Genomic DNA, 60,948 nt, shown 5'->3' with positions numbered 1-60,948 from the left:
TAAAGCTTTTGGGGTTGTCTCCAATTGAGTCTGTTAATCTCATTGACTGACTCATTATCAGGATTACCAGAGGGTTTGGTCAGAGTATTAATGGTGGGTTGGTGCAGGTGTCTCTAATGATAAGATTCTGGAATTTAGGAGTGTCTAGTATAGGATCAGGTTCTAGCTTTGATTTTCCTAAGAGTTTTTTCTTTTGTTCTATAGCTTTGGCAAACTCTGGGCTAAGATTTTTTTGAAATTCAAAGGCTTTAAAAATGGGTTTTTTGAGTGTGTCAACTTGTGGTGTAATAAGCTGGGTAGGATTCTGAAATGTGGATTCCATCCTATTCAACTGTTTTCCTATGGTTACTAAATGTTGATTAGTAAAATTGTTTTGTTCAATAACTTTGTGGGTGTAGAGAGAGTCTCCTTTGTCTGGAAGTCTAAAGGGAGTGGCTGTAACCTCGCTATCTCCATGCTGTATTTTTATTCTCCTAAGGGGTGGATGATTGGATTCTATGGTTTCACCATTATCAAGTTTCCACTTATAATGATGATCTAAAATGAATATTTCTTTTGGCTCAAGGAATTGTTCTTCAAGCCAATCAAAGAAAAATATATGAACTTCATATTCATATATGTAGTCATAATATTTTTATTTGATGTCTTTTGCTTTATCAGCAAGGGTTTTGAAGAACCATTCTCTGATTTGTTTGTTGTTTTCAGAGTTAAATTCTTTATTAAGAAAAGCTTTGTTAGGCTCAAAATGTTTTCTAAAACATTAAGCTCGGCATCTATCATTTGCGAATAAGTAGGAGAATGGTGAGGAGAATCTGTATTTTCTAGGACTGGTTCAGCCTGATTTTGTTGATAAACGGGCACGAAATCCACGATCTATTATCTAAACCACTAATTTCCGGTTCGGGAGGTGTCTCATGATTACTTCTACTAGTGGAAGGGGTAAAAGTGTTGTATCATGTGTGGGAGTGTCCCTATGCATACTAGGAGGAGGAGTGTTTCTATGAGTACTCGGAGGAATGGTGATTATAGGAGGAAGATTGGGATTAAGATCTACGGACCTTGTGTAGGAGTTATGAAAGGAAGGACTAGATCTTGAATCGAATGATCTTCTAGGAAATCTAATGGTCACTCTTCCTTCTGGATGTTGAATGACATTAGTAGGATCTGTATTCTGAACAACTTGTTGGGGAATTTGGTTTTCTAATTCCCATTGTTCTGTAAAGTAACTTGGTTCCAATTAATGGACCTAGGAATTGTAGTATTTGCTCTAGAAATATCAGTTTGGAGAAGGAGTGTTTCTCCTCTTGGACTATGTTTGAAAGCATTTTCTCCAAAAGCGGAGGACATGGCTTTGTAATGAATTCTATAGACAAGGGCTAAAGGAATAGATCCATCTGCTACTTTATAATTATGGGTTTTGATTTGGAGTGTTAGAGCTCTAAGGATGTTCTTATCTTTGAGGGAAACAGAGAAATTAGGATAACAGTCAAAATGTATGGGTCCTTTGCAGAGACTTGTCTCTACAGTACCGAGAATGGATTCATCGTAGTTTAAAATATATATATATATGCTTTACTATTTTTCACTATAGGAGATGAATTGCGGTTCATCTCCCGTAGTCAAACGTGCGTAATCTTCATTAGCCACAGCAGGTTAACGAATAAGGGAAAAGATACTCGTGATCAAGGAAAGAGCATCGTAAGCACTTCTTAGGATTGCTCCTGATAAGCATCCTTTTCATAAGGAAAAAAGAACGTCGATACGCTCTAGCCACTAGCACATCCCATTTCCGTAAATAAGAGCACAAGCATGGTGATTAGGCCGACCGTAGACATTAGCCTAGCAGTTCGGTTCGGTTCGGTTCGGGATGAGATAAATACCCTTCTTTTTTAGAACTAAAAGTCAAGGCATTTTGTCAGATCGAAAGGCCGAATAAACGTTTCCCTGCTCACCAGGACAATAGGAACAGTCATAAGTTCACACCACATAATGCCCTGGGCTCTTTAATGACCTGTCTTTTGTTTGTTGGAACATGGAAGGCGGTCCCTAGTGGAGAAAATTGTTGCCTGTCCATTTCCAAAGTCAATCTTTTCCATTTGTGATCTCGTGGGAAACATTATCTTCGTCTCTTTAGGTTAAGTAGCGGGAGAGTTCATTAGATAGTCAAATTGCGCAAACGGGATTTTCAATGATTCTAAGCATTCAGTTACTTTGATCGATCATTGGATCAAATCCGATCTAATGATAGAACAAACAATCACTTAATGATTAGATGAACGATAGCATAGAATTTCTCGAGCAAAGACAAGCATTATTTGGGCTATTTTCATCTATAACCAAAAATAGTTCCACTCAATCATTTGATCACGTGGACCTCACACGGTACTAGAGTATACAGGCATTACTCGTTTCTATCGTTATTAATTACACTTGAGCAACACAAGATCCTTTTGGAAGGGGAGTATAAGTTTGGATGGTACAGCAGAAAGAAACTAAACTCTGTTACCAAAAAAAAATAAACAATCGTGATTAGAACTATAAGCAAATATATCATCACATAATACAAGGATCGAGGTAGTCAAAAGGAGGAGAAAATAGTAGGTGGGTATGAAACGTGTACTAAAATATGTTTGGCCTGTAGGATCCGATGAAACCCACCATATATAGTGGTCTGGAAGCTTATTGGGTGCACCGGAGACACAAAATAATTCCACCAAAAGCAGTGAAAAGTCCAGAGAAATCAAGCAGGAGCTGCTACAATTACCATTCCAGCATAATACCACTTACATTATTTCCGTAGCAAGAAAATAGCATTTCACACACCGATTGTGCCGTGTTACCGGCCCGAATCAATAACCCCAATTCAAGTCGCCCTTTTCGACGGTCCATGGAAACATGTCAACCCAATGTCGCTACTTGATGTATGGCTCAATGTCTGTCGGCGGCGCATCGGGCCGAGGTTTATTTAGTTCCTCCTCGGCCGAAAGATTTTGTAGACCTCGCTCCCTTAAGAAATATCTATGCTCGCACTCTTGGCTTATTTGGACCTTATTCCTGAATCAACGGTCATCAAATTTTCGTCGTACTATGTACAAACCTTAACCACAAACTACAGGCATCTCTTGTCCACCACAAATCGATCCGACGAGATAAAACCCGACCCGTTTGTACTAGAAACGAGACCACTACCTCACGCACACCCGTTGCAGCAGGAGTCGTCGCGCGACCACGTGGACCCCCCCGCGTCGTGGGACCCACTCCCGATCTTCGCCAGGGCGCCCCAGAGCCGTCGGATCTCCCCGAACACGTCGTCCGTGGGGAGCTCGAACCGGCAGCACGGGCACGTGTTCGTCTTCCTCACCCAGGGCAGGATGCACATCCAGTGGAACGAGTGCCGGCACGGCAGCTCGCACACGTCCCGCCCGCCCTCCATCTCCTCCCTGCAGACCGCGCACTCCCTCCCCCGCCGCCTCCACCGACGGCAGCGCCACCACCGCCGCCGGAGACGCCGCCACCTGGCGCCTCCCCTCCCCGGCTTCCAGGCAGCGCTCGACCGCCCCGACGAAGTTCCGGCACCGGACCACCATCTCCACGTAGGGGACCAGGATCCCGCCGCTGAAGGCCCCGATCCCGGCGATCGAGAGGAGGTCCTTGGAGCAGTGCCGCCGGAGGACGGACCGCCACTCGGAGGGGGCGGCGTCCTCGAGGGCGCGGGGGTCGCGGTGGCGGAGCTCGCAGAGGAGGAGGAGGAGGGTCGCCGCGTCGCGGTCGCGGCGGCGCTCGGGCGGCGCGTGGGAGGGGAGAGGGCGGGGAGGGGGAGGTGGCGGGTGAGGAGGCGGAGGGAGGAGAGGAGGTGGCGGGCGACGAGGAGGGACTTGAGGGGGAGCGGGAGGGAGAGGAGGTGGCGGAGGGCGAGGGAGAAGAGGGAGGGGGAGGAGAGGAGGGCGGAGACGCGGCGGTGGTGGTGGTGGAGGTCGGCGAGGACGGAGTCGGTGAGGGCGGAGAGCTGGGGCGGGGAGAGGGTAGCGAGGGCGGCCATGACGGTGGAGGAGGGGGTGGCTTGAAGATCTTCGTCGGCTGCTTCCATGGCGAAGTGTATTGGATCGTGCGCTTTCGCTCTGGTGGGAAGCGTGGATTTGGGAAGGATGGATGGAGGGATGTGGGTAAGAGCGAGGGAGAGTGAATGTGTGTTCCCCTCTCTTTATGTATGTTTGGCTGTCAGTGATTTGTTTAATGACTATTTGGTCCCAAACATTCTCCTCGCATTAAAATTTATTTTCTTTATATGGACACACCATTTTGGAGGATAATAAATGACTATACAATAGTATAAAAATATGAACTACTATATGTAGATTAGGACATAAGAGTGACGAGCCAACTCAGGTCATATTGAGATTGAAAAATTGTGCAAAAAGTTTTAAATTTATTATATTATTGTCAATTTAGTCATACACTTTTTAATTTTGTCAATTAAGTCCTAAATATTTTTATACTTTGCTAATAAAATCTATCTGGCTAATTTGTCCAGAATTTGTTGATGTGGACGCCAACTCTCCTATGTGGCACGAGCAATGCTAACATTGATAATTTTTAATGATATTTTAATATTTTTTTGAATTATTTATTTCTTCTTTTTTTTTTTTTTTTCCCTTTTTTTCCTTCTCTTTATTTTTTTTATATAAATTGTGGGCAAGTGACAGGGTCATCGGGCACTTGCCCACAACCATCCCCATAAGGCCATCACTACTATGGCGAAGGCCGCCTTCACCCTTGGCCAATGAGACATTAGGAAAAAAAATGAAGAAAGAAAAGAGAAATGTAAAAGAAAAAATAAAAATAAAATTGAAAAATATTAAAATATTATTGAAAATTATCTATATCAACATTGATTGTGTCACGTAGAATGTCTCACATCCACATCAATAAATTCTTATCAAAAGTAGCCGAATAAATTCAATTGATAAAATGTGAAATTTTGTACTCTATTGATAAAATTTAAAGGTTTATGACTAAATTGACAAATATGTATAAATTTATGACTTTTTGAACCATTTTTTATATTGAGATCCCTCAAAATATTTTGTGGGAAAAGATATCAAGAGTAAAATAGAGATTGATGATCATATACTTCAGACTAGATATGATATGGTATTTGATCTTGTAGATTTGAAATTTATGGACAAAATTTTAATTTTATCTACACGAATGTAAAGCAAAAGTAAGTTAAAAGATTTCCATGGCATGTTATCAATAGAAGCTTGGCGTCAAGCAAAATAACTGTTTTGGAATTAAAAAGTGGATGAAATCAAGCATGACCATTATTTCGAACTTGAAACCCCAATCTCTCTTTTACAAGTTAAATTGAGTTGAAAAGGTCAACGTGGAGGGAGTTTCCAGCTGACAGCATTTTAATGGGTCGTAATAACATGCTTGACAAATTCGCATCTTTGGACCACAGGTGGTGCGAAATAAAAGCAACACAAATCTAATATTTTGTTGCAGTAGAATCATTATGATATGTTCGGAGGGGGCCGTTAGAGCTGGACTATTGTAAAAATAAAAATCGGAAAGTGAAGATCATTAATATAATCGAAAGCTAAATCTTCTTCATCAGAACGAGAAAACATTTACTGGAGAGGTTAGCCGGACAACAACGTTGACGTTAGAGGTTAATTGTAGCCGGACAGTCGAGAAAAACAGACTACATGGGGTGTTTTAAGTCTTTTTATTTCCCCCGTGTCGGTTGAGGGTTTGTCTGTCTTAATTGTTTATTTTTGTGTTAAATTTACACGAGGGCAACAAGAAATACTCATAAAAGGTTGACAAGTGTCCGGACAGCAGCGTTGATCCTTCTACTGGATGCAGGATGACCTCTTCCAACTTTTCAGTGGATAGGATGGAGAGGACAAGCAACATGGACAACCTTTCGAGCGTTACCATAAGAGTTCTAAAAATACAGTTCTAAAAATACAGTTAAAATGTTCAATTTGTGTTATAATTACTGCTCACTTTAGGTAAGTCCACCACCGTCATACCACCAAATACAAGTGAATTTGAGTAAAGTTAGAGTAATCCCTACACCCCGTATAAGTCAAACTCACATTACGAATATATTGGGTCAATCAAGATATGATGATTGTATATACTTGACATAATGACTACCAATTGATCATATCGAGCTAATATAACATTAGACCATCACTGTGGTTGGCATAGTGCTATAGGGCTTATTCCCAAGCTATATGGACTTAGAAGTGTAGGCGTGACTTTAGGGAAAATTGTTCAATCAATCCTAAATTTATTATATGAATGCCAATTCAATTCAAAACTTTTTAATTTTGCTAATTAAGTCTTCTATATTTGCATGAAATTTCAATATAGTCATTTCAACTAATTTTTTACAGAAATCACTAATGTGGCGATGTGTCACGTAAAACGATCAACAATGACTGAATGGGCATGTCAACGAATTTTTTAATGAAAAATGATTGGAATGAATATACTAGAATTTCGTACAAAATTTTATGATCAATTTATTAAAATTAAAATGTTTAAGATTGGAATTGCATCCATAAAATAGTTTTAAGACTGTTAAAGGTAATTTTCTACATAACTTTGATTTTTTTTTTAGAGCTTAAAATGTCAAGATGGAGTCCCTATTGTGGCATTCAATATTTTGTCACCTCTCCACTTCATCACTCATTCATTTCCTTTTCATGGTTTTGATAATGGGTCCTCATCCAAAACAGGTCCATTATCTTTCTTAATAACTTAAATCAGTAAGCTTCACGCTCTCGAGATACTTAGTTAATCTCAAATCAGGAGGAAAATATTGCATCAAACCAATATATATAAAAACTCTTGACTCTTGAATATGTTTGAACCGTTACATTTAACAAGTTAGTAACTCCTATGTTAAACTTAGGTCATGCTATATACTGGTGTAGACACCCAAATTCATGCAATAGTCCCTTATATGATTGGTCCTACCAATAATTAAGTTTTACATGGTATCTTCGAAAAAGCTAGCGCATCGCATTGTGTTATAAATAGGTGATATTTTGAGTCAATTTTTTGTGAATTAGATTAAGTTCACTTGTCAAACTTTTGTTAAAAGCAATTCCTTTTGGTTGGTATCTTCATTGAAATTTCTATTTTGCCATTGATTGGGTAGGGGTGGATCTCACACAATCAATGGGAATATATATACACACACCTCCAATGGACCGAAATGATGAGATGAACTATAAGCTCAAATCAAGAAATATATCATTTGGTATATTGATGCACGTCGGTACAATTATTAATGGAGAAAGCAAAAGTTCACTATCTTCCGTGCAGAAAATCCCGCTGCCTGTCTGGCCACATGTAAAAGCTTGGACAAAAGGAGGTGGGATTATGGAGTAGGATATGTTATGTCAATAGTTTTTATTTTGTCCCAAAGCATTTGTCCAATTTAAGCAAATTTTCTTCTCTTCTTTAATGACTCCAGCACTTTCCCTTTTTGCTTTTTCATTATAACATAAAGACACATGTCCAAAGACCCAATTATCCAAAAACTCGTGAAAAATCCTACAAGCGTCATGAGTTAGTTAAGTCCAGATCTATCTTCAAATCTGAAGCTAAAAATTCCCCGACACGCCAACCGACTTTGCCAACCCTGAAAAAAATTGACTCCTGTGGTTTTCATTGCTGTGTAAAAGCTATTTCCATGATGAGAAGGACGAATGGGGACAAGAAGGAAAAAAAAAAAAAAAAAAAAAAAAGAGGAAAGACTAGACAAGAGTTTATTTTCTCTTCCGTGGCTGCTTCTTCTTTGTCTCCTAACATAACAACCGCAATAATGTAAAGTTTTGGTTGGGCTCGGCGATTCCACTACGGTCGCACGTGTCATGGCCTTGTTATCGTCACCTTCTTCGGGGTCATCTGCTCCCTACTGTCTCTTGTTTTTAGCTTTTTTAGTCTTCCAATCTTGCATTGGATCCACCAAATCACCGCTTTCTGGAGTCCAACATTCTTATCTGTACTCGCCACAGGACATTCAAAGATTGCGATTTTGCTCCCAAATCAAAGAACAGATCCTCATTTTTCTTTTCACTGACTCCGTGTTCAGAAACTGAATCTCTAGAAATCGTTACCGGAAGTATGGACTCCATGACATCTTCAAATACTATTATCACGAATGTGTCATTTGTGCATGTATAGGAGTTCCTAATTGCTAGTTTCTAACTTTGTAGCTTCAAAGTTCTTAGGAATTTTTTTTTAGCAAATGTCACTTGTGCAATGAGTCTATCCTCGAGATTTTTAGGAAACTTTTTGTTAAATTGTGATAATTACAAGACAAGTTCTAAAATTTGACAATTTTATGCCCTTAAGTCTTGGAACTTTCACTTTGTTCATTTAAGTACCAACACTTGCAACTTCAATTGCACTTTAAGTACTCTCAAGGACTCTATTGAAATATGAGTTACAAATCGTAGGACTTAAATGCATGAGTGAAAATTTTAGGACTTGAGCATATGAAATTGATAAATATTAGGACTTGCCTTGTGATAATTTCGACTAAATTTGATGCAGTCGGTTGTTCCTAAAGAAGGCCAAACTGCCCAAGGATTAACTCAATGATATAGTTTAATGATCTCAAACCCATTCACTCTGATTTCTAGGAGTGAGCATGGTCCGAGTTGCCGGTTCAACACCTAACCCAAGAACTAACTCGCACAATATTAGTTCTCAATTTTTTCAATCGATGACCGATCATATTGAGCTTAAGGTTGAGAATCCGGATCAATCTTATGGAGACAATCCAGTTCAAAGGTCAATCTAGGACCAACCAATTATTTATTTTTTTGTTTCATTTTTTTTTGCAATCCTTGCAAGAACATACTATTTCAAATTATATATTCATCAATAATGTCACATCAAGTAACCAAACTATAAACATCAAAACATATCAAACATAAATATAAGATAAAATAACAGCAAAAATTTCAACCTTGCTAAAAGTAACAAACCATAAAAATGAATATGTCAGGTGAGCAAGGAAATGCCAAAGGCGAGTGGTAAGGCAAGTGAACAAACGGGAGCAGTAAACCACACGAGCGAGGCAAGCAACAAGCAAGGTGAGCGAGGCCTAAGTGGGTGAACGAATAGAGAGAGGCGAGCAGAGAGCATTTCTATTTTTTGGTTGAATTAAGGCTAAGTCTTTTTCTACTTCAATTTTATATAGTAAACTCAACTGCATAAGAAAAAAAATAATAGAAGAGGAGGCGCCAAAGTTTAGAGTAGACAAAAGTATATAATATATGATATATAATATATAATATATAATATATCTAACATTATATATATACCAACCCTAAAATCTCATGAATGAGGACCAACTCATATAATGCAAGGTTAAGGAATCTCAAGATCAAGGACCGATCATATTTCCCTGGAACCAAACCAAAACTAATTGGGTTAGCTAGTCAGTCTAAGATCAGTCTAAGGTTAACTCTAGACCAATGCTCGCCTCCACTAATTTTGCTCTTCGCCTACGAGGAGGAGGAGATGGACAGAGCATAAGCGTAGATTTAATAAGGAAACGCTCAGCTTTAGTGCCGACCAGTCAAAAGGTAATGATAAACATCAAAAAGAGCACAGTACGTTTTTAGCCCATCAATTAGAGTACTTGGATGCTTCATGGGCAAGTTCACCTTTTCAGACTAAAGCAGATGGAAAAAGGCAAAACCAGTACCGAAAGATTCTGAAGTGAATTAAACCCCAGCAGCAGAGGATACAATCATTATGCTCGCTGTTGATGATAAGGGCCAGCTTCATTTAAATAAAGGGAAGTGGATCAGCTAAGTTGCTATTTTCAACTAAATTAATCACTCGAAGTTTGTATGCAAAAATTCTTAATCCAAGGTTTCCTCTTTTTCCAGAATATGACCCATGTCAGTCAACCAATTTAAGCATCCTGTTCTTCAGTAATCAGAGATCCTTATACTGCAGGTGTTAAAGAAGGCAGTGGTCGCCGCGTTGTTTGCAGCATGAAGGAAAGCAGTATACATATCCCAGCATCGCCCAGGCTTAAGAAATTTCGTTATGGATCTAAATTCCAAAAGTTACTCAATCATTATGGAGCTTTGACTAGCCTCGATAGTTTCCTCCGGATGGAACAGCTCAGACTCAATTCGATCTGCCTCTCATGCTGATTGATATCAGTCCCCTTCAAAATATAAAGCTTCACGTGCTTGGAACCCAGTGACTTTTCATCAATAGCATAAAAATCAATGGAAGGAAATGATGTTAGTCACAATGCATTTCTCACCATTAATTTTGTCCCCATTCGCTGTTGAATTTGCAAGTAGCTTTTAATTTTCTCCCAAAGCTTCATACGTGAAGAGACTCCTCATCCATCTCTTCTTTGTAAACATACCCTTCTTCTCTCAATGGCCCAAGCAGTCCTTCCAAAACTTCGTAAATCTCTTCATGTTTATCACTTGATGCATCTCTTGCAATGAAACTCTTTAAACCTCCGTCCATTTCTATCCAGCTATTGCCTGCAATCTTCTTCAACCCTATGTTCTTCATCTTCCCCCTAACTCTATCCGCTTCTTCCCATCTCCCAGCTTGTGAATATAAATTTGCCATGATAACATAATTCCCAGTGTTCTCAGGCTCAATCTCAAATAAATGATCACAAGCAAACTTTCCAAGCTCAACATCACCAGATACAGAAGCCCCATTAAGCAATGCGCCCCAAACCTTGGCACTTGGCTGAATAGGCATCATGCGAATAAATTCTGCTGCTTCAGATAGCCTTTTTGCTCGGCTTAGAACACCAACCATGCAAGCATAGTGCTCAACCAAGGGCTCAATGCCATAGTTTGGCAACATTTCATTGAAAATTTTCCATGCTACATCTACAAGCCCATTATGGGAACATGCTGATAAAACTGCTGTAATTGTCACTGGATCAGGTTGGATCCCACGAGTCTGCATGTTATCAAACAGGCCGAGAGCCGTTATAGCATCTCCATGAGCTGCATAAGCCGATATTATAGCTGTCCACACAATCAAGCTCCTACCTTTCAGATGATCAAACACCTGTTGTGCCCCACTAATGAACCCCGACTTTGCATAGGTGTCAATAATGGCAGTACTAACATAAATATTCTGATCATAACTTCTCTTAACTGAAAAGCATGTATTTCTTTTCCTCCCTTCAAGTACGAAAAAAATGAACAAGTAGGAAGGATGCTCGAAAGTGTCACAGTATTGGGTCTGGTACCGGAGTCCAGCATTTCTCGAAACAAATCCAAAACCTCCCCGTGATGGTTGTTCTGAACTAAACCTGAAATCACAGCATTCCATGTACTCAAACCAGGGCATTTCATCCCCTGGAAAATTCCCATTGCTTTGTCAACAAAACCATGAACCATGTATCCCGAAACAATTGCCCCGTACGTGACTTCATCCTTCTCATCCATCTCCTCAAACAACTCCCTTGCATAATCTAGGCTTCCACATTTTGCATAGCACCCAATTAGTGCATTATAAAGAGAAATATCAACCTGAACTTGGCAGTCTATCACAAGCTTATGCACGTCCATGCCAAAAATCAGATCCTGAGACTGGCCACAGGCCTGCAATACACTAACAACTGTTACTCCATTGGGTCTCAATCCCGATTCCAGCATCTCCCTGTACAGTTCTTTACATTCCCTATAGTACCCACACTGAGAGTACCCAGCAATCATGGAGTTCCACGACACGATATCTCTCTCAGGCATCCTATCAAACACAATTCTCGCCAAGCCCGCTTCATCACACCTCGCGTAAAATGTAACCAACGCATTCGCCACGAAGATATCAGAGTCGAACCCGTTTCTCAGGACAAAGCAGTGCACTTTCCTGGCCAACTTGGGATCACAAAACGAGGACGACAGTACCTTCAAAATACACGATACGGTGTAGAAATCGGGCCTGGCGTCCCCCGAGCAAGAGAACACCAACGACGAAAACAGCCTCAGGGCGTTGGCGAATCTGCTCTGGAGCGCGTACCCGATGAGCAGAGCGTTCCAAGAGAAGATGTTCTTCTGGGGGATTTCGTCGAACACCCTGCGGGCTTCGCGGAGGCGGTTCGACTTGGCGTAGAAGGTGATGAGTTTGGAGGCGAGGAAGTTGTCGGGAACGACGGAAGACAAGACTATGCGGGCGTGGAGCTGCCTGGCCTGGCGGGGCAGCTGGTGGTCGGTGCAGTACTGGAGCAGGCGGCCGAAAGCGCCGCCGTCGAGCCGCCGCGCTCCGGCCGGGTGGAGGCTTCGCAGGGCCTGTTGAATGTGGCCGTCGACGGCGTTTGATGCGATGCCGCTCAGGGCCTTTGTGATCTTCATTCATTGGTTATCTTTTTCTCATTCGATTTCTCAACGGTCAGTTGATGCATCCTGCTTGACGATATCACTGACCCGCAGAGCAGTTTTGCGCGCTCCGCATGCGCTCGCAAAATATCAATTATTTTGATAGAACGTCTTTTTATAAATAATTATTTTTATTTTTTTAAAATAAATCGACGGCAAAAATTATATCATCAATACGGTATATCTAAATGTTTTCTTTGATGAGGAAATGTTCATATGAAATTGTATGAACATCTAGCAATTCGGTCGGGTCGTTGGACTATGGAAGCTGACCCGCACAGCAGTTTTGCGCGGTCCGCTTGAAATGGGCTAAATATTAATTATTTTGACAAAACATCTTCTTATAATTTAAATTATTTATTTTCGAAAAAAAATTAATCGACGGGAAAAATTATATCATCAATATGGTGTATCTAAATGTTTTCTTTGACGATGAAAATATCTTTTGTTTATTTATCTTTGTAACGATTTAAGAGATGTTCATATGAAATTATATTCCAAATTGTTGATTTTTCAAATGATTACAAGTTTTTATGATGATTTATTTGGTTTTTTTTTTCGTTTAATCAAAATCTCACAGCGAATTTCGACTCTTCTTAAAAACAAAATAAGTGAAACTTTCCTAACGTGCTATCATTAACTAGTAAATTCACATGCAATCTACTCTTATTTTTAAAAATTCAGTTAATTTCTTAAATTTTAATGGAAACATATTTTTACATACGCTAAAACAAACAGGCTTATATTATTTTATTTTTATTAAAAGAACAACGAAGCTGGTCGTACCAGAAGCTGGCCGTACCATTCTTGAATATAGTGTAAAATCAAATGTTTTATCATGATGCAGAAATATCAACTTGATTACCTAACAATATATAAATTAAATCTCATGGCAGCATACATTCAACCAAAGTGTTCAAAGCAAAATTTGTTAACCAATCAATACACCGATTACCTTCACCGTACACACGAATAATGTGTAAATATGGACAAGAATGAATTGGACTAATGCGTTTGTGGAAACAAATTGTCTCCCCAAAGATTTTCCTAGTTCTTCGATTCGAAGAGGTGTATAGAAACTTGCGATATACTTTCAATACGATTTCAGCATAACCCATCAAAACAGCCAAATTATTAGAAAATTCTCTTGTAAATTGAAAAAGTCTCTCATCACAATAGGTGACTATAATATCTCATCAACTTTCTTTACAACGATAGTATGTATTTACTTGCAACAATTACAATCATTCAATTACAATTATGTATTTACGGTGGCTGACATTTTCTCTCCGTCTAGACAGTCTATGAGGACAGTGTTAGATTCATGGAATCAACTGCTTCCTTTTCTTTCCCAGGTTCCGAATCGTTTTATTTGCAGTGATAGCTCTTTAGGTCTTTTTTCGATAGCCTCAACGTGGCATACTATTAGAAGGAAAAAGGCTACGATCGTCTAGGCTTCCTTCATTTGGAACAAAGTTATACATCCGATATATCAATTTAATCTCTAGCTTATTACCAAGAACCGTCTTCCCACCCAAGCCTTACTCTTATCATATGGCAGGATTGGTAATGCAGTTTGTGCATTTTGTAAACTAATTCCGGATTCAATCAATCATCTATTTTTTGGGTGTTGTATCACTACCAGCTTTGCTGATTTTTGGGCGGCGAGATGCAATCTTCCATGGCACAATAGGACCTGGTCTAAAAACCTTCAATGGGCGATGAAATTTCTTGTTGGTAAGGACTTTATCACTCAATTGCCCGTTTTTCGTTTGGTGCTTTATACCACATCATTTGGAAGTTCAGAAACGACATCCTGTTTAGATGCCATATGTTGGCGATTCCGGCCGTAAAAAATCATCTCATTAAAGTTGCTAAAGATAAGGCCTTAATTTTCAAGAATGTACAACCTGAGAAATAGAAGATTACAACGTAAATGGGATATTGATCCTTATATTTTCTCTTCTACTCCTACGAGCCCTTAGATGTCCTTTGGGTGGAGGTTTTGACGTGGTCGTCTACTTCTTCTTAGTTTGCTCGCCCGGTTATCTTTGCTGCCATTCTTGAAGCTTGGATTGGATGCGGGTCGTTATGAGCTCTGGCTTGTTTAGGTTTCTTCCTTGTTTTTATTGTTTGCACTGCTATTGCCTACTTTTCTCGCCGCCTTTTTAGAGGTTTTTTGCATTCGATGCCCTTCCACTCTTTTTGACTTATTGTCTTTTGAGTGTAAGTTTTGTAACGCCGAATCTTGTGTTTTTTTTTTTTTTTTGTTAGCTCTATATATTATTACCCTTACCAAAAAAAAAAATTACAATCATTCTACAAGACCAATCTTCAAGATTTTCATCTCCATCATCTTGAAGATAGTTTTTATATAAAGTTTCATCTTTAAAAAATTCTGAATTGTCTAACGTTTTGAATGGAAATTTGGAAACTGCAGTGATTGAATTCCCAATTCACCAATCGCTCGTCTTCTATAATTTCTCCCACCATCATGCTTCACTAATTTTAGTTTTTTAAACTCAGAAATATCTGAATAATAGAAAATTTGGTCCTAACCAATACAAATTAGCACGAGGAAATCTATAGGGGCAATGTCAAAAATGGACGTCGTGCTCCTATTTAAAATTTAATTTGGTCTTGGACTATCCTCGAAGTCAATTTGATTAGGTCGGCATCAGATGGGGGCAATCCAACTCAACTACATAACCCAAACCACCGATGTTGTCAGGAAAATATTATAAAAAATGACAAAAAGAAAAAAGAAAAAGAACCCAAGCATGTCCTTTAAGGCTTAAGTGAAAGAAACAGGTGGGAGATCCGTCTTAGGGTGAGAGATCCCGTGATGTCACCCCCGTATTTTCTCTCTATCCTCTCTGTCGGGAAGACAAAGATAAATAGGAAATTAGAGGACTTCATGGTGATGAAGATAGAGACCACATCAGGACTTCGATTCTAGCTACCACCGAGTAAGTAGGTATAATAGCTTCCTGCACTTGAGGTGAGTGAAGGTGGGTGAAATGCCCACTATAATGTTAAGAGTCTTACGAGTCTTACGGTATTGTACTAAACCACAAGTTTACAAAGCCGTCACTAATCCGAGTGCACTAAAAAGAATAAACTAAACAAATGGAGTACTTGGTTAGAGAAGCAATAAAGTTTTAATAAATTATAACTAACCTTTAACACAATTTATTGCGTTCCCTTCTTAATTAAAAGGAATCAATAATTCTTGTTCCCGTAATACTATGAAAAGATAAATATTTTTACAAACTATATTTAAAATACTTGAAGTTAAGAATAAAGAAAGCGTTCACATTTTAGTTTATTTCATTTTATTTTTTAATTTTGGAATGGACTTATTTCATATATTGCTTCCAAGACTGTATGCTAATGATTCAAAAATATGATTTAAGCCAAAAAAAAAAAAAAATGGGCACGCAGACAACCTTGCAAAGATACAGAGACATAGCACCTGCAGTTCATAATCATCTGATCTCAGATGGAAGCATTTTGTATAATCGAATTCAGTTCTTTCTCCATTGGGATCAAGGGTTTTATGGAACAAAGACATAGCACCAGCCAAAAGCCCAAGGTACAAACAAACCTCAGAGAATATATGTATTAGTTTTGCCTTTACATTGGTGCAGAGTAACCAATGTATAAAACAAAGTAAGAAACAATTCAACTTGATCTCGCCAGTTTTGTCTGTTACAAGAGTAAAAATAAAAAGAGGATCTTGGTCTTAGATTCAAGCTCTTTCAAGTGAAAACATTTATGCATCGAGGCAGAGAAAAGTGTGCCTGAACAAGAAGCGGGCCCAATCAACGAATCCCCTATATGACAATATTTCCTACAGAACACCCGTTGCAGAGATCACCTTCACTTCTTGATCTGTCGCATACTAAACTTGAATAAAGAATGACAAGGGCAAGATTTTGTTGAAATCTCAGAGCGAAGAGAGATGACCAGTCACATAATCTCCACTTAATGAAGTATTCCATTCTCTGTGTTGGGTATTATACTTGGATAAGTCATCCTGACTGCTGTTCATCGCCATCTTTAACGACTAGTGCCGTTGAGTCTCCAGTTCTGTTATCACCTGAAGAATCTTTTCCAACTCCGTCCTGCAAACAAGCTTTAATATTTCAGAAAGCATATAAACGAATACAGAACCTAGATAGGAACATTCATGAAAAAAGATCAGAACGAAACAAAGAAGAGAAAGGCTGATACTTTATGGAGTGAAAAAACAAATCCAAGGAAGTCATAAGCACATATGATTGACTGAAGCAAGATTCATGCACAGCTTGGTGAATCTAAACTGCTAAAGCGAACATCAATCTCTCTATATATTTTAAACTCGTGACACTAGGACAAAGTTCATTAATGATGTAAGCTATATATCTCCAAAGGTGACATCAAGAACAAAGACATTCTAGATAGCTTATTAGAAGAATAACGACACTCAATTGTGGAGCCATCAGGGAACATTTTCTTATAAAAATTGTCTCGTTACATAATGTTCTCAGAAAGGTTTCAGCAATTGCAATCCTCATTGAAGCAGGACCCAGAATATCACATGCCTAAAACTGAAAGACAAATGTTTAAATCAATGTAAACCTAGAATTGGACAGTGAAGCAGATAAAGCAGAAGAAACATGTTGTCCTATGTTATCATTTCTAGATCTAAAATGACATTTTTTTAGAATGTGAATGAAATAAAGCTTAAAAAGCATCCCGAGCAAAACCCATCAAGAATAGGACAAAGTAATGGCCTGGATATCTCCAAGACTAATTACTTGCAGATGAGCAAACCTTTTTAGTTAAGCCCTGTGCTGACATGAGTTCATAAAACTTGCGCATGAGCATTTCTTCCTCAACCTACAAGACAGATCAAGAAATTTTAATACCTCCTTGAGAATCTATGTAATTCAAAATGTTCTAACATCAGAGCACAAAGTTAACGTTGTGTATAACCCCTTCAGCCAAAAAGGAATCAATTGTTTACTGAGTTATGCATTCCACAGGACTAATACAAAAACCACCGCACCAAAAACTTCACTCGTTCAAGAGCCACAGGTAACAATTCCCTAAATTTGCTAACTAATAATACTAAAGCCCCGTTTGGTTCAGCTTTCCCAAGAGGCTTTGAACCCCACAAGCCCCTTGGGGAAAATATAAGGTGTTTGACAAGTATTTTTGGGACCCAAATGGGTTGAGAAAGCTGAAAGCCCAAAGCAGGTCCCCACCTGCTTTGAGCTTTCAGCATTTAGGGAATGCCAATCCACGTTAACTGTTCATCTTCCACAATTTGCAACAAGGAGCTACTCGAGGTCAACAACTGTTGCCTGAAGGGTTGCGCATCCCTAGAGACCGCCACCTAGGGTCGCACGACCACATGACCTCAAGCATTACCTTGGTCGCGTGACGACCTCAGGTGACACCCTGGGTCACTCGACCTCAAGCAAGGCTGTCCAATAGCTAAGCTCCACCAGATTTAATTTTGACTTAAAATAAATAAATAAATAACAAAAGCCCTTTGCAAATGTAAGTTTTACCAAACAGCATTTAAGCCAAAGTTATTTCCCAAGGCACTTTAAATTTACAATTTGGCAAACACTATTGCATTTCGGAAACCCCTTTAGCCCAAGAGCATTTGCAGTTTCCCAAAGTCATTTCCCTAAAGCCAAATCAAATGGGGCCTAATTTCAGAGAAAGCATGCAATAACAAGATGATTCTCATTTAGACTTGAGTCAATATGTTAAATGACCTTCAACTGGAAACGATTGGTCTTTGGCAGTACAAAGATTCATCATACCCGCAATCATCTCCAAAAGCGTTACTCATTAAAGGTATTTGTAATTAGAGATAGATGTCTCCATCAAACAAAAACCAAAAAAGAATAGATAGCTCTAGACTACACTTTACTCTTGGGGGTCAATGATCTGCATTCTGATGATAAAATAATTACAGCAGCTACAATGATTCACAAGCTCATCTTAAACAATCTCTGAGCTTTTCTAACCAAAAATCTCAGAGGGAAATCCTAAAATATTTTTCTTCCCATGTACAACCATATATGCACCAGCAAATTTGGGCTCCATGACAGTTATGGTTATCTTGATTGTCATTTGTAGTTGAGCGCTTTCTGCTCTGATTGAGGTGGGCAGTGCCTAGGTAGCCACACCATAGCTGGTGGCAATGAATCAAAGGTGCAGGCTATTGGTTCTCAAACTAGAGCTTTCTACATATCAGCGATTTTATTATTGTCCTACAATGACCAGTTGAGTAACAAAGTGACCAAGGTAATAATCTATCAGTTTATGGGGCAAAGAAAACTTTCCTTTTTATAGAGAGTTGGCAAAACATAGTAAACATCAGTCATGTGGTTCTATTACCAATCCGAGTGATTAAAAGCTCTTAAGTATAGATCAACCCCAGCAATAATAAAAGTGGCCGCTATTGTTTCAATTAGTAGTATGATTGATGTCCAATCCGCGTATTTGATCCTGATAGTTAACTATCCTAATAATTCATAAGACTTCCTCCACAAATTGCACTACACTATGCACCAAGGCTGATTTGCATGCTGCTTTCCAGGTTTTTAAACTCCACTTCACCAGGAGGATGTAAATCAAAACTGGAGAGATCTTAATTGGAATGAGTAACTTGGATTCAAAGTATCATTACTCCAAAAAAGTTGTACATCTTGTCATTGAAAAATTCTGGAAGAAAATTAGCACCTTTGCTATAGACTATGAGTTCCTCCAAGTCAAATGAGTTAACTATCTTCCTTAAGCATATTTCCAGCAGAAATAAAACAACCCTTAAGGCAATTGCCCAGCATTCACCACATTTTCAAGAAGAAACTCTAAATTAGTGAACTATCATAATTTGCAGCAATAACTGAAAATTATAACTATGGCACTTCAATTAGGTAAAATACCTGCAGCTTGTGTAGTTCATGTGACATTGATCTGTAGGCATCCATCAGCAACTCGTTTTGCTTCTCCAAATGCCTGCTCGACAAATATTTAACCAAGTTCATTGATAATGTTCAAAAGCCCTCAACACCAAACAGTCTACATACCCATCCACCCAAACAAGAGCTAAACCCTATAATGTTAGATTGATTAAAAAATTGCGAGGAAGTGGGGGCCAAAAGCTTCCAATGGAACTAACTGCTAAAGATTGTTTGATATTGATACAGTCCCAATCAAGTTTGAACCTATGTTGTTCGCACTCAGAATCAAATAACCCTTTTCTTTTATGAGAGAAAGTAGTCATGGGTCAAGAATACATATTTGCCTCCACGCGACAGAACTTGAATATTAGAACAATCATCATCAAAAATCCAACGTTGGAACAGCTATCAAGAATCTAAATAGTAGTTCTTAGATTTATATGAATGCTCAGTAAATCAGAAACACAGCAAACAAGAGGAGTCTGTAGATACTTCCTCCACGTCCTAAAAACAACAAGTAAACAGAACTGGAACCGAATCACTCCCTCTCACAATCACAAGAAAGGAACAACTAAAGAGTCCAGCACGAGAAAATTACTTCAACGTCTCTCCGGAATACTTGGCATCCATTCTTGCTGCCCTGGAGTCCGGAACGCTGCAGAGACCCAGTCGTCTATAACTGCAACGCAAAATCGGATTCAGAAAAAGGGGGAGATTCCAAAAGGGTTATTCCTCGTTCAAGAAATACGATCAATTCAATACATCAGCATGCCGATAGAGACTACACTAATTGCTCTGTAAGAAAAACAAGAACTGCACGCGTGGCTCTGTCACGCTAAGACAGCATCGATTCACTTCTCACGGGCGCATATGGTCACCTGCGGTTAGGACTCTCTCTCCGCCTACGTCGCCTTGGCCGCGCTGAGACCTAATCGCCGGTCGCCGTTCACGCCCCGGTCGTCGTCGCCGCCGCCGTCGATCGCCGTACAGATCGCGCAAGGAGGTTGCGCACGATGAACAGGGGGTGTCGGGGGCGATGACGGAAGAAAAGAGAGAAAAAGAAAGATTAATTGCCCTAAATGAAAAATTTTAACTTAAATTGTTTTCGCGTGTGGGCGCAACGCAAAAGGCTCGTAGGGGCAAATAAATACTTAAAAAGAAAAAACTAAATTAAATAATATATGAGGTTTAAATTTATTTTGTACCCCAATTTGAAAATATCTTCCTCAATTTGACTGCAATTGATTGCTTTTGACTCATGTTCTGTCAGCATCTTTCTGTCTAACCCACGAAAATTCAAAAACCATGCCCTGCGTTTCGAAAAGAATTGGAAGTTCCGAGATTCATATTGGAAAAGCCAGGTTCATCGGAAAAATCGATTCTCCAAAAACGACTCGAGACATGTCTTTAAATAAGTTTAGTCAATTAAATTCGAAAAGACTTTTCTTCAGCGTTTTCTCAATAGTTGAAATCTTATAAAATGGTGTAATTGTCACGAGATGACTCTTTCGATCGTGCCGCACTTAAACCTTTGAACCGCTCAATTGAGAGGGAATTTCTAGAGAAAGGAAGTAGAGAAAAAGCTTTAAGAAATTCTGGGGAATTACCAAAAAATAGTCATTAATTTATGGCGCAATTAAATCATAAACTTTTCTTTTTGTCCTTACCCAAAAAAAAAAAAAAAAACCTTTTCTTTTTGCCATTGAGAGCACAAATAATAACCATTCTATTCAGAAATTGGCTTTTGAAAAAGAAATATATTTGATTTTTTTTATTTCTATTTTTGGATGAGTTTATAAGTAAAAGAATTAATATTTTGAAAAAACCAAAAACTAGTACACATGTAACAAATTTACCAAAAATTATTTTTTTAATAATAAAAAATTCTAAACTTGTATACCCGTGATGAATTTACCCTAACTAACCATAAAAAAAAAAAACTCCAAATTTGTATACTTGTGATAAATTTATCCTAAATTAATTTATAATACCGTCAAAAGCCTCAAATTGGTACATTTGTGAAAAATATACTCTACATTATATTTAATTATTACAAAAAAATCATAAAAATTATATAAGCGTGATAAATAGAGAGTAAAATCCTAAACTGGTATACTCGCGAACTGTCACATGTCATTCAACTTAATAATTTGATAGTAAAATTTAACGAAAACTAATGATAGTAAATTTGTCACAAGTGTATCAATTTGTGATAAATTTGTCAAATGTGTACTAATTTGAGATTTTTAGTAGTCAAAAAATTAGTTTTGAGTAAATTTGTCATAAATGTATCAATTTGGAAGTTTTCAAGGTATTAACCTTAGGTAAAAATGTGCATTTAATAACGACACAAATTTTTTATTCATGAAATAGAAATTCATTTAATAAAGACGCAAAATTTCTCTTTCCCACGCGATGGTGATCGGTAGTCGGCAATAACTAGTGGCCGGCAACAATGGACGACGATCGACGGCACTCCTTGGTGACGAGCGGGGGTGGTGGGCGGCTAGGGAGCGACAACAGCAAACAATGGGTGGCTGCGGGTGATGGTCGGCAAGTAGCAACCAGCGGCCAAGGAGTGATGGCAGCAGATGATGGACGACAGCTAGCGATGATGAATGGATGGTAGCCGGCGATAGAGAATGGGTGGCCGGCTAGCAACGATGATGAATGATGATAAGAATTTTTATTTTTATTTATGTTATAAAAATAGAGAAGTAAAAAGATTTTACTTTCGATTTTAATTCCAAATCTATTTATGGAGTAAAAATTTATTTCAGGGGAAAAGAAAAATGAAATAATTTTACCAAATAGATTTATATTCCGAAATAGATTTAGAATAAAAAAATAGTTCCGAAACAAAAATAGAATGATTATCATGCGCATCCTAAATCATAAACATTTTGCATTTATGTCACTTTGATCTATCTGACCAATTTTGGCTGCTCGGCTGACATGGACATTGGCCCTTTTATATGGTGTGGGATTTTTAATAATATTTTAAATTGTGTTGAATTCTCTCCTAGTCGGCCTCGCACTTGGCTTGCAAGCAAGGCTCGACCTCAATAAATTTAGCGAGGTTGCACCTCACCCAGTTGCTACTGAGGCTCAAGCCTTGGCCAATAGCCTCTAGCAAGGTTGAGCCTCACCCAGCCATGGTGAGACTCGCCATCGCTTGACCTTGGCTGGCCCTCTCCTTTGGCCGATTGCCAAGATCCAACCATTGATGGAGGAGGAAGGGAGGGAAGGAAAATAAATTATAAATTATTCAAAAAATATTGCAATGTTATTAAAAATTGTCCATGTTAGTGTTGTCCAGCAAAAATTGATTGGATTGATTAAATTGACACAAATGCAAAAAGTTTATAACTTAATTGATGAAGAAAAGATTTGACTAAATTAGTACAATTGCAATAAATTTATGAATTTTATGATAATTTTCTAGAGAAAATTCTATTACTTAAATGAAGTGAATGATACAAACGATGAGGGGGCTCCCATATTGCTACAAAAGTCCCTCTAATTACGGTCATTGATCTTCTACATGATCAAATGGTAGATGCTATTAATTTTCGTCTAATCGATCTGACAGTAGAGATTTACTTGATCTAACAGTGGAGAATAATAAGAATAATGATACTCATCATATTAATTCAATGGCGGAGATTGATCTCATTTAACGGTTGAGAGCGTCAAAGCCTGTCAAACAAATCTAATGGTAAAGATTAAGTCACTTTATAATCTAACGGCTTTGATGAACCCTTTTGGATTGATGACTTGGTGCTCTTTGGCCCGTGACATGATAATGATTAGATGACGAAATGCTAATGATTATATTTCATTTGAATTACCAAGTCGAGCCAATGCAATCTTCAAATGTCGGACCTTGTCAAGAGTCGCCGCTCCACAGTAGGGTCTTCATAAAAAAAGATTAGATTCATCGGGAAAAAACGAAAAGTAGAAGTATGGCATTGTTAATATTTTGCCATGCAATTATTGTCGAGATGAGGAGCGACAATTCATTTATTTTTCCAAACACGTGAAAATCAATAGTTCATGCAATTTGAGCCCTCTACAAAAATGATTATGAAATATTTTTCAAAAATAACCCAACTAGTCCACGTCGGGGCAGGGAGCTATAAGGTGTCTGGAAAACCGAGAAAATTGTTTGATTAAACAAGCTTTTCCAAAATGACGAGCGGCAATTCAATCCAAAATCGAAACACGGCTGAAGCCTTTGCTAGGCCAATTTGAACCTTTTATTTTCATTTCGTTTAACCCGGTCAAGTGACCAACCCCATGCCAGAGCAAGACGATTAAGAATGCTAATCGAGAATTCAAAAGCGAGGTCCAGAGTGGGGAAAGTCTTGTTTTAAATATAGAGATCCAAAGATTATCAGTCAGAAAAAGGAAGAGAGAAAAGTGCCATGGCACGAAAAGGCAAATGCACTGCATAAAAGTAAAGGCGAGCATTGGAGACGGTCACAGAAGTGAAGTGACGCCGATGAATGAAATAAATAAAGGATGAAGGAAATGAATGAAGTGAACAATAAATGAACAGCAAGAAATTAGAGCAATGAATGAAAGTTATGATGAATGAGACTGCCAACGGGAATGGAGGAATGAGTAATTTAGTAATGATGAAAACCAAGGTACCATGTCAAACGAAATGAAGCACCATTTGGTAGATGAGGAATGTCAGATTGGTAATGTTATTTTTTCTTGTTTATGAACAAAAATTTTGTTTTTTTATTCCCGGGAACAAAACAAAAAAAGAACAGAAACGCATTTGTTTGCATTTTTGTTCAAAATCTATTTTTCTGTTTCCGAACAAAATTGGAACGGAAATGAGAAACAAAAAAAGTTATTTTTGTTCCAAAAACACTTTTGAATAACATTTTTTCTCTCTCTTCTCTTTTCTTCTTCTTTTCTTTTCTTTTTCTTTGGCCGATCGTCGACCTAGGCCATGACCGTCGAGGTTGGCGACGCCGTCGAGGTTGGCGACCTCGCCGGAGCGTTGCCAAGCCTCGCCTAGCCAAGGCGAGGCTGCCGGCCCCCGTCGGCCGATCGCGGAGGTTGGCGACCGGCCGAAGAAGAAAAAAAAAAATAAAAAATAAAAAATAAAGGAAAAATAAAATAGAAATATAAAAAAATTAAAAGAAACAAAAAAATAATATAAATTTACCAAACGCATTTTTATTGATTTTTATTCTCGGAACAAGTTTACCAAATGCGTCTTTCTAGTCAAAAATTGTTCCTCGGAACAGAAATAATTTTTTCTATTTCTATTTCCTAGAACAATTTTTGAATAGAAACGTTACCAAACGCGCTCTTGACTGCACCAACCCGCAACATGAGTTTTTGGAGATCCTCCCTCCAAGGATCGTCATCCATTCAATCTAGACCAAGTCAAATGAAGGTTACATTCCCAGGGGAAGCCCGTTCTCATCAGGAATGTCTTGTCTCGGTTGAAGGGAAATTCGCACCTAATCAATGGTTGTCCTTGTCCATGACAAGATGAGCCGTGACCAGTAATTTTTGAAGAACTTGTGTTTGTGAGTCTTGACTACACTTGTCAAACAGGTGAATTTTTTTTTTTTTCAATAGAAAATAAAGCCTTTCATTCACTTGCGATGAAACTTCAAATCAAACATAACAGTTTCTGAGCACAAAATTTTCCATAAAACCTCCGGCAGTTAGGGTGCATTTGTTTATGTTTTTGTTCAAAAATTGTTCCTGGGACCAAAAAGACGCGTTTGGTAAACTTGTTCCGGAAATAAAAATAAATAGAAACACGTTTGGTAAATTTATATTCTTTTTTTTTTTGTTTCTTTTAATTTGTTAATATTTTTATTTTATTTTTCTTTATTTTTTTTTTTTTTCTTCTTTTGGCCGGTTGCCGGCAAGCACGGATTCGCCCAGATCCGGCGAGGCCGAGCTCGCCCGCCACCGGCAAGGCTCGGCCTTGCCGGATCTAGGCAAGCCCGAGCTCGCCGAGCCTCCACAAGCTCGGCCTCGCCTTGGCTAGGCAAGCTCAAGCTCACTCGGCCAAGGTGAGGCCGAGCCTTGCCAAGGGCCGGTGACGCTCGGCCTCGCCGAGGGCCGGCGACCCTCCGGCAACCGGCCAAAGAAAAAAGAAGTAGAAAAGAAGAAGAAGAAAAAGAGAAGAAAAGAAATGAGAGAGAAAATTTGTTTTTAAAAAATGTAACTTTTTTTTGTTTCTTATTTTTGTTCTAATTTTGTTCCCGAACAAAAAAAGATTTTGAACAAAAACGCAAACAAACGCGTTTCTTTTTTTTTTTTTTTTTTTTTTTTGTTCTCGAGAACAAAAAAAAAAAAGAAAATCTGTTTATGAACAAAAAAAAAAGAAACACAAACATGCGGGCCCTTAGTCGTCTAGTTAGGAGGGAGAGCATTTCGATCGTGGGCTTTAGCAACCCAATCAACAATAGAATTAGTTTTTTGAGTGCAATAAGTGAGTTGGGTCGGGTTGAAAATGATTTGACACATTGAACAATTTTTTACCTATTTTTAGTGATGTAAATCTAATGACCTATACTAATCCAACCTATATTATTAAAGCTCATTTAATCCGTTTTCCCATTTCCAACAATGCAAATTTAGTGACGCATGCTTAAACCTATCGAAATGGGTCATTTCTTAACGAATATATGATTGGTTGAGTTAGTATATTGGTTAATTATATTCAGTAAATGAATTTAGAATGATAAAGTTGAACATATTGTAAATCTTCAAGAGGAAGGGATCTTCTTGATGCGACATTATGTGCTTTTCGCTTAAACCATTTCAATTAAGGAATTGGAATTTAGATCCTCAAAGTCTCACAAGAGAAGGGCGCGAGGTCTTGTTCCCTTTGGTTATTTTTCGATATAAAGTTTGAGCCGAACCAACTTATCTTCTATTTTCTCTGATTTTCTTTTAATATTTCGTGAAGTTATTTAATTTTTCTATTTTCAAATTAAATAAAAAAAACTAGCTTTAGATGGAACAATACACACCGATCCTCTAAAATAGATTAAGACACCACTTTAAAATTTAAGAAGATTAATTAAAAAAAAAAGAAGAAAAAAAGGTTAAAGCGGCACATTTCATACTGTCAAATTAAAAGGTAACAGGACTTATCCAGGCACAAACCAATAAATAAATAAAAATGTTAATATCCTAAAAAATCTCAAATTGGTACATCTGTGACAATTTTATCCCAAGCTATTTTTTTTTAACTATTAAAAATCTCAAACTAGTATACCTATGACAAATTTGCTTCAATTGACCATAAAAAAACCCTAAATTAATACACTTGTGACAAATTTATCCAAAATTAATTTATATGATCGCAAAAAATCTCAAATTGGTACCTTTGTGACAAATATACCATTCGTTATATTGGATTAATATCACAAAAAATCACAAAAATTATATAGCTGTGACAAACAGAGAGTAAAATCCCAAACTGATATACCAACCAAGCGTCATGTATCATTCAACTTAATAATTTGACAGTAAAATTTAACAGAAATTAACATAGGGTAAATTTGTCACAAGTGTATCGGTTTATGGTAAATTTATCAAAACTATACCAATTTAGAGTTTTTGGTGGTTAAAAAATTAGTTTTAGGTAAATTTGTCACATGTATACCGATTTGGGATTTTTCAAGGTATTAATCCTAAATAAAACCTTGTTCCTATCACTCTCATAATAAAATTTATTCCTGACACTGCACTACAAACAAAACGCATAGTCAATAAAATGTAATTTTTTTTGTCTTAGGATTGATCAAATGCGAGAAATTGTTAAGTTTGTCACCTTTTAGCCATATCCTAAAGTGACAAAATTTTACTTTTGTCACCTTAAGTTTAACTTAGACGATAAACTTTGTACATTATCATCATTCATTCAGTTAAAGGTGAGACAATTTTGAATCTATAGCGACAAATATCAAATATCATCACCTTAAGTTACATCTAAATGGACAAAATCATGATTTTTGTCATTTTGGGTTAGACTTGAAGTAATAAAATTATGATTTTTGTCACCTTAGATTTAAGCCTAAGCAATAAAATTCGAACTCTATTGCTGTTGAGAGGAAAATTTGGTCCCATGATGACAAAAACAATTGAGTTGCCTTAGAGAAGAAGTGGAGAAAATCATTTTTCTTTGCCTTTGGATATGACATAAGGCGAGAAATTTAGGATTTGATCACCTTTTGTCGATCCAAAAGAAATGTTGCAAACTTGAGAATTTTACCATTTGTCACCTTGAATATGCCTAATGCGATAAAGTAAGGTTAGTCACAATTTATTAAAATTTAGGGTTAATACCCTGAAAAACCTCAAACTGGTACACCTGTGGCAAATTTACCCAAAACTATTTTTTTGACCATAAAAAACGCCAAACTAGTATACATGCGACAAATTTACCCCGACTGACCATAAAAAACCATAAACTGGTACATTTATGACAAATTTATCCCAAATTAATTTATTCGATCGAAAAAAATCCCAAACTGATAAATTTGTGACAAATATACCATCCGCTAAATTGGATTAATATTACAAAAAAATTACAAAAATTGTAAACTGTGAAAAAAGGAGCATAAAAATCCCAAATTGGTATACCGGTCAATTGTCACGTGTCATTTAACTTAATAATTTGACAATAGCATTTAACGAAAATTAACAGAGGGTAAATTTGTCACAAGTGTACCAGTTTGGGGTAAATTTGTCAAAGGTATACCAGTTTGGGTTTTTTGGTGGTCAAAAAAATATTTTGGTGTAAATTTGTTAAATGTGTACCGGTTTGGGGTTTTTCAGGGTATTAACCCTAAAATTTAAGGTGACACATTATTAAACTTTTTTGCCATAGGTGTACCCTAAAGCAACCTTGCTAATACTCCAAGGCGGCAAGATAGAATTTTTCTCATCGCCTTTAGTTGGATTGGTAATAAATTTTTTGGAAAAAATGATTTATGAATTTTGATTTAATATATAATGTGGTTCATAAATTTTAGCTCAATGTTGTCAACTTTTAATTTATTTAGCATGATCTCTAAACTTTTAATACATATTCAATGTAATCATATGAAAATATTCAATGTTATCCCTGAATTTAAATTAATGGAATGATAATATTAATATTTTAAAATGTTCAAGAACTAATTTAAACATGTACCAAAAGTCTAGAAATTACATTGAACAAATTAAAAGTTTATGAAACATTATATATTAGGCTAAAGTTTATGAACCACATTGAATAAATTGAAAATTTAGGGCCACAAGGTATATTGAGTCAACATTCATAAACTATTTATGTCATAATTCTTAAAAATTTTCTTTGAATGATGTAACAATTAGTATTAGATTTTTAATAAGTAAGCGAAGCAGTGAATTACGAAAATACCCTAATTTCTTTCCTCTATCTGGTTTTTTTGGTCATATTTTTCCTTCGCTTCTCTGTTTTCGTCGTCCCTCACCTGGCAGGGCGGCACTCATTGACTCCTCTAGTCATTCTCTTCCCCTCTCGCGCCCTGCTTCTTGTATGATCTGTGCTGCCGATTTCAGGCGACCGGTCGTCGCTCTCGAAGGTACATCTCGCGATTCCCTCCTCATTTCCGCTTCGAGCTTTCCATCTTTTTGCCTGGACTCGTTCGTTTCCCTCGCTGATCTGGGCGTTCTTCGGTTGCGACACTTCGAACGCCCGTTCAATCGTTGTTAAATTGCAGATTCTTATGCATTCTGCTTGGCTTCCGGGCACCATCTTGTAGTCCCTAGTTTCCTTATCGTTCCGCTTCCATCGTTTAGGCTTACGAAGTTTAAGCACCCCTTTTCTTTGCTCGTCTTTCACGTCCTTTTCTTTTGGGTTCTTGTGATTCTTGATTTTGAACGGTACGATGATATGATTGATCTGGAATTGCGCTCGCGTCGTGTTTGGGGAACAAGTTTCTTGGAAGACTTCCCTGGAACGTAGTTCTCTGACTAAATCGCTACTTTTGACTTTTACTTCGGTACTGGGGAAATGCTGGGTCAAATCAAGTGAAAGATTCGTTTTTTGTAGTTTTTGCTTTCTATACGAGATGTGAAGTTCTGTTTGTGCGAGTGAATATGATAGAATGTTAGGGACGAGGAACGTTTTATCGGACGCTGAAAGAGGTTAGGCCAGGGGGCTCATTCTTTGTATCTACCGTGAATAAGAGTAAGGAAAAGAAAATGTGAAGGGAGGTGGTGGCAACAACATGAGACAAACGTGAAACCCAGAAATTCAGTCCACTGTTTTCCATATTATTATTGCTACACTCGTGCTTTCGTCTTCTGTTGCTGACCAGAGAGAATGCACATTACTAGAGATTGTTATTTTCTCCTGAGGATTCAGCATTGATTTAGGTAGCAGTGTACTGATCTGGTTCGGAGACCAAATTGTGGTCAACTGCCGATAGTTATATCTCCTTGTTCTAAGAGGTATTTTGTGGATAAACTCGGTAGATGATGGTCTGCACAAATTACGTAATGGATTGGAGATTTACCGGAAGAAATCATTCATGGAGTTCTGGTCTTACTCCAGTCATTACCTTTTGGAAAATAGCTAAAGCGTATATGTGGATGTATTGATGCTTGGATGCTAGCTTTCCACATACAAAGATCATGGCATATCTTCTACTGGGAAAATGATTTAACAATCTCAAAGTTAATCTTATGCTTATAGCCTGGAGGGAAACTATTGGTTGAATGTATCCCTTTCTACTAAAATGGTCTATGCAGATACGGGAATTCCCTTAGAGCATGGTGATTTTCAGATTAACTTGAGTTACCAGTTCAAAGGTTTTTGGTCTTCAGTTTATCATTTGAGGGAGATACTTTAATTGTTGTCAGGGGATCAAGCCAGTGCAATTATGAGAGCTACTTTATCATCTGGGCTTTTGCCCTCTTTTATAACCCAAAGGGGAAAAAAGAAAAAGAATCAATGGGAAATAGAACTAGTAGCAATGATCCAAGTTTTGCTCAAGAAGATGGAGAGGTTTTTGTCACTTGAAACTGACCTAAATTATCTTCATCACTTTAGCTGCATATGCTTTACAGTTTTTCACTCTGACTGATGAGTATGAAATCCTGACCTGAAGCTCAAGGAGTTCTCTGGCTTTCTCTTTCCCATGCATGACTTGTGGTTTTGCTTGCTGCTTAGAACATGAGCACTCTTGTTTCTTCAAGCGTAATTTCAGGGTGCTTGTTATGCATTTTTGCTCTGCCTAATGATGTTGGACCACAAAAACTTTGTGTCACACTCCTATGAAGCATCTTTTTTTTAAAATGTCTTTTGACTTTCTGACACACTTGTTTTGATTATATTTCAGTGAATGAATTTATTCTTCTGCTGTCATATATTTGCTTCGAGTTTTTGGTCTACAGCTTCTCCGTCAAATGTTTATTAGTGTGGTTTCAATTATTTTAGAAATAATCACTGTTGCATGTATTTAATTGAATAAACTTGGTTTAAAAGGAAGAATATACAAAACCCTGCGGTGTGATCTGCACCTGAATAGATTACTCTATTCAGTGTCTCAGGATATATGAAGACAACTGTAGATGGAGGAGATGTGCAAAGAACTAGAGTTAAGCTCATCGTCAGCCGGGGTGTATGTGTTGCCTGGAGAACCAGCTATAGTAATTAATGGGGTGCCAAAGTTGAACTCTAGCAATGGCCCTCCTGCCTTTTCTGATACCAAGCATGAGGCGAAGTCACCCGGATTCCAAGGTTTCGGTGAATGGATGGAAGGGAGAGAAGTTTGGAAACTGTTTGAAGGGCAATATTTTTCTGGTACTGTTGTGCAGTTTGATAAGGAAACCGGCTGGTACAGGGTAGTCTACGAAGACGGCGACTCCGAAGATCTTGAGTGGCATGAGCTGGAAGATATTCTACTTCCTCTGGACATCACGGTTCCTCTGAAATCCTTGGCACTAAAAGTCGTCAGGAAAGGCCCGAAATCCACTAACAAGGACCAAAGGAACTTGATGCCATATAAAAAAGGCAAGGCGGCTAATTCGGGAACAAGGTGAAGATAAGTGTGGGAGGTCGAGGAAGCTGGCCGATGGATTCATACATTTTGAGTGCAGACGCTGAGCACCGTGGATTGGCCAAAGGATGGTAAAAGTACCCTAGGAATATGAACGAACCATGTATGATTTTGTGCCCCAGTTATTTCGCTCCCCATCTTAGGTGCCATGTTGCTTCAAATCTCGTCTTTGTTAATTTGATATGCACAGTTACTACACTCGATCTCAACCAGAAGGCCGAGAAAGGTATTTGCACGTCTTTCTTCTCTTTGCTGAGGATCACCCAAGTGAAAAGGCGCCTTAAAAAAATTTACCCACTTGTGGATTTGTCTTCTCTTTATTTAGGTATGCTTTGCTAGGGTATTCTTGCGGGCTTGTCTTGAGGTGTATCTATCATTCAAATCAATGGATTATGCACTAAGAGGCAGGTCATCTCAGCACTTTATTTCTTTAACTAATCTAATGTCGACTGTGCTTAATATCTTTCATTCTGAGTGATGATTGCACGGAAAATGGAGGTCATCGCACGACTATATTTTCTTATGAGGCACTTTATCATCTTCGCGGTTGCTACCGTATCGTAATTGATATTATTCGGGGAAGGTGCCACCTAATTGCCTGTTCAAAATTAGAAAATTCCAGTTTCAGGACTCCGATTCACTCCTTTTGTCCAGTGTGCTTTTCTGAGTGGCTGCTAAGCAGATAACCCATACACCGCACGGACCACTTTAAAGGGAAAGGCGTATGTATGGGTAGCGTTAGAGAATTTAATTCGCAAGCCTCTCCAAGTGGGGATGCATGGCTAGGCCATCGATGGTCGATTCATTTATTGACAATTGATTGATGGGTTGATTGATTGATGTACTTTAAGGAAAATGGTTAGGGAATCCGACGATGGCTTGAGCAACTTGAGGTACCCATTCTAGGTTAAGGAACGGATACATTACACACGTAATTGACATGTTGAGAGAGAGAGAGAGAGAGAAAGAAAGAGACTACGGTTGAAAAAGTGGCGTGTAACAAGAAAATCAACCACGTCAAAATCCCAAATTTTGGATTATTCAAAGAGATTTGATGAGTCATAGTAAGTGCATTGAGTGCAGTATTTGAAGATTTTTCAAAGAAGTGTATGGGAAGGAGATAACGAAGAAAGGGCGCCGCCTTTACTTTAGACTAAATCGGTGTGAACGTTGGAATGCCTGTACCAATCCGTGGAGTCATCTGCTAATACGAATATGGCAGAATCTTGGATTAACAATATCTGTCCTTTCCTCTCCTCCATTTCGGTGGTGCCAAGTGCCCACGTATCGAAACCATTGAATCAGTTGGACAAGTGGTAGAGGGAAGTTAGCTTCCATGACACCATGAATTCAAATCTCGTTGTGAAGGAGCCTTCTAGCAGCACGTGCTGCGTTGCTTAGCGCTATACAGTACACATATCTCGTGTGGATATTTCATAATGCTTTTTTTTAATTAAAAACTCAGAATTGAAAATTATTTTTCGAAAAATGATTATTTATATCACTTAAAAAACTAGTGAATGAAAGATATTTTATCTTTCAACAACGTTATTATTTTCGTGGATAAACAAAAAATTTCATCCATTCACTTTTATAAACGATATGAGTGATTATAATTTAGAAAATGTTTTGCAATTGTTGATTTTTCTTTGAAACAAACGCACCTGCAATATTTTTTTTTTTTTTTTTTTTTGTGATCCAAGGAATCCCACACTGGGCAATGGAGATAAACCACCTGGGGGCGACACGTCTTGCCACCACACACGCGCCACCTTAGGGCAGCCAAGTCACAAAGGGCTCAAAGCTGGCCTTCCCAACGCAACGCGTTGCGGAGCTTCAACACTGACATTCTCGATGGAAATCTAGTGCCTACCCAGCTGAGCCACCGCGGCGGGTGGTCCTGCAATATTATTGTAGCAAGGGGTTTGCTAATTCAGGATTTTGGAGTGGTGGGTGATGTAGAGTGACTATTGCCTGGTCTATATATCGGGTAGCGGGAGGGACCTTTATTAAAAAAGGCTCAAATAGGGAAATCATGGACTAAACTGGTTCCGCTACATCAAATTCTGTACTAAGGAACAGGGAGAAATAATGTCGTTTATCCATGGTTAGCTGAGTCCATAAAAAGATGGTCCTTCCTCGTCGGGAGCTTTCCTCTTCTTTGCAACTGTCGCAGTCCACCGTTCCCACAAGAAAAGAAGACAAAATCGCTTATCGAACTCCACATGCCAAAGACTTTTCAACCGACCAAAGTTGTCTTCATAATCACTCTCTCTCCTTCCTCCGATAACACGTCCAAATTGGCCCATCTTTCTTTTCCGACCGAGCAATGACGATGGCCGCCGTACTTCACTTCGCCAAGGGCATGATCAAGCCGGCGGCCGCACTCGCCGTGGTGGCGATGGCGGTGGGGCTGTCGTACCTGCAGAAGCTGAGCTTGGAGAGGGAGATGGTTTACTCCGTCTTCAGAGCTTTCCTTCAGCTCTCCGTGATTGGCTTCGTTCTGCAGTTCATTTTCAGCCGCCAAAGCGTTGCTTGGATCTTCTTGGCTTACATTTTCATGGTTTGCAATCTCTCCCTCCTCTTATCAGCTCTGTATGTTTTTCTTTTGTTCATAAAGTTTCGGTCTTTTTTCTTTCAATTTCGCAAACGCTCGGTCGGTTTTGTTTTAGTTAGTGGTTGTTGATGTGGGAGTTTTTCAAACGGCCGACACTCGAAAGCAAGGCTTTCCTTTTCCCCCAGTTATAGAAACTTCTCTGTATGTTTGAGATTCGTGCCTCTGTGTCGTCCTGTGCTTAGCAGAATGTTATAAGGAAACTTCTCTTATCTATGAGTGTCGATCCAGCCGAATTCTATGCAGTCTCGACAAACTGATGTCGCCCAGGAAATGCAACGATGTTTGTTTTCGATCAGTAGAATTGCACGGTACTTTGAACTCTGTCAGAGGCGCAGATTTCACCATTCCTAACAGGTAGGAATTTGAGACAAGAAATCCCATTTGACTCAAGCACAAACATGGATAATTCCATTCCGTTCATGTACCTGAAGATTTCGAGAGCTTGGGTTGCATCGAACATGAGATGAAAAATGCCACAGGAATCAAATCAAGGAATCTCCCTCCTGTTTTGCTTTTCGAGTCCATGAAATATTATGTGAAAATTAAGGCCACCGATTGGAGTACTCTGTAATGGATACGGTATGATGTGTTCGTAGAGAGGTAATGTAAGCTATACAGGTAGAGAATGGTCAGGGTTCTTTTTCTGAAAAGTCGACAAGTTGAAGGAGAATTTTGAATTGAACCATAAATGCTCATTCTATAATTTGCTTCTTCTAAACCTTACATTTGAAGTCATGCAAAGGCAGTTTATCATAAGATTTCAGTGGCAGCTTTTTAATGGCATTGGTGCGATTCATGTCGATTTTTTGATTAATCTCCTCTTGCAAGTACATACGTGAAGCAGTTTATGTATGGTGTTCTCCTTGTCGAGTAATTTTTTAGGAATTGATCAGGGAAACCACGCATAGGAAGTGAAAACAGGACTTCTGTTGATCTTTTTCTTCCCTTCTCCATTGAGTGCAGGTTTCTATCGCCGGTCACACAGCAGGACAGCGAGCCAAGCACGTGCCCAATAGCAAGTACATCGCCGGAGCCTCGATTTTTGCTGGAACTTCAGTGACCATGTTGACGTTGGTGCTGTTGCGCGTATTTCCTTTCACTCCTCGTTATATCATACCGGTTGCTGGGATGATGATTGGAAATTCGATGACTGTAACTGGAGTCACCTTGAAGCGACTTCGAGATGACATCAAGTCACAAATGAATCAGGTTCGCTGCCACAAATCATATTACCTAAGGATTTTTTTTCTTCTCCTGGAAAATGATCACTAGAACTTGTTCAAAAGATGATCAAAAAAGTTCTCATTAATGAATTGGATAAGGACAATCACTTTGTCTGGGACCCAACTCTTCCAAATAAACTTATCAAACTATCTGCACATAGATTTTCTCGTTAATATAAGGAGAAACGCCGGTTACTTTCTCTAGCACTATGCTCTTTAACTAATAATTCTTGACCTTTATGATAGGTGGAGACGGCACTGGCTCTCGGTGCCACCCCTGATCAGGCCATTATACGACAGGTGAGGAGATCTCTGGTGATTGGACTCTCGCCGGTGTTGGACAATGCCAAAACGGTGGGCCTGATCACGCTTCCAGGAGCAATGACTGGTATGATCATGGGCGGCGCTTCGCCCCTCGAGGCCATTCAGCTTCAGATCGTGGTGATGAACATGCTTGTCGGTGCTGCCACGGTTAGCAGCATCACATCGACTTACCTCGCCCAGCCTGGTTTCTTCACCTATGCTCACCAATTACGACCATACGTCTTCTCTTCAGATTGAGGTCACATTGTTTATGTTGAGAATATGATCATTAATTAAAAAAATCAGATCATAGATCGATTGGTCATTTTCTCCATGATACCGATTCGCAATTGCTTTTCTTATTATTCTTAACATTAGGAGTCTGAGATTTATATGAAACTGAGAACTGTTGATGCAGATCTAGACTAGGAAAATGAAAAACAAAAGGCACACACGAATCAGTCAATGATGCACATAGAAGATGCCCATCATTTGATTAAAGCTTAAGTGGAAGTTAATCTTCCACAGGTGAGAATAGTTTCATTAGATACAAGAATTCAATGAAATCGATATAACATCCGAGATGTCGGGAAGAGAAAGCTTTTATCTGTAATAATTATGAATAACAATTCTAATGCGAGCTAACCAACGGACGTGATGCTCGAATGGGTTCTCGTTTGTATAATATCCCGCCAGACTAGCGGACGTCCCCCCGTTGTTGCCATAACGCGGCTGGCACAAGTTGCTTGTTGAGTTATAGAACTTGGCCCGCTCAGTCCTCGATCTAGGCGGGCGTCCGTGTACCTCTCTAAACCCGGAAGGTGTTCTTGCCGTGCTTCCTGTGGCGCATTCTGGAGAGCGCTGTGCGCTGGGTGGCGAAGCACCAGGCCCGCTTGGTCTGGTTGCGGTCTCACTGCAAGGACGGCTCACTGTCGCCGGCCCTAACCTTGTTGTGGGCACACAAGAAGTCGTGTGCCCGGGACGGCGTCAAGACCGGTTTCACATTGCGTTGGCTGGAGGATGGTGGGTTCGAAGCAGCAGCAGCTCGAATGGGCTTTGGTTTTAGCGCACTGTAGGTCTTCGTGACGCCCCTTATACCTACGCCGCTTCTTGGAGCTCGAGGACCGGAAGTACTGCGACCCCATTGCCGTGTTCGTGGAGACGACAGAAGCCAGAAACAGTACGGAGATTATTATTATTGCGGCTAGGAACAGAGGAACAGAGTTGTGCGCGGGAACATCATCATAGGTTGCTGGATTAGGTCGAACTGGTTAGTGCTCTCGTCATCCAAAAGCAGCTGAAAAGAAGAAGAGAGAGAATGTTGAAGATTCTCATGCGTTTGAGTTTCCGAATTGTCATGATGTTATTTTTTTTGGCCAAACATGTTCACCTGTCTTTCGTACAGATTTTCTAAATTTGGCTATTGTAATTGGTAAAACCCAGTCATTTCTTAGTTTTTGACACGAAAAAATCCAAGTATACTTGATTGCAAAGTAATTATTTCAATAAGTATATATGTTACGTATTTGATCTAATAACTACATTTGGATTGAATTCGCAGCTCACGTGAAGAATATTTAGCAGTTTGAAATTCTACATTAGATTGAATTCAATTCAATGACCGCAAGAAGAGAACATATGTAGAACTCACATTGATAAGAGCACATATGCTAATTTTTCTAATTCATCTACGGAATTCAAACAAGAGCCACTCATTACTAATTGTAACAATACCCATGACATTTAGGCACACGCACAAAACAATTCTCTAGGAGGATTTGCAATTTTCTTTTCATAGCAATTTAACCCTCGGTTGGGGCCTTAAGAGATTTCAACTCATGGATTGAAGATCATCCATTCATATCTTATCAACTGCATGCAAACTACTTTAGATTTGCGGCACCTATATAGGCCAAACTTTGGTCTTTGACAAATTAATTGGTCCATGAAATTTGTAGGGTGTTTCATGAGCCACCAGGTTATGAGTCTTCAGGCCCATGTCTCAAGATTATAAAAAATTAAAAGAAAAGGACGATAGACTAAGTCCACATGCACATTCCACATAAATTGGAAAATCATTTGGTTTTCCTTTTGTTGCTTCAACTGAGAAACCAATGAGCTAGAGAGCAGGAATGGCAATCGGCTGTGTCACCGGCCCGTGCTTAACATGGCCCCTCAAAGTGAGTACCCGTGACGAGCCAAGCCATGCATGGCCCTTTGCTTCCGAGCCATTTGCTCGAGCACTAGCCCAAGCCCAAACTTTGAATGGACTCAATCAAGCCCAATGATTGGCCCATGTGGCTAGGCCAGGAGATTTCAAATGGGGCTTGGAAGACCCTAGCCAGGAAGGGTCACTGTTGTTCGTCGATCTGTTAGAAGAAGGGAAAAAGAGAATCAGAATTTCCAATAGGTTATCAGTGCGTTTGGTTCAACAATTTTAAAGCTTATTGAGAAAATGTAAAGCATTTTTAGCCAAAAGGAATTTAGACAAATTCAAATACCGTTTGATAAACTATGCTTTGAGAAATAACTTTAAGAGAAATGTCGTTTGATAGAAAACACATTTGAAAAGCCATTTGCATGATTAATATTAGTTTTTTTTTTTTTAATTTCATTTGTTTAAAATTGAAAAAAAAAATAATGTATACAACTTTTTAAATATAAATTTTGAAAATAATACTAAAAAAATCAAATACATATATAATTTTTTTTTTTTAAAAAAGACCAAACCCTTTATTGGAATTTTTTAATTTTTATTTGTTTAAAATTGAAAAAAAATAATGTATAAAAATTTTTAAATATAAATTTGGACAAAAATGCTAAAAAAATCAAACACACACACACACACACACACACACACACAAACACAAAAAGACCAAATCCTTCGTCGAAATTTTTTAATTTTTATTTGTTTAAAATTGAAAAAAAAATAATGTATGCAAATTTTTAAATAGAAATTTGAAAATAATGCTAAAAATCAAATACATATATATAATTTTTTTTTTTAAAAAGGACCAAACTCTTCGTTGGGATTTTTTAATTTTTATTTGTTTAAAATTGAAAAAAAAATAATGTAAGTAACTTTCTTTATATAAATTTGGATAATAATGCTAAAAAATCAAATATATAAATATTTTTTTTTTAAAAGACCAAAATATATTTATTTTTTTAGTATTTATATAATTTTGATTTTTTTAGCATTCTTTTGGCATTTTAAAAAAAATAATAACAAGGGCAAAATTAGAAATCAAGAATAAATTATGATAATTTTGGAAAAAAAATTTTTAGCATTTTGCAAATGCTAAAAGTTCAAAACTAATCCCTACTAGCATTGGGCTTTCAGCATTAGGCTTTCAGTTTTGAGCTTTCAACATTCCTAATGCTAACTTTACTTGAAAGTTACTTCAAAATAGTTGTCAAACAGTTCAGCATTTTCACAAGGGGCTTTGAAGGCTAAAAACCCATTGGAAATGCTGAATCAAACGCGCCTTTAGAGTGTTTGGCATCAATCGCCAACAACGAACTCTCCCAACTCTTCCAGTGTCCCTTGTCCATCCACACCGCATAATTACAACTTCACTCAACTCAGCCTGGCTCTCAATGCGGGGTTGAACCTAGGACATCTCACTTCGTGAGGCAGTTGCGCAAAACCTATGGAGACTCACCTACACTATGTCAAACGACTCCCATGGACACCATGCCAACTCCTCTATCTGCCATTGTGTTTTGGGAGGATTAACTCCACAGCAACATACAAAGGTATCTGCAAGTCCGCCTCAACAAAAGATGATTCAATCTCCTAAATATTCTGCAGTTATTTTACAGAGGACAAGAATAGCCACAGGATGCACCAAGAGAACTAAATGATCAGCCACCCAAATTCGTAGGGAATTACAATGATATTTCACAAACGGAACAACCTTACAAAGGTAAACCTCGTACAGCAGGTCCTATAGCACCAATTACCCGATGATGTTTCCCCCATCTTCCTAGCAGAATCGATCATACATAAGGACACTGGCAAAAATCCCCTCACCTGCAAGACAAGTGAATTTTTTCTCAACTCTTGTCAGCTTAAAAAGAATTTTGGATTATGAACATAATATGCTAGTGCCACTTCAATACCTGGCGGAATCATTCTAGACTGTACTAGGACACCAGCTCTTTCAGAAATAGATGGCCTTAAGCATCCAAAGCAGGGCCTCATTTCCCTAGTCAGGATTGGAGCTTCTAATGGCGTGATTAAAGTCATCCAACTCTTTTGAGTTTGAACCATATATTGCTTTGATGGTGTCTCTACAAAAGCTGCATGCCTCCTTGTTGAACTTCTTCTTATCAATTCCATATAATGACTTGAAAACATCCTCCTCAACCCGACAGAAATAGGGACGGTCTGCAAAATGAAGTTAGAGTTTCATACCAGAAAAACTCCACGCACTCTCCATCCCATTTTACCGCTGTTGTGAAAGGAGTAGGTACCCGGATAAATTGAGCATTTGCGTGTGCTTTTCTCAAAGTGTACACACCATCCATCTGGACCTATCATGCTTCTGTAGAGCTGAAATTACAACAAGAAAATGAAAAGTCACGCATACATTATCATAGTGAGCTTAAATTGAAGACACAACGCGATGCACCAAATGAGGTTCTCCTTTGTTTTGCTAAAATATCAAAAAACTAGTCCCCATTTTTCTCTGACTTCTTAAACTTTTAGAGCAAACAGTCGCACGCTCACCGCAGAACCTTGCGCGAATGTTCAACAGAACATACGCTGTATCAAGCAAACTCACTGGAGGAGGTTTAAATTTGCACCCGATAAATCCACCATCACGTTACTACTCCTCTGAGTCATTTCATCAAACGGCTGGTGTGCAGGGGCGATGCAAACGAGAAGCAACCCAAATACAAGTTGGAAAAATCAGACCTCGATGTCAGCAGGGTCATCAAAGACTTCTTCGGGAGTGACGAAGGACGGACCCTTGTCCAGCTTGCAGCACGCGCCGCAGTTCTCCACGCACCGCCACAGGGGCTCTTTCTTCTCGCGGCCGAAGCCAGCGAAACTGGAACCGTTGCTGCTCCGTCTGGTCTTCGACGCCGTTTTGGTCTTCGGCCGTGGCCGGCGGGTCGCCATGTTGATCGTGCCTAGGCACAAATTCATCGGTGTCGACATATTGCCGAAGGTTTTTTCGACAACAGGATCGAATTTAATGTTTTCTTCTTGTTGGCCGACCACGACAACGGTGCATATGAAGGCGAATAGGTCGTCGCTAAAACGAAATGTAAGTAAGGTCTGCAAATCTGGCGATGAGCGTCGGAGATTCGGAGATTATTTGCAACTGTTGAAAATTAGTTTTGCTGGTCAAATGATATGTCTCGAATTCGAATTCCTGAGCAAATAAGAAACTGCATCTCAATAGGTTAGTTTGAGTTGATTTTTTTTTTTTTATTTAAGTAGGTTGCAAAAAAAGAAAAGAAAAGAGATTCTCTATTTCAGATCCAATCTCTAAAAGGAGGTTTTAGTGTTCAATTTAATATATTAGGTGATAAGATTTATGATTTTATGATTTTTTTTTTTTTTTGTGAATCGAGATATCATTTCGCAAGAAATTGTGAAAGCTACGAACTGTGTGAATTATTGAGTGTAATTAGTGCTAAGAGGCATTGAGAGTTTTTTAAGTAGTTCGAGTATAATTGTTACCATTGTGATTTATAATGAAGTCTCATGTTGCTTGGTTTGTAAAGTATATCTTACTAATTAGACTATAAATTCGATATTCGATTTATTTTTCCTATTTTGTTTATTTAATTATTTAATAGTTTTTTTTCATTATAGCTCGAATAGCAACGCTAAGAATATTGGAGGAAAAAACATAGAAAAAGATGTGATTTTCTCAAAGCTAAATCAAGAGATCAACGCACCACTTGATTGTGGAGCATTTCGCACTGACGCATCTAAGTGGGGAAATAGCATAATCAACCGTTAATAATTAATAACTAATGAAGGTATAATATAATAGAAATGATTTTGTGAAAATATTTAGTGTATAGTGAAAATAACAGTTTATTTTATATAAAAAATAACAAAAAAATATAAATTATTATAGGACCTACTTTTTTAAGACTTTGTAGTTCATAATAAATTGTTATTCTCACAATTTTCCAATGATTGTTATGCTAGCAAAGTCCATAACATGATGATGTTGTAATTAAATGAGACATATCATGCATCACATAGGACAAATATTTAAAGAAAACCAAATAAGATTAAATAAAATCCTTTTTTTTTTTGTTGTTAAAGTAACGTTTCATTCATTTCCATAAAAATACAAGAGAGAAATACCGCAATTCAATTGCTAATCAAGACAAAGCCCAAATAACTTCAAAATAAAATAAACTCAAGATAATAAGATGAATCATCGTAACAAAATTTGGAGTCACCCGCTTAAAGAGCAAATTTGTGACTTCTTCAACGAAAAGCTATGGCTAATCATCAAATTCATTTTCAGCAATAAACACACACTGAGATCTCCATCTATTGCTACAATTTTGCTTTACGGCGATGCGCGCTTAGGTTTGGCATCCCCAACACTGTTGCCGTTTAGAGAAATAAGGTTAAATGAGCACAAATCTAACTCTTGTAAGAGCTTTGAAACTAAACTTGTAAACAATTGGAACCCAAAGGAAGCAAAACCTCAAAATCATAAACACAGAAATCCTCAAATTTAGACTAACTCGGAATAGAAACCTCTTCAAAATAGCATAGAGAAGTTTCTAGATATAGATTCAAAAGAAAAAAAGTTCCACAAAACGGAAGGAAAGTCGAAGAGAGAGAGAGAGAGAGAGAGAGAGAGAGAGAGAGAGAGAATAAAGAACCATATCAGCCAAAGAAAAAGGAAAAAGGGAGGGAAGGAAGGTATCTAGCTCAAAGTCTCCGCTCCATGGAGAATCAGAGAATAAGAAAGAAAACTGTGTAAAAATTAGAGGGAAATGAGAAAACCCTGGGGAAGAGGGCCAGCACAAATGATGTCTAAATTAATAAAAAGCTTTAGTTTAGTTAGATTTGTACGGGGAAATTGTCCAACAAAAACATTAAACATATTGTCAACAACTAACTCAATCATGAACATTTCAATGGTGTTAATGTAGCAATTTTGATTAATTTTGATAAGAATTGCTAACATGGATGTTAGCCGTTTTCTATGCCATGATGAGCACTGATGTAGAAATTTTTTGAAAATTTTTTGAATTTTTCGTGAGGCCACGATGGCCCTAAGCAAGCACAAGCACTACGGTCCCAACCTTGGCCTCTATGGACTTGAGTGCAGCTTCCATGGACAAAGGGTGCGTTTGGGAAAACTTTTGGGGAAAATTTTTAGGAAAATGCAAACACCTTTGAGTTAAGTGTGTTTTCCAAAATGCAACCGTGTTTGGTAAATTGTACTTTGAAAGCCCTTTGTGAAGCATTTTGAGCAAAATAGTGTTTGGGGAATTATATTTACAAAGCATCTTTATGGTAAAAAAAAAATTATCAAAAGAAAAATTTTAAAAAATTGACCGACAAGGGCAACGACCTCCGGCGACCTCCGGCGACCTCGGATCTAGAGCGGCGAGGTCGCGTGACATCGTCGTGACCTCCGGCGACCCCGGATCGGGAGGCGGCGAGGTCATGCGACGCCGCCTCGACCTCCGGTGAGCTAGATTTGGGGTGTCGAGGTCGCAAGAGGACCTCACCGCCCCAAATCTAGGAGGCGCCGAGGTCGCGCGAATGCTCGACCTCCCCTAGATTTGGGGCGGCGAGGTCATGGGGAGGTCGTGCAACGCCGCCCGACCCGGATCCGGGGGCGGCGAGGTCGCGCGACCCGGATCGGGGGCGGGAAGGTCCTCCCGCGACCCTACCGCCCCAGGTCTGGGTCCCGGCGACCTAGACCTCGCCACGACTCACCCCCGGCGTCGATCGCGCCACCCCCGACGACAGTCGTCTGGGCGACGGTTGCCGGCAACTGCCTGCCTTTCGCCGGCGACTGGTCGTGGAAGAAGAAGAAGCTCGCGCGGAAGGAGAAGAAGCTCGTGGAAGAAGACGATGGATAGTGAGGGCGAAAACGGACAAACGAAAGATGAATGAGGGTAATTTGGGAAGATTTTTTTTTTTTAATCCTTAAGCTCAGCATTTTCGGTAAGCTAAAAGCCCAAGGCAGCCCCCACCCTACCTTGGGCTTTCAGCCTTGTGAAAGCACGCATTTGGGGAATGCCAACCCAAAAATGAATGCCAAACGGGCTGGCATTTGCCCAAGGATGTTTAAGCCTCCAAAGGGCTTTGGGAAGTGGTTCCCAAACGGAGCCAAAGACCCGAGCACTTGGAACCTAATCTCAGTCTCAATGTACTTGAGGCACGTGCACTGGGATCTCAAGCCTAGCCTTTATGGACCCAAACCTAGCCTCAATGGACCTGAGCCTGGGCACTAGGGATCTAGGCACAAGCACTAGGGTCTCGAGTAAGACCTCTATAAACTTGGGCCTACAAACTGAGGTCCCAAGCACAAGTATTGATATCTTGAGCCCAACCTCTATGGACTTAGGGTCAAGCATCAAGGTCCTAAGCCCTACCTCTTTGGACTCGACTCCAGCCTTTACACCTGTGTCCACTACCAAATGTCTGGGAATGAACATTGAGGTTCCAGTGCCCAAAGATAAAGTTTCAAGTCAAAGCATTGATATCTAGTCATAATTTGGAAAATGATTCTGGTTTCTTAAAGAATAAATCATTTTTCTAAATTTGTATGGATTTACCGTTGAGTAAGAAAATATTTTTTATTAACTCATTTTCCTAAATGATCCAAAAGCTGTAAAATGAAAAAAAAAAAATTGATTCACTTGTTTAAATAATCACTTATAGTGGTCTTATCATTTAGTAACTTAGGACCGGACGTGATATATCTAAATATTGTTTTTTTTTCCTCGGATGATAGATGTATCACGACCTATGAATTTGGCAATCCTAGGCAGCCTGTAGGACCAAAGTTCTAGGACAACCTAGTCCAAGATTCCGACCAATCTATGAAAAGGGTTTCTTTGGATTTTGAAGATAATGAAACTTGCCATGGAAAATTGTCTAAAAATTCATAAACCTATTATTATTTTGTCAATTCAATTCTAAATATTTTAATTGTAGTAATTGAATCCTGATTTTTTTTTAATATTTTGCCAATTGAATGGCCAATTTTTATTGTTCTAATTTCTTTTTTTGCATATACAATTTTTTTTTTTCTGGACACGTGATCCAGTGGATGGATCACGACATTTTGCGCCTGGGGAGTGACTCTGCATTTTGGTTCTATAACACAATAACCAATAAAGGATCCTAATTCTAATAAAAAGATAGCAGCGATATTAGGCTTCGTTGGTTCCATGACAAGGAATTTGAATCAAATGGATTTCAATCCAAGCAAGCTCATTCCTTGGAATGAACTTCATCTTCAGTCGTTTGGATTGCACGATATTTGGCCTTCAACCAGAGAATAATTTTGATCGCGAACGATAAATAGTAGGCGACGAACATTGTTGCAAGCAGAGCCCATTTCTCATGGAATGATCGGACGTTAAATGAGCTACCATCCACATCCAAACACGACGGAGCATTACCATTTCACATCATATCTCACCCTCTCCCATCAGATTGTCGGCCATGTCAATCGGAGAAAAAAAGCAAGAGGTAGTCCTGAAACGTTGGAACAAATAACTTGGACAGTTCCACCTGCTGGAAATTAGACAAACAGTCTCTTTTAGCCGTTCCATTTGTCGTGGTACACCAAAAAAAAAAAGAAAGAAAAAGGAACAGAAACAGACTACAAAACAACCAATAAACCAATTTAAACGACCGTTTTCTTCAAACCAATCTAATTATTTTACTTCCTCTTGTTCTTGCTCCCGTACAAGAGCGTAAAATAGAACAGGACCCTGAAAAAGAACCCCCACGCGATGGTGATCCACAGGCAATCCCACTTGCTGATGTCCGTGATCCCTTGCGTCCGCAGTATGTCGACCCCGGTGGTCACGCACGTCGACCCGGTAAGGTTCATGCCCAGAGTGCTGCCCATGTTCTTCAGCATCCTCAGCTTCAGTGCCTCCGGCACCACCGCGAGCGGCGTGTTGTCGAACATCTGCACCCCGCGCACGAAGCACTTGGCCGGGTCGTCGAACTCGTTCTGGAGCACGCTCTCATACGGGTACTTCACGAGCGAGAGGTAGTGGAACCATATCCAGTAGGGCGGGATGCGGTTCCGCGAGATGAAGAAGCCGCTGAAGAGCAGGAAGTAGGCAAGGATGGCGACCACGATGGTGAACCCGAGCATGACGTGGGAGACGACCCCGGACAGGAAGGTCACGAAGGAGCTCCCCGCCCAGAAGGCGGCGAAGACGGCATAGAAGAAGAACATGAACCCTGAAAACCCGCCCGCGAGGCCCACGGGCCAGAAGGTGGTGGCTGCGAAGGCGAGGGAGAGGATGACGAGGGAGGGGACGGAGATGATGGCGTGGGCGAGGACGTAGGAGTAGCGGCGGTACGCATTGTACGCCGTCTCCCGCATGAAGATGTAGCGGTCCTGGAGGAAGACTGGAATCGCCTCCGCGCAGGTGTAGAACGTGGTCGACATGGCGAAGGCAAAGAAACCGAGCCGCTCCTGGACGCCCTTTGGCGAGTTGTCGAGGTGGCGGAACATGGTCGCCAGGATTATCCCTGTGACCATGACAGCACCAAACCGGATCCCAAAGAGCTCCGGCATCCGCCGCGAGTTGGTCATCGACCGCTTGGAGATCACCAGCATCTCCATCCAGAAAGGGTTTGCGAAGGTCGGGACCAAGACGACTTGGTTCGAGTCACCGGCGCTGCCACCTGAGACAAGCTTGCCCCTCGAGACACTCGCGCTGATGGCATCCTTGAGGGAGGGCTTTGGTCCTGTCCACGTTATGTCGCCGTTCCGGAGGCCCAATGACTGTTGCTTCGCTTCCCACGACTTGTTGAATTCCACAATGCTCTTTGTCCCGCCTGGAGTCTCTTCGAGCTCACGGATCAAGTCAAGCACAAACTCGGTCCGGTTCTCATGCTCTGGGATTGGATGCCCGAACTCGGCGAAGAACTTGGGCAAGTCGGCCGGCGAGCCATTGAAGACTGTGTTCCCACGAGAGAGGAAGATCAGCCTGTCAAGGAGGCTCATTATCCGGTAACTTGGCTGGTGAATTGACATGACTACGATACTCCCACTCTGGGCAATCCGCTGCAGTACCTTCACCACCATGAAGGCGCTTGTCGAGTCGAGGCCAGAGGTCGGCTCATCGAGGAACAGGATGATCGGGTCGTGGATGATGTCGATGCCGATGGAGACGCGTCGCCGCTCTCCGCCAGATACGCCCCGGTGGCCTTCGTCACCGATCACCGTGCCCGCAGCATTCCGAAGGCCAAGCTGATCAATGAGCACCTGGACCCGGGCCTTCTTCCGCGACTTGGAGAGCGACCGTGGGAGCCGGAACTCGGCGGAGAACATGAGCGTCTCCTCCACCGTCAGCATCGGGAAGAGGAGGTCATCCTGCATGACATAGGCTGATATCACCTTCAGAAGCCGCGACTCTAGAACTTCGCCGTTCAGCGTGATGGCACCTCCAAGGCTTTCCTTCGAGATCCGGTCTGCAAGGGCGTCGATGAGCGTCGACTTTCCTGAGCCACTCGCGCCGAGGACGGCCATTATCTCCCCTTCCCTGGCCTCCCCGGAGATGTCGTTGAGCAAGACCTTGGTGCCGGCCCGCCCTGGCAAGCTCGCACCATCGCTGGACTTCTCGCGGCCGAGCAGTGATGAGAAGCTGAGCTTCCGGGGGACGTTGACGCTGTAAGTCAAGTTCTTGAAGGAGAGCACGAAGGGGTAGGCCGCTGGCGCGGAGACGGAGGAGGACGCCAAGGAGGTCATCTGGAGGACATGGCTCGATGGTGTTGAAGGCGCTTCGTCGCCGACCTGAGCTTCTTCAACCCTCCTTAGGAGCTCGGCCAGGGTCGAGGAGGAGCCATTGGACCTGGCTTTGCGGGAGTATCCTTCGAGCTCGATCCGCTGGGTAGGAGTGAAGAGGGGCAGGTTGTCACCGGCGAGGGCTTTAGGTTTCGCCGACGACATCAGCGGCGGCAGCGACATGGGAGGTGCGTGAGGGTGGTTTATTCTTGGGTTTAGTTAGAGAGAGGCCAGCGTAGAAATGCTTTATAGATAGCAAAATAGAGAATTTAAGGGAAGATAGTGAGGTTTGGTGATTCAAGTGTCCAACCGGTGTCTAACTTGTTTTAGTAGGTGAGAAAGTTGTGCTTGCAGATTTTTATGGTAAGTTTGCATCACTCTTCCTTCTTTTGATTTCGACCGAATATACTGCATGAAGAGAAGACCCGAGGCGATGTGAGAGTGAGAGACTTTTTAATTTTGAAATTCAATGTTTTGGAATATCTAATTTGGCAGAGATGTGTAAGTATTTGTGTCTTAACATGATGATACTACTTTTCAAGAAGAAGTGTATACATGATGCTCTTCTCCTTTAGGGAATTTTGCCGATGAAAGTATTCCTCGTTATGAAGGACATCTTCTGGAGAAAACTCAATTTAATAAATCCTTTTTCGGCTCCCGTGGTACGGTATTAAATATGGTATATATAACATGTGCAAGAAGAAAGTTTTCTTAGCGAAATATAACACGAACGCCTTGAGCGAGTTGAAGATCCTCGTACACCGTATCAGACTTCAATGGCGAAGATTCAAATCAACGATTCATGATGTGTGATAGACATAATCCGGTAGACCTTGTTTCATTGGAGCAAGTCAGTGGAACATAAGTAATGCCTCAGAATTCTGAATTGCCAAAAGTCATATTCGTTGGGAATGACAATTATTGAGTTGGTGGAGTCCAAAGCAATATCCAAATGCTGTTTTCCTCCAATCAGTTGCCGAATATTCGAGTCCTCGAATGTACAACCTTATAGATAGGATTCAATGGACCATAGGATCATAAGCATTCGACCTTATATTTCACATGGTGCATCAGTCTTTTTATCAACTGTTGTTGGTAAACACTTCTTATACCGGATTTTTCAGAGAACAAGCTAAATTCCCGAGTTGAAGCAGATGAAATAGACATTTCATTGGAAATTTTTTGTCGAAATACGACAAAGTTTCGATGAGGATTGAATTAGGTACCCAGCGGCTGAGAGCGGCTGCCACCGCCAGCCCCTCGGTCTGTCCCAGTGGTATCTTTTTACTGGGATTCGAAGTTAACCCAGATGACATATCTTTCCCCTTCGTAGTTCCTCTCCCTTAACCCTGTAACGTTGCTTTCGTTTGACTTTGCAACTTGCACGATAACATAGCCCAGTCCTAAATGCAACAGTACATATACCTGTCCATTGCGATTCATGGTCATTACTGGTTTTCTTTCACTCCATCTTCAAGTTTCTCTGACCACAGTAATCAAAATTGCATACGCCCATGTTCTCGAAAATATTATAATTCTCCGGATCCAACTGAAGTTGCGTTCATACGATCCTTTGATTTCATTAATCTTTGTTACTTATAACAAAATTATTCGATCTTGGTTGGACGTCACAATCAAAGGACGCCCCCGTTACCATCGCGTTTGATAAATTAAAAAAGTCCAACTTTGGCAGCGACCACCAACGGTGGAGCAAATTTCTGCACCATGCACGGTGGCCAATACCGAAACGGCGTGTCGTGCGATGTTTACCCTGTTGAATTACTAATATTATACTAAGATGGCCGGTCGTCGTTTCGGGGTGAACCGCACCCTCCTAATATGATATCCACACGCTTCTATTTGCTTCACGAAATGTGAGAAAGAGTAATGATGGTTCTTGGCCTGTGAAGATGACCATACAAAACGAGGTTAGGTGAGGGTGTTATATCTGCTGCGGACCGGACTTGTGATTTGGGGGAGTTACATCTACTGTGGACTCGGCTCTCGTATGTGCCTACCTGAAAGTTTGCCCCATTCCATGTGGAGAGAGAGAGAGAGAGAGAATCATGCGAATCCATGTGAGGTGTACATTCTTTAACAAAAATATATAAGATTGGTTTATGAGAATTATGGGCTCCGTACAATACATGAATACAACTCAAATACGGTATGAGTTTAGTAAGAGACGCTTGTTCTTGACATGGTCAGGCTCGGATCTTAACTCAAAAGTCAAAATGGACATGTTGTCATCCATTTTTATAAGAAAAATGCTTTGCGAGGCAAAAGTGTTAAAAAAGCTCTAAACCTATTGTATTTATACCAATTTAGTCATAAACCTTTTCGTATTGAATACCAATTTAATCCATTTGGTCAATTTATGCTAAATTTACAAATGTGGATATTAGCCATCTTACATGTCATGACCTGGCCAACGTTGATATGAATATTTTTAAATAACATTTTAATATTTTTTTGTAAATTTTAAAATTTTTGATTTTTTTTTGATTTTTTTTTTTTTTTTTTTCGGTGGCTAGTGACTAGCCACCGGTCACAAGACATGACCAGCAAGGGATGACCTCCTGTGATTGGTGGCTGGTGACTAGCAACTAGCAAAAAGAAAGGGGAAAGATAAAATAAAATAAAAAATTGTAAAAAAATTGTTAAAAATATTCATATTAGTACTAATCGTACTATATAAGATGATAAGCATCTATATCAATGATTTTTAATTTAAATCGGTTGGATGGACCAAACTGATATTGATGTGAAAAGTTTAGAGCTAAATTAGTTCAATTGAAGAATAAAAAAAAAAAAAAGAATGTAAGAATGAATTAATACTAATGCAATAAATTTAAAACTATATTTTTTTTTATACTTTTCCCCTCTTTGTGATTAATCTTTTTACATTTTTTTTGTGATAGCATGAAATGATATGAATAATGGACACGATAGAAATATGAATCGCTGGCCCTATTCTAGATAAAGTGAAATACTAAATGTACGTCATTATTGAAACTCACCTGTTAAAGTGATGTATACGACATGTTATTGTCGAGTATTGAAATAAATGAAACTTGTGCAATGAATGAGTGACTTGGTTAACCACCCGATACAATATTGTCGCCATCACCTAGAGAAAAAAAAAAAAAATTAGCAAGATTTCTTGGGAGGCTCAGGTTCTCCATTGTATCTTATTTTGTGTGAATGAATAAGTCGTTTAAGGGCATAATGTCACGATACGATAGTTTATTACTTCCTTTCAATGTCAAAGTTTAATTAGCATAGGAGGAGGTCAAATCTATTGGTAAACTGACTTCTTTGATAGAGTTCGATTAGTCAAACGTATTTTGTAAATTAATGCGATTCATTTTGGTATCACAAAAGAAGAACACTAATCTCTCATGATTTAAGTACCATATGATTTGTAATATATATATATTAAAAAAACATCTTCTAGGTTAAACCTAAGAAAAACTTGGGCTCTTAAAGGGTTTCCACTTTTCCCTTGATGAGGTCTCCCAGATGCAATAATGTTCGATATTTTTTTAAATATATATTTGCGGATGAATGTTTACGGGTAAAAATTTCTTTATTAATAGATTTCTAGCTTATGCACAAATCTTTGGAAAGAAAAGAAAATTTGAAATTGGCTCGACTCTTCTTCGTAGAGCCAACATGGATGAGTAAAAAATTATAGATGAAAAATGCATTTCGACTATACTTTTCATTTTGAACTCTGAGTCGATCCTAGAGGATATTTATCTGGCTAAATTTTTACTTTTTATTCTTTCGTTAAATTAAGTTTTGCGACAGATGGCACTTTGAACTTTTTTTAACTCACTACAACCAAAACTTTCTTGATCTTACCCAAAAAAAAAAAAAAAAAAAACCTTTCTTGACGTATAAATGTAAACATATATTTAACTTATAATTTTTTTGTAAATTTTTATTCGAACACCATTTTATATTGAGGCAGAAAAGCAAAAAAAGTGCTGCTTACTTTTGCTTAACCCTAAAGAAACGGCCCGGGGTTGAACCCTGTGAAGCACTGAAGCCGCAGGGTGACTTCCAGATTAATAGTATTAGCTAATTTCATTTTATGAGATCAAGTTAATCACAATTTAATAATCTTTTGGCTAATACTGGATTCTATTAAAACCACATAATTTTTCTATATGATTTTTAATCTATCATTGATCTCATTGTTTGCATTATCCCATAATGATTTTGCAATTTTTTTTTTTTTAATTCAAAATCTGAAATGATGGGCTCAAGTGATTATCCTCGATCTGAAACGTCCCTTCGTTACCTTAGGCTCAACTTGGGATTATCTGGCCAGAAAACAAATTGATATGTTGGGCCTGGCCCAATTTCAATTGGTTTGTTGGGCCTAGTATTTTTCGATTGGCCCAAACCTGTGTTCATCTTGATGGTATTATTAAAATTTGATCTTTGTTACAAGAATACCCAAAAATTACAGAAGAAAGCCCAATAAAATTAAGTTTTGAATTCAAGTAAATAGTTCTGTAAGTTTGCTAATGCATGAATCCTGACTTTAACAAGCACCGATCCGAAGTTTGTCAAAACTGCAATCGTGTCAGCGCCTGAATCCCACTCGTGTAATTATCGGCAATGTACTATTTGAAAGTCCTTGGTGAAATCAATCTTATGGAGCTCTCCTAAATAATATTTTAAGCATCGCTAGATAACAAAGGATGCATACATAAATCTCTAGCAATTTCCAGATACAGACAGGTTGGGTCAATCATAGCCAATGCATGTAGTCTCATCATATCCTAACAATAGAGAAATGCTTTCTATATGCAATTTTTATTAAATTCACCAAGAGCCCCATCATAATCATTAATCGACACCTAAAGAAACACATTCATTAGCAATGATGTCAAATCATCAATTTTCAGCGCATTTTGCAAACCCCATCATAAGCTCCAATAGCCCACCAAAGAACCATTCCCCACTCATGATCCTTCCAAGGAAACCTGAAGCCACTTTCATAATGGCACATTATTTATTTTGAGGAATATCCTCATTTGAATTTTTAATAGACTTATTTGAGTCATTTATGTAGATCACAATTTTATTTAGGAAATAATTCTCTGATATGATGAAGAGGTAGACCCTATATAGTATGGGGCACTCTAATATTTCCTTTCATATGCTCTCTCTCTCTCATACTATCTTTGCTTCCAATCTAAGTTTTCACTACATGTCTACTCTCTGTCGCTATATATCCCCCAAATAGCAAAACCTGGACTAAGCCGAAACCCATCTCCAAAGCAATGAGCTCGGTGTGCATAACGAACTGCCTAAACGACACTGTGTGCTGCGACCCCCGAATCCCGGTCCGAGCCACGTACGTGAATCTCTACAAGTGGCCTGAGTCCGATGCCGACTTCGTGCGCTCGGTGACTGCCCAGGGCCGGGACCAACACCCCTACCGTGCCAAGGTCGTCGACAGCATCTCATGCCGGCAGATGTACCTGAGGAGCTATCCTTTCTCCAAGGAAGAAGACCATGTGAGCAAGACCAAGTGCTTCGGTGGAGAGAGAAAGAGGGGCGACAATAAGGAGACAACCAGAGGAAGGACAAGGGGGAACAAGAGATGTACGATGTTGAGGAGGGTGAGGGAGTTGTCTTGGAGTACTGTGTCTAGGATCTTCCACAGGTTGCTCTCTTGCTCTGCTAGTGTTGATATTGTGGAATCCAAGTTAAAAGAGGGAAGGAATTGATTCAGAAGTCACTTGGTTTGCTATGAGTAATGTAAGTAAGAATGTAAAAGAACACTCTTTATTCCTTTCTTGCTATATTGCACTATAAATTCTCTCTTGCATCGTGATAAGTGTGAATCAAAAAAATTGTTTTTTTTTTTTTTTTTTTTTTTTGGGGGTATTTGAGTCGTAGCATGAAGTTTTTTAGTAAGAATATTTATTCTGTACCCCGCCAGTGTTTGGTGCAGAAAATAATTTCCATTTAATGTGTTTCAAAGTATCCTCATAAGAATTTGTTATAGTTGGTGAATTATGAATATGGACATCTTTGCAAACATCGTTTCCACGTTGACTGGCAAAACAACAATTTCTTTGAACATATTATGGTTTCTTAGAGACAACTCCTATATATACGTTCATATATCTCATCCTCCTATGTTGGAGGAAAATTACTGTACTGGTTATAAACTTATGATACTTATGCCATTTCAGTTATAGACTTTTTAATTTCGCTAAATTTGTTCTAAACCTTTATGGGAAATTCCAATATAATCTCTTCAGCCATTATTGCTAGAATTGCTAAAGTGACAATCTAGTCATCGCTAAACATCTTACATGACATACCGTTATGTCAACAGTTTCCTATGAAAATTAGCTGGAAAGACTACATTAACATTTCACGCAAATGTTAGGACTAAATTGGCAAAATTGAATAGCTTAAGACAAAAAAAAAAAAATCTGTAGTTCCCTAAATGCTGTCATTGTTCCTAGTTCAACAAATACGGAGGGCATAAATGCAGTCTCTCGTGGCATATGAAGGAAAGAGAAAACAATGTAATTATTGCAAAATTGAAGTTATCCGAGTCCGCTGGCTTGAGGCATAGGCAAAAACACAAGTCCAACTGCATTTATGGCCTCCATATTTGGTGAGCTAGCAATTATACCAACGTTTGTCCAGGAGGACGAGACTGATGACTATACACAGGGGTTGTCTCTAGTCATGATCAAAGCAGTTGATGCCGTTTGATTTCGCCCTCGTAGTACTCGTCTTTCTGGTTTGATTTTTTGTTATATTACCTTTACTTGCATTTGGCTCGCTCCAAGTGGTGACAAGTTATCATTCACGAGTAGTAAATCCAAAGTGGGAGACAGTGACCTCCGCCAAATGCGTACGTCTTTGGCACAGAATGTCTCTAGAGTATGGACAGCGTAGCAGTTGGGTTCCGAAGTTTGCTGGCATTGGCCTTTACGAACTTTGCATTTTATGCTATTGATTTTGAAGCACTTAGATAGTATGAAGTCCATTCCACGACATTGATGATGGATCAGACCGATTATTAAATGCACTTAGTTTATGCAAGCCCAACTATCCGGGTCTTACATGATGTCTATCTAATCTAACTATTCTTATTGGATAAGTTACATGAACCGGTTGAAGCTAATACAATTTTTTCTAAAATTTTGATAACATAAAATCCGTATCTCAAACAAGAAAAGTGTTAAAAAGCATTTGTGGATACTAATTTCCATTGCGATTGGAATCTTATAACATTGGGCTAGTAAATTTATCTTGTAAAACGACCCCATAAGATCAGAATACCCTCACTCTTTTATGCGATTTAGGCATCATAACCCGCACAAGAAAAGACCCTGATTTTTCCCCTCTTTTATCTCTATCCCATCTCCCAGACAGCCCGCGTCCATCAAGCCCCCATAGCGTTTGTGTCGCTATCGTAGCCTCGAACATGTCTCATCGTTATGGCACCGCCTCATTGTCGGCACCGCGGCCGGCGCCCCCCCGCCCCCCCCACCATTGTCGACGCTGCCCAATCACGACGAGGCCAGGTCTAGGCTCAGTAATGCTAGATCCGGCGTTGTGAGCCTGACTTGATAACCTACGAGGACAGGACGGATATAGACTCAGATGGAGAGATGGTCGGTGCTCGTGGGGTCGGTGACAACGAGTGCGTGCGAGGTCTAGTAGCGTCGGCGTGGTGGCATCGTGTAAAGGGAGGTCACGACTGGCTGGGAGTGGGTAGGGGAATTATGGTCCAACTGCTAGCAGATGTAGGAGGACAAGGGTGGCTGGGGCTGGGGCTGGGGCAAAATGGGAAGTGGGGGAAAACAGGGGAAAACGAGAGAAAAGAGGCCAATTGGTCCGAGCAGTCCATTTCCTAAATAATGTGTCCAAATCTTAGGGGATAAATATATCAATAAATTAATCCCCTTTCAAATCAGAGGATCTCAAGTAGTGCTGGAATACTTAGTAATAGAAGCACTAGGGTGGCATATGTTGTCCAATTAATTATCCCCTTTCAATTCAGAGGATCTCAACTAGCGCTAGAAGATTTAGTAATGGGAGCACTAGGGTAGGCATATGTCGTCCAATCAATGCAACAGGAAACGCAAACATGTCCATCCACACGTGAGACGCGTGCATCACTGTGTTCTCATCGTAATAAAAAAACGCCATCATTTCATGATGATAAGAAGAACAATCACAACTAATGAAATTGACTAATGACCTCACCACTTATGGTCGATGCTGTCCTAATCTTGTACCATTGATTGCCAGATAAGCCTCTCTAATTCTCTCGCTAGCACTAACTGATCTGACTCCCATTCGAACGACAGTGACGCGGCCGCTGCGGAAGAGGTCATAACTTGGCAACAACCTACCCACCACAGCCAAATCACAGCACCGACTCGTTACCTGGAGCAATTTCATTGGCTTGCGCATTCGCTCATTGGTTTAAGAAACAGTTGCAGCTGCAATTCCAAAGTGAGGAACAAGTTGAGGCCATAGCTTGGGTTGCTTGACCAATTGCCTTAATCCACCATGCATAATCCTTGTGCTGATCTCCCTCTCGGTCTACCTTGTCAGTAGCTGGTCAATGGCTAGTTCCAACAAAATTCTTGTTCTCCTGCTTTAACACCCACTATGTTGGCTTTCTTTTTAATTCCCTTTTTCTAGTCCAAAGGAACGTGTAGGCATCACAACGTTTTGCAATGCCTGATCTTATATGGTTTATATGAAATGGGGGTAGAACTTTTGAAGATTTCTAACCCCAATTCATGTCCCAGCAGAAACTTCACGCAAACCGAATGAAACCATAGTGTTGCGGCATTCTGCTTAAGATCACTCTTGGACCAAATTGAATGCAATGTCCGTTCTACACATTCATACTCGAGAAGGTAGCTAGATAAAATGCAGACAACAGTCAGACAGGTTTTGGCAAGAAAACCCAGTGGCCATGGTAATTGTCTTAAACTAGGCTATCATTCTCTCGCATCAATCCCTTTGCAGTAACTGCAATACAATATGGGAAGATCGCTCAAGGCGCAGTTCTTGCGCGCATTCATCATATCTCCGCTTCTGATGTTGAGCTCTAGATATGGTAGTCCCACGTGATATAAACATCCATGTCTAGTACGCTGTCCGCAAAGCTGTCTTACTTAGAGGTGATGAACGGATATCTTCTACCAGGGAATTGGCCGCAATTTTGCCTATCAAAAAGTCACTGGACTCAACATTGAAAAACCACATTCTGAATCTACTGAAATCATTATGCCAAATCATCTTAATTGAGGGGTACAAACATGAAGGCATTCAAAGTAATTCAGTATTTGTAAACAAAACTCTGTTACGCAGCATCCCAAAGGCAATAGGTACAACTCATATCCAATTCTCCACGCTCTCGGTCAAGTACATGCATAGTAAAACAGCACCATCACTTCAAGGGATGATGGGGAACAGAGGCATATACAAGAGTCATTTTACCTAGCTCATTCACCAAGGATCACACTGTAACAAAGTCGTCTGACATGGCACGAACAGGCCCATATGAATATGCTCAGATCTCACAAAGAAATCATTTCTTAGAAAGTCAGCATAAGAGTAAAGCACAAGATGCTTAACAGATCTGCTGGATGCTTAATCTAGTAAAACTCATTTTCCATTTTGTATCATGCATGCCAGGCTTTCAATTCTAAAAGGGAAAATACACTGGCCCAAATTATACAGTGGGCGAGCTGTACTTGTAAATTATAACATCTGAGCAAATGATCCTAATGTTATGTATCTAGGGTCAACCTAATCTAAATTACAAATATTTGAGTCCATGTCTCTTAACTCACACTAAACTTGTATTTCATTTAACACAAGCTGTTTTTACCATAATAGCTGCAATTACTGAGTTGAGATATCTCCACCAAGTACGTAAGAATCGGAGTCCTCAGCAATGGAAATGTAGTCTTCCTCAGACAAAGGAACAAGCACACACTACCTGCTTAGGATGATGGGTAACCCTTCCATGACACTTTACAGGAGCACAGGAAGTATATCTCTGTATATTTCTCTGCACTTCCTCTCGTTATGCTTGTCTTATCACCCATCAAACCACCCTCCCTAGAGCTCTCTCTCTCTCTACAATCCATATATACAGCTAAATCTCCACTCCCAAAGGATCAAACTAACATAACCTGATTTCATTCTAGAGATTCATTAAAAATTTAAGCACACAGGTAACAAGTATTTCAAGGAACTGCATATGTGGGGAAAGCATGTTATGGGTGATCTCATAGCACAGTTCAGGAAGCACTTGTGCGTGAGAAGTAAACTGAACTCTCTTAGTGAATTTGCTACTACAATCACTGATGTATAACTTTTGTATAGCCTAATAGCACATCATATCCAGGGTACAAAACTCGACTCTATAATGGTAAATAGATAGAGCCAAAATGTCTGATGATACACTGATTAATAGCTAGATGAAAAGATCCCCTGTTTTCTGAACAAAGATAAGAGATGGAGAGCTCTCCTTCACTGAAACACCTCAATAACCAGACAACACAGAGAAAGTCGAGTTTGCATGAACACAAATGCAGAAAAGGATTCTGGCATCATCAACCTGTATCTCTTAAGGTTGTCTAAAATAAGCACAAATTGAACTGAAAATTATCACATTATGATCAAGGAACAATTACGAACAGATACAAACAGGCAGAATATGGATTTAAATCAAAGATCGAAACTCAGAGACATATATGGAGAACATAGATTGAACCGATTATAAAACAAGATTTCACAAAGAGTGGGGTGATAAGAAAAGTAAATCATGAAATACAAATGCTATTTGCTTGCTAATAAGAGAAATCTAGAACATCGGAGAGCTCAACTGCAACCGAAAGAAAATGGGGTGTGCTAAAACAGGAGTTGGAACAGCAGACCTGATGCAACAGTTCCATTGCACACAACCGTGCGCATGACAAAATTTCTGAAACAGAAATTGATTTCTGGCCAGAAATTATGAAGTTAAAAATTTCTTCAAATTTATATCTGGAATATAAATCTATTCTAGAAATAGAAAAATCAAATTGTGTTACCAAATGAATTTCTGTTCCAAACAGAGGCAGATAAATATAAATTTTACGATGATGCGCGCCCTAATTGATATTCCAAAGATCATCTTGTCCTTGAGCGTGGATGCATCACGATCGCCCAAAACACAAGCAACAAAAACCTTGCCACCCTCAACAGCTCAAAGCTCGAACTCCTCTTCCCGTAGGACCATTTCAGGTTCCTTCTCCTCCTCTTCATCAAGAGCAACACACTCATTCCTCTCCACCGGCCTAAACATGTAAACCATCACGGCGCAGAACGCGAGGCTCACCGTCTCCTCTGCTGCATTACTCACCCATTGATACTTATAACGCTGCAATCGTCCTCAGAGCGAAAACCACGATCCTCGTGAAGTTCAAGTACCCGATCACCATGATGTAAAACTGCCTAAACAGCTGCCGGGCAGCCTTGCCGTCCGTCTTCGAGGTCTCCCTCAAGGACCTAATCGACCACACGATGGGGAATATAGTTGCACAGCAGCAGATGATATCCACCAGCAAGAACACCTGATTGTAAGTGACCTACTCCCTAATGAAAGGCCCGGTCTCCCCAATCACAGCAGAAGCCAAATTCGCCGACACCTGGAGCGGGATCGCGATCATCAACACCTTCTTCTCCCTCTCTTGCAAGAATGGCTTCAAGAACGACCCCCCGCCCCCCCGGCGTCCCGATCAACACGAGCACCGCGAACAACAAGATGACGCGAACGAACTGGAAGATGCAGAACAAGACGTCCCAACCGTAGTGGGCGGCGGGGGGAGCTCGCGGAAGGAGAAGAGGAGGACGACGTAGTGGGAGTCGAGAACGCAGAAGCGCGCGGGTTGCGCTGGAGCTCGAGGAGGACCTGGAGGAGGGAATCGTCGGAGAGGAGGAAGAAGCCGAGGCGACGGGGAGGGAGGAGGCCGAGACGTCGGCGTGGCCGGAGACGGGGAAGCCGAACTTCTCGAAGAGGATCATGGGGGCGGGCGTCGGAGGCGATGGTCAGGGTCTTGATCTCGGCGAAGGCCGGGGAGAGGAGGAGGAGGAGGAGGAGGAGGAGGGGGCGGTTTGGCCATCCTGAGGCGGTGGTTACGGCGGCGGCGGTGGCGGTGGCGGTGGCGGTGGCGGTGGCGGTGGCGGAGTTTTTTTTTTTTTTTTTTTTGCGCTAGAAGGAAATGGTGTAGGTTTGACTGTTGACTGGAGATGGAGTGAGATTTATTCCGTGGTGGGGCCCCAAGATGTTTCCGGATTTTAAACTCGTTTGTCTTTTTTTTTTTTTTTTTTCCGTCGTTCAACGGAAAAATAGGAGTTAGAATTTTTTAAAGATTGAAGGTTGAAAAAGGTGGCTTTGCTTCGCGGAGAAGAAGACGGGGAGATCTCGCACGATTGGGAATTAAAAAGTTCAAAAAAAGTAAAAATTAAAATGAAATTAAAGAAATCATCCCAACTTTAAAAAGTTCGAAAAAGTTTAAACAAATAAAATTAAAGAGATCCTACGGACTATTCTTCACTCGCAATCCATTTACTTACATAATTCGAGCTATCTTATAATTCTTAAAAAAAATTCCTTTTAATAGCTATTTCAAATAAAATTTATCACTTTTTACTCTTGAAATAATTTGACATGATCTTTCGAGATGGGACAATTTCTGCAGCCTTCTATGTTTTTCCAAAAAAAAAAATCACCTTCACAAATCTTACATGGTTACTACCGTGGATGATAATTTGTGACATAATTGTCATATAATGGTACCTTATTATATTTAATTGTTATGGTCTTTGATCAAAAAATTGATTTTCTAATGATTGTTGGATTTAGGTTTGAATTTGTTATTTTGCTCTAAGATATAGGTTTGAATTTAAGTGACAAACAAATGAGGAAAAAGCTCTCTCCATGTCAATTTCACAGGGAGACCATTGGTAGCAAATTGTCAATGCTAGCATTTGAGATAATAATGATGGCTAAGAAAGGGCATTTAAAATGGCTATACAAGATGGTGAGAAAGAGCTTTCTTGTTGTCTTTGTCATTTATATAAATCAGCAATTAAATCAATAATGCAATGGCATCCACACAAGCAACCTAGAATTTTTTATGCGATTTTTTTTTATAAAAAATTTAATGGATGCCAAAATTGTCTCCTGAGTTAAACATTGTGCTCTTTTGAAAAACGTTTCAAAAATCATGTTAAGCATGTCTCATAAGTAAAGAATTGTGCTATTTTGAATTGTGCTCCATATAAATAT

The 60,948-nt window shown here is 39.6% G+C and overlaps 8 protein-coding genes and 1 pseudogene across 8 annotated transcripts; 3 read left to right on the top strand and 6 right to left on the bottom strand.

Moving 5' to 3' along the window:
• Nucleotides 1-2,643: 2,643 nt before the first annotated feature.
• Nucleotides 2,644-4,212, bottom strand: LOC104436073. Its single transcript, XM_010048795.3, is given in 1 exon segment — nucleotides 2,644-4,212. A coding segment is annotated over 1 exon segment (897 nt). The 5' UTR covers nucleotides 4,088-4,212; the 3' UTR covers nucleotides 2,644-3,190.
• A 5,386-nt stretch (nucleotides 4,213-9,598) lies between these two features.
• LOC104436082 (pentatricopeptide repeat-containing protein At2g37310) lies at nucleotides 9,599-12,481 on the bottom strand. Its single transcript, XM_039307070.1, is given in 2 exon segments — nucleotides 9,599-11,180; nucleotides 11,183-12,481. Coding segments are annotated over 2 exon segments (2,004 nt in total). The 5' UTR covers nucleotides 12,387-12,481; the 3' UTR covers nucleotides 9,599-10,380.
• A 3,525-nt stretch (nucleotides 12,482-16,006) lies between these two features.
• Nucleotides 16,007-20,464, bottom strand: LOC104436094. The gene is made up of 5 exons (XM_010048823.3): nucleotides 20,257-20,464; nucleotides 19,977-20,057; nucleotides 19,361-19,433; nucleotides 17,229-17,294; nucleotides 16,007-16,537 (listed from the first exon to the last, which is right to left on the bottom strand). Exons 2-5 carry the CDS (start codon nucleotides 20,006-20,008, stop codon nucleotides 16,445-16,447), a joined length of 264 nt encoding a protein of 87 aa, XP_010047125.2. The 5' UTR covers nucleotides 20,009-20,057; nucleotides 20,257-20,464; the 3' UTR covers nucleotides 16,007-16,444.
• Nucleotides 20,465-28,844: 8,380 nt separating this feature from the next.
• Nucleotides 28,845-31,895, top strand: LOC120290155 (dirigent protein 17-like). Its single transcript, XM_039305864.1, has 2 exons — nucleotides 28,845-28,980; nucleotides 30,945-31,895. Exon 2 carries the CDS (start codon nucleotides 30,974-30,976, stop codon nucleotides 31,442-31,444), a length of 471 nt encoding a protein of 156 aa, XP_039161798.1. The 5' UTR covers nucleotides 28,845-28,980; nucleotides 30,945-30,973; the 3' UTR covers nucleotides 31,445-31,895.
• Nucleotides 31,896-33,589: 1,694 nt separating this feature from the next.
• LOC104436112 (protein ALUMINUM SENSITIVE 3) lies at nucleotides 33,590-35,941 on the top strand. The gene is made up of 3 exons (XM_010048843.3): nucleotides 33,590-34,024; nucleotides 35,042-35,287; nucleotides 35,548-35,941. The coding sequence occupies exons 1-3, from the start codon at nucleotides 33,791-33,793 to the stop codon at nucleotides 35,860-35,862; spliced, it is 795 nt and encodes a 264-aa protein (XP_010047145.1). The 5' UTR covers nucleotides 33,590-33,790; the 3' UTR covers nucleotides 35,863-35,941.
• Nucleotides 35,942-39,297: 3,356 nt separating this feature from the next.
• On the bottom strand, nucleotides 39,298-41,005 carry LOC104436123. The gene is made up of 4 exons (XM_010048852.3): nucleotides 40,529-41,005; nucleotides 40,084-40,162; nucleotides 39,730-39,997; nucleotides 39,298-39,640 (listed from the first exon to the last, which is right to left on the bottom strand). Exons 1-3 carry the CDS (start codon nucleotides 40,772-40,774, stop codon nucleotides 39,816-39,818), a joined length of 507 nt encoding a protein of 168 aa, XP_010047154.2. The 5' UTR covers nucleotides 40,775-41,005; the 3' UTR covers nucleotides 39,298-39,640; nucleotides 39,730-39,815.
• Nucleotides 41,006-45,296: 4,291 nt separating this feature from the next.
• Nucleotides 45,297-47,871, bottom strand: LOC104436132 (ABC transporter G family member 20). Its single transcript, XM_010048865.3, has one exon. The coding sequence runs from the start codon at nucleotides 47,775-47,777 to the stop codon at nucleotides 45,507-45,509; it is 2,271 nt and encodes a 756-aa protein (XP_010047167.2). The 5' UTR covers nucleotides 47,778-47,871; the 3' UTR covers nucleotides 45,297-45,506.
• A 4,886-nt stretch (nucleotides 47,872-52,757) lies between these two features.
• Nucleotides 52,758-53,642, top strand: LOC104436140. The gene has a single exon (XM_010048874.3). It carries the CDS (start codon nucleotides 52,895-52,897, stop codon nucleotides 53,342-53,344), a length of 450 nt encoding a protein of 149 aa, XP_010047176.2. The 5' UTR covers nucleotides 52,758-52,894; the 3' UTR covers nucleotides 53,345-53,642.
• Nucleotides 53,643-56,453: 2,811 nt separating this feature from the next.
• LOC104436148 lies at nucleotides 56,454-59,844 on the bottom strand (annotated as a pseudogene).
• Nucleotides 59,845-60,948: the final 1,104 nt, after the last annotated feature.

This window comes from Eucalyptus grandis, chromosome 1 (assembly GCF_016545825.1).
Source record: "Eucalyptus grandis isolate ANBG69807.140 chromosome 1, ASM1654582v1, whole genome shotgun sequence".
NCBI lineage: Eukaryota > Viridiplantae > Streptophyta > Magnoliopsida > Myrtales > Myrtaceae > Eucalyptus > Eucalyptus grandis.
This window is presented reverse-complemented; position numbering and strand designations above follow the sequence as displayed.

What these genes read in the sequence shown, in the direction of transcription:
- LOC104436094 (XM_010048823.3), bottom strand. Translation starts at nt 20,008, where the DNA reads ATGGATGCCAAGTATTCCGGAGAGACGTTGAA. An exon ending in ATGAACTACACAAGCTGCAG is followed by an intron (nt 17,295 to 19,360) that starts GTATTTTACCTA and finishes TCTGTCTTGTAG; the next exon opens with GTTGAGGAAGAAATGCTCAT. An exon ending in CACAGGGCTTAACTAAAAAG is followed by an intron (nt 16,538 to 17,228) that starts GTTTGCTCATCT and finishes GCTTGTTTGCAG; the next exon opens with GACGGAGTTGGAAAAGATTC.
- LOC120290155 (XM_039305864.1), top strand. Translation starts at nt 30,974, where the DNA reads ATGGAGGAGATGTGCAAAGAACTAGAGTTAAGCTCATCGTCAGCCGGG.
- LOC104436112 (XM_010048843.3), top strand. Translation starts at nt 33,791, where the DNA reads ATGACGATGGCCGCCGTACTTCACTTCGCCAAGGGCATGATCAAGCCG. An exon ending in TCTTGGCTTACATTTTCATG is followed by an intron (nt 34,025 to 35,041) that starts GTTTGCAATCTC and finishes CATTGAGTGCAG; the next exon opens with GTTTCTATCGCCGGTCACAC. An exon ending in TCAAGTCACAAATGAATCAG is followed by an intron (nt 35,288 to 35,547) that starts GTTCGCTGCCAC and finishes CCTTTATGATAG; the next exon opens with GTGGAGACGGCACTGGCTCT.
- LOC104436123 (XM_010048852.3), bottom strand. Translation starts at nt 40,774, where the DNA reads ATGTCGACACCGATGAATTTGTGCCTAGGCACGATCAACATGGCGACC. An exon ending in ATGACCCTGCTGACATCGAG is followed by an intron (nt 40,163 to 40,528) that starts GTCTGATTTTTC and finishes TTGTAATTTCAG; the next exon opens with CTCTACAGAAGCATGATAGG. An exon ending in CAAATGCTCAATTTATCCGG is followed by an intron (nt 39,998 to 40,083) that starts GTACCTACTCCT and finishes TTCATTTTGCAG; the next exon opens with ACCGTCCCTATTTCTGTCGG.
- LOC104436132 (XM_010048865.3), bottom strand. Translation starts at nt 47,777, where the DNA reads ATGTCGCTGCCGCCGCTGATGTCGTCGGCGAAACCTAAAGCCCTCGCC.
- LOC104436140 (XM_010048874.3), top strand. Translation starts at nt 52,895, where the DNA reads ATGAGCTCGGTGTGCATAACGAACTGCCTAAACGACACTGTGTGCTGC.